Below are 72,089 nucleotides of genomic sequence, written 5' to 3'. Positions count from 1 at the left end.
CTTTGGCCCTATAGTCTTCAAAGGGATGGGAAATATCTGTTCTCAGATTCCACAGAAATTAGGCTAGCAAAGAGATCCACGAAATACAGATGTAACTCTGTGAGATGAATTAACAGAACACTAAGCAGTTTCTCAGAAAGCTTCTTTCCAGATTTCATCTGAGTATATTTCCTTTTTCAACATAGCCCTCTAGGGCATTCCAAATATCACTTAGCCAATTCCACAAGAACTGTATTAGCGAAAGGCTTCTTGAGGGGAAAGCTGTAACTCTGTGAGATGATTTCACAGAACACAAAGAAGTTTCTCAGAAAGCTTCTTTCTCTTTGTTATCGGAGGACATTTCCTTTGGCCCTATAGTCTTCAAAGGGATGGGAAATATCTGTTCTCAGATTCCACAGAAATTAGGCTAGCAAAGAGATCCAAGAAATTCAGATGTAACTCTGTGAGATGAATTAACAGAACACTAAGCAGTTTCTCAGAAAGCTTCTTTCCAGATTTCATCTGAGGATATTTCCTTTTTCACCATTGCCCTCAATGGCCTTCCAAATATCACTTTGCCATTTCCACAAGAACTGTCTTAGCGAAAGGCTTCTTGAGGGGAAAGCTGTAACTCTGTGAGATGATTTCACAGAACACAAAGAAGTTTCTCAGAAAGCTTCTTTCTCTTTGTTATCAGAGGATATTTCCTTTGGCCCTATAGTCTTCAAGGGATCCGAAATATCTGTTCTCAGATTCCACAGAAATAAGGCTAGCAAAGAGATCCACGAAATACAGATGTAACTCTGTGAGATGAATTAAAAGAACACTAAGCAGTTTCTCATAAAGCTTCTTTCCAGATTTCATCTGAGGATATTTCCTTTGTCTCCATAGCCCTCTATGGGCTTCCAAATATCATTTTGCCATTTCCACAAGAACTGTCTTAGCCAAAGGCTTCTTGACGGGAAAGCTGTAACTCTGTGAGATGATTTCATAGAACACAAAGAAGTTTCTCAGAAAGCTTCTTTCTCTTTGTTATCGGAGGATATTTCCTTTGGCCCTATATTCTTCAAAGGGATCCGAAATATCTGTTCTCAGATTCCACAGAAATAAGGCTAGCAAAGAGATCCACGAAATACAGATGAAATTCTGTGAGATGAATTAACAGAACACTAAGCAGTTTCTCAGAAAGCTTGTTTCCAGATTTCATCTGAGGATATTTCCTTTTTCACCATAGTCCTCTATGGCCTTCCAAATATCACTTTGCCAATTCCACAAGAACTGTCTTAGCGTAAGGCTTCTTGAGGGGAAAGCTGTAACTCTGTGAGATGATTTCACAGAACACAAAGAAGTTTCTCAGAAAGCTTCTTTCTCTTTGTTATCGGAGGATAATTCCTTTGGCCCTAGATTCTTCAAAGGGATCCGAAATATCTGTTCTCAGATTCCACAGAAATAAGGCTAGCAAAGAGATCCACGAAATACAGATGTAACTCTGTGAGATGAATTAACAGAACACTAAGCAGTTTCTCAGAAAGCGTCTTTCCAGATTTCATCTGAGGATATTTCCTTTTTCACCATAGCCCTCTATGGCTTTCCAAATATCACTTTGCCAATTACACAAGAACTGTCTTAGCGAAAGGCTTCTTGAGGGGAAAGCCGTAACTCTGTGAGATGATTTCACAGAACACAAAGAAATTTCTCAGAAAGCTTCTTTCTCTTTGTTATCAGAGGATATTTCCTTTGGCCCTATAGTCTTCAAAGGGATCCGAAATATCTGTTCTCAGATTCCACAGAAATAAGGCTAGCAAAGAGATCCACGAAATACAGATGTAACTCTGTGAGTGGAAGTCACATATAACAGAGCAGTTTCTCAGAAAGCTTCTGTCCAGATTTCATCTGAGGATATTTCCTTTTTCACCATAGCCCTCTATGGCGTTCCAAATATCGCTTTGCCAATTCCACAAGAACTGTCTTAGGGAAAGGCTTCTTGAGGGGAACGCTGTAACTCTGTGAGATGATTTAACAGAACACAAAGAAGTTTCTCAGAAAGCTTCTTTCTCTTTGTTATCGGAGGATATTTCCTTTGGCCCTATAGTCTTCAAAGGGATGGGAAATATCTGTTCTCAGATTCCACAGAAATTAGGCTAGCAAAGAGATCCACGAAATACAGATGTAACTCTGTGAGATGAATTAAAAGAACACTAAGCAGTTTCTCAGAAAGCTTCTTTTCAGATTTCATCTGAGTATATTTCCTTTTTCACCATAGCCCTCTAGGGCATTCCAAATATCACTTTGCCAATTCCACAAGAACTGTCTTAGCGAAAGGCTTCTTGAGGGGAAAGCTGTAACTCTGTGAGATGGTTTCACAGAACACGAAGAAGTTTCTCAGAAAGCTTCTTTCTCTTTGTTATCGGAGGACATTTCCTTTGGCCCTATAGTCTTCAAAGGGATGGGAAATATCTGTTCTCAGATTCCACAGAAATTAGGCTAGCAAAGAGATCCAAGAAATACAGATGTAACTCTGTGAGATGAATTAACAGAACACTAAGCAGTTTCTCAGAAAGCTTCTTTCCAGATTTCATCTGAGGATATTTCCTTCTTCACCATTGCCCTCTATGGCCTTCCAAATATCACTTTGCCAATTCCACAAGAACTGTCTTAGCGAAAGGCTTCTTGAGGGGAAAGCTGTAACTCTGTGAGATGATTTCACAGAACACAAAGAAGTTTCTCAGAAAGCTTCTTTCTCTTTGTTATCGGAGGATATTTCCTTTGGCCCTATAGTCTTAAAGGGATCCGAAATATCTGTTCTCAGATTCCACAGAAATAAGGCTAGCAAAGAGATCCACGATATACAGATGTAACTCTGTGAGATGAATTAACAGAACACTAAGCAGTTTCTCAGAAAGCTTCTTTCCAGATTTCATATGAGGATATTTCCTTTGTCTCCATAGCCCTCTATGGGCTTCCAAATATCACTTTGCCATTTCCACAAGAACTGTCTTAGCGCAAGGCTTCTTTAGGGGAAAGCTGTAACTTTGTGAGATGATTTCATAGAACACAAAGAAGTTTCTCAGAAAGCTTTTTTCTCTTTGTTATCGGAGGATATTTCCTTTGGCCCTATAGTCTTCAAAGGGATCCGAAATATCTGTTCTCAGATTCCACAGAAATAAGGCTAGCAAAGAGATCCACGAAATACAGATGTAATTCTGTGAGATGAATTAACGGAACACTAAGCAGTTTCTCAGAAAGCTTCTTTGCAGATTTCATCTGAGGATATTTCCTTTTTCACCATAGCCCTCTAAGGCATTCCAAATATCACTTTGCCAATTCCACAAGAACTGACTTAGCGAAAGGCTTCTTGAGGGGAAAGCTGTAACTCTGTGAGATGATTTCACAGAACACAAAGAATTTTCTCAGAAAGCTTCTTTCTCTTTGTTATCGGAGGATATTTCCTTTGGCCCTATATTCTTCAAAGGGATCCGAAATATCTGTTCTCAGATTCCACAGAAATAAGGCTAGCAAAGAGATCCACGAAATACAGATGTAATTCTGTGAGATGAATTAACAGAACACTAAGCAGTTTCTCAGAAAGCTTCTTTCCATATTTCATCTGAGGATATTTCCTTTTTCACCATAGCCCTCTACGGCCTTCCAAGTATCACTTTGCCAATTCCACAAGAACTGTCTTAGCGAAACGCTGATTGAGGGGAATGCTGTAACTCTGTGAGATGATTTCACAGAACACAAAGAAGTTTCTCAGAAAGCTTCTTTCTCTTTGTTATCGGAGGATATTTCCTTTGGACCCAGAGTCTTCAAAGGGATCCGAAATATCTGTTCTCAGATTGCACAGAAATAAGGCTAGCAAAGAGATCCACGAAATACAGATGTAACTCTGTGAGATGAATTAAAAGAACACTAAGCAGTTTCTCAGAAAGCTTCTTTCCAGATTTCATCTGAGGATATTTCCTTTTTCACCATAGCCCTCTACGGCGTTCCAAATATCACTTTGCCAATTCCACAAGAACTGTCTTAGCGAAAGGCTTCTTGAGGGCAAAGCTGTAACTCTGTGAGATGATTTCACAGAACACAAAGAAGTTTCTCAGAAAGCTTCTTTCTCTTTGTTATCGGAGGATATTTCCTTTGGCCCTATAGTCTTCAAAGGGATGGGAAATATCTGTTCTCAGATTCCACAGAAATTAGGCTAGCAAAGAGATCCACGAAATACAGATGTAACTCTGTGAGATGAATTAACAGAACACTAAGCAGTTTCTCAGAAAGCTTCTGTCCAGATTTCATCTGAGGATATTTCCTTTTTCACCATAGCCCTCTATGGCCTTCCAAATATCACTTTGCCATTTCCACTAGAACTATCTTAGCGAAAGGCTTCTTGAGGGCAAAGCTGTAACTCTGTGAGATGATTTCACAGAACACAAAGAAGTTTCTCAGAAAGCTTCTTTCTCTTTGTTATCGGAGGATATTTCCTTTGGCCCTATAGTCTTCAAAGGGATGGGAAATATCTGTTCTCAGATTCCACAGAAATTAGGCTAGCAAAGAGATCCACGAAATACAGATGTAACTCTGTGAGATGAATTAACAGAACACTAAGCAGTTTCTCAGAAAGCTTCTTTCCAGATTTCATCTGAGTATATTTCCTTTTTCAACATAGCCCTCTAGGGCATTCCAAATATCACTTAGCCAATTCCACAAGAACTGTATTAGCGAAAGGCTTCTTGAGGGGAAAGCTGTAACTCTGTGAGATGATTTCACAGAACACAAAGAAGTTTCTCAGAAAGCTTCTTTCTCTTTGTTATCGGAGGACATTTCCTTTGGCCCTATAGTCTTCAAAGGGATGGGAAATATCTGTTCTCAGATTCCACAGAAATTAGGCTAGCAAAGAGATCCAAGAAATTCAGATGTAACTCTGTGAGATGAATTAACAGAACACTAAGCAGTTTCTCAGAAAGCTTCTTTCCAGATTTCATCTGAGGATATTTCCTTTTTCACCATTGCCCTCAATGGCCTTCCAAATATCACTTTGCCATTTCCACAAGAACTGTCTTAGCGAAAGGCTTCTTGAGGGGAAAGCTGTAACTCTGTGAGATGATTTCACAGAACACAAAGAAGTTTCTCAGAAAGCTTCTTTCTCTTTGTTATCAGAGGATATTTCCTTTGGCCCTATAGTCTTCAAGGGATCCGAAATATCTGTTCTCAGATTCCACAGAAATAAGGCTAGCAAAGAGATCCACGAAATACAGATGTAACTCTGTGAGATGAATTAAAAGAACACTAAGCAGTTTCTCATAAAGCTTCTTTCCAGATTTCATCTGAGGATATTTCCTTTGTCTCCATAGCCCTCTATGGGCTTCCAAATATCATTTTGCCATTTCCACAAGAACTGTCTTAGCCAAAGGCTTCTTGACGGGAAAGCTGTAACTCTGTGAGATGATTTCATAGAACACAAAGGAGTTTCTCAGAAAGCTTCTTTCTCTTTGTTATCGGAGGATATTTCCTTTGGCCCTATATTCTTCAAAGGGATCCGAAATATCTGTTCTCAGATTCCACAGAAATAAGGCTAGCAAAGAGATCCACGAAATACAGATGAAATTCTGTGAGATGAATTAACAGAACACTAAGCAGTTTCTCAGAAAGCTTGTTTCCAGATTTCATCTGAGGATATTTCCTTTTTCACCATAGTCCTCTATGGCCTTCCAAATATCACTTTGCCAATTCCACAAGAACTGTCTTAGCGTAAGGCTTCTTGAGGGGAAAGCTGTAACTCTGTGAGATGATTTCACAGAACACAAAGAAGTTTCTCAGAAAGCTTCTTTCTCTTTGTTATCGGAGGATAATTCCTTTGGCCCTAGATTCTTCAAAGGGATCCGAAATGTCTGTTCTCAGATTCCACAGAAATAAGGCTAGCAAAGAGATCCACGAAATACAGATGTAACTCTGTGAGATGAATTAACAGAACACTAAGCAGTTTCTCAGAAAGCGTCTTTCCAGATTTCATCTGAGGATATTTCCTTTTTCACCATAGCCCTCTATGGCTTTCCAAATATCACTTTGACAATTACACAAGAACTGTCTTAGCGAAAGGCTTCTTGAGGGGAAAGCTGTAACTCTGTGAGATGATTTCACAGAACACAAAGAAATTTCTCAGAAAGCTTCTTTCTCTTTGTTATCAGAGGATATTTCCTTTGGCCCTATAGTCTTCAAAGGGATCCGAAATATCTGTTCTCAGATTCCACAGAAATAAGTCTAGCAAAGAGATCCACGAAATACAGATGTAACTCTGTGAGTGGAAGTCACATATAACAGAGCAGTTTCTCAGAAAGCTTCTGTCCAGATTTCATCTGAGGATATTTCCTTTTTCACCATAGCCCTCTATGGCGTTCCAAATATCACTTTGCCAATTCCACAAGAACTGTCTTAGCGAAAGGCTTCTTGAGGGGAACGCTGTAACTCTGTGAGATGATTTCACAGAACACAAAGAAGTTTCTCAGAAAGCTTCTTTCTCTTTGTTATCGGGGGATATTTCCTTTGGCCCTATAGTCTTTAAAGGGATCCGAAATATCTGTTCTCAGATTCCACAGAAATATGGTTAGCAAAGAGATCCAGGAAATACAAATGAAACTCTCTGAGATGAATTAACAGAACACTAAGCAGTTTCTCAGAAAGCTTCTTTCCAGATTTCATCTGAGGATATTTCCTTTTTCACCATAGCCCTCTATGGCCTTCCAAATATCACTTTGCCAATTCCACAAGAACTGTGTTAGCGAAAGGCTTCTTGAGGGGAAAGTTGTAACTCTGTGAGATGATTTCACAGAACACAAAGAAGTTTCTCAGAAAGCTTCTTTCTCTTTGTTATCGGAGGATATTTCCTTTGGCCCTATATTCTTCAAAGGGATGGGAAATATCTGTTCTCAGATTCCACAGAAATTAGGCTAGCAAAGAGATCCACGAAATACAGATGTAACTCTGTGAGATGAATTAACAGAACACTAAGCAGTTTCTCAGAAAGCTTCTTTCCAGATTTCATCTGAGGATATTTCCTTTTTCACCATAGCCCTCTATGGTCTTCCAAAAATCACTTTTCCAATTCCACAAGAACTGTCTTAGCGAAAGGCTTCTTGAGGGAAAGCTGTAACTCTGTGAGATGATTTCACAGAACACAAAGAATTTTCTCAGAAAGCTTCTTTCTCTTTGTTATCGGAGGATATTTCCTTTGGCCCTATACTCTTCAAAGGTATCCGAAATATCTGTTCTCAGATTCCACAGAAATAAGGCTAGCAAAGAGATCCACGAAATACAGATGTAACTCTGTGAGATGAATTAACAGAACACTAAGCAGTTTCTCAGAAAGCTTCTTTCCAGATTTCATCTGAGGATATTTGCTTTTTCACCATAGCCCTCTATGGCCTTCCAAATATCACTTTGCTATTTCCACAAGAACTGTCTTAGCGCAAGGCTTCTTTAGGGGAAAGCTGTAACTCTGTGACATGATTTCATAGAACACAAAGAAGTTTCTCAGAAAGCTTCTTTCTCTTTGTTATCGGAGGATATTTCCTTTGGCTCTATAGTCTTCAAAGGGATCCGAAATATCTGTTCTCAGATTCCACAGAAATTAGGCTAGCAAAGAGATCCACGAAATACAGATGTAATTCTGTGAGATGAATTAACAGAACACTAAGCAGTTTCTCAGAAAGCTTCTTTTCAGATTTCATCTGAGTATATTTCCTTTTTCACCATAGCCCTCTAGGGCATTCCAAATATCACTTTGCCAATTCCACAAGAACTGTCTTAGCGAAAGGCTTCTTGAGGGGAAAGCTGTAACTCTGTGAGATGGTTTCACAGAACACGAAGAAGTTTCTCAGAAAGCTTCTTTCTCTTTGTTATCGGAGGACATTTCCTTTGGCCCTATAGTCTTCAAAGGGATGGGAAATATCTGTTCTCAGATTCCACAGAAATTAGGCTAGCAAAGAGATCCAAGAAATACAGATGTAACTCTGTGAGATGAATTAACAGAACACTAAGCAGTTTCTCAGAAAGCTTCTTTCCAGATTTCATCTGAGGATATTTCCTTCTTCACCATTGCCCTCTATGGCCTTCCAAATATCACTTTGCCAATTCCACAAGAACTGTCTTAGCGAAAGGCTTCTTGAGGGGAAAGCTGTAACTCTGTGAGATGATTTCACAGAACACAAAGAAGTTTCTCAGAAAGCTTCTTTCTCTTTGTTATCGGAGGATATTTCCTTTGGCCCTATAGTCTTAAAGGGATCCGAAATATCTGTTCTCAGATTCCACAGAAATAAGGCTAGCAAAGAGATCCACGATATACAGATGTAACTCTGTGAGATGAATTAACAGAACACTAAGCAGTTTCTCAGAAAGCTTCTTTCCAGATTTCATATGAGGATATTTCCTTTGTCTCCATAGCCCTCTATGGGCTTCCAAATATCACTTTGCCATTTCCACAAGAACTGTCTTAGCGCAAGGCTTCTTTAGGGGAAAGCTGTAACTTTGTGAGATGATTTCATAGAACACAAAGAAGTTTCTCAGAAAGCTTTTTTCTCTTTGTTATCGGAGGATATTTCCTTTGGCCCTATAGTCTTCAAAGGGATCCGAAATATCTGTTCTCAGATTCCACAGAAATAAGGCTAGCAAAGAGATCCACGAAATACAGATGTAATTCTGTGAGATGAATTAACGGAACACTAAGCAGTTTCTCAGAAAGCTTCTTTGCAGATTTCATCTGAGGATATTTCCTTTTTCACCATAGCCCTCTAAGGCATTCCAAATATCACTTTGCCAATTCCACAAGAACTGACTTAGCGAAAGGCTTCTTGAGGGGAAAGCTGTAACTCTGTGAGATGATTTCACAGAACACAAAGAATTTTCTCAGAAAGCTTCTTTCTCTTTGTTATCGGAGGATATTTCCTTTGGCCCTATATTCTTCAAAGGGATCCGAAATATCTGTTCTCAGATTCCACAGAAATAAGGCTAGCAAAGAGATCCACGAAATACAGATGTAATTCTGTGAGATGAATTAACAGAACACTAAGCGGTTTCTCAGAAAGCTTCTTTCCATATTTCATCTGAGGATATTTCCTTTTTCACCATAGCCCTCTACGGCCTTCCAAGTATCACTTTGCCAATTCCACAAGAACTGTCTTAGCGAAACGCTGATTGAGGGGAATGCTGTAACTCTGTGAGATGATTTCACAGAACACAAAGAAGTTTCTCAGAAAGCTTCTTTCTCTTTGTTATCGGAGGATATTTCCTTTGGACCCAGAGTCTTCAAAGGGATCCGAAATATCTGTTCTCAGATTGCACAGAAATAAGGCTAGCAAAGAGATCCACGAAATACAGATGTAACTCTGTGAGATGAATTAAAAGAACACTAAGCAGTTTCTCAGAAAGCTTCTTTCCAGATTTCATCTGAGGATATTTCCTTTTTCACCATAGCCCTCTACGGCCTTCCAAGTATCACTTTGCCAATTCCACAAGAACTGTCTTAGCGAAACGCTGATTGAGGGGAATGCTGTAACTCTGTGAGATGATTTCACAGAACACAAAGAAGTTTCTCAGAAAGCTTCTTTCTCTTTGTTATCGGAGGATATTTCCTTTGGACCCAGAGTCTTCAAAGGGATCCGAAATATCTGTTCTCAGATTGCACAGAAATAAGGCTAGCAAAGAGATCCACGAAATACAGATGTAACTCTGTGAGATGAATTAAAAGAACACTAAGCAGTTTCTCAGAAAGCTTCTTTCCAGATTTCATCTGAGGATATTTCCTTTTTCACCATAGCCCTCTACGGCGTTCCAAATATCACTTTGCCAATTCCACAAGAACTGTCTTAGCGAAAGGCTTCTTGAGGGCAAAGCTGTAACTCTGTGAGATGATTTCACAGAACACAAAGAAGTTTCTCAGAAAGCTTCTTTCTCTTTGTTATCGGAGGATATTTCCTTTGGCCCTATAGTCTTCAAAGGGATGGGAAATATCTGTTCTCAGATTCCACAGAAATTAGGCTAGCAAAGAGATCCACGAAATACAGATGTAACTCTGTGAGATGAATTAACAGAACACTAAGCAGTTTCTCAGAAAGCTTCTGTCCAGATTTCATCTGAGGATATTTCCTTTTTCACCATAGCCCTCTATGGCTTTCCAAATATCACTTTGACAATTACACAAGAACTGTCTTAGCGAAAGGCTTCTTGAGGGGAAAGCTGTAACTCTGTGAGATGATTTCACAGAACACAAAGAAATTTCTCAGAAAGCTTCTTTCTCTTTGTTATCAGAGGATATTTCCTTTGGCCCTATAGTCTTCAAAGGGATCCGAAATATCTGTTCTCAGATTCCACAGAAATAAGTCTAGCAAAGAGATCCACGAAATACAGATGTAACTCTGTGAGTGGAAGTCACATATAACAGAGCAGTTTCTCAGAAAGCTTCTGTCCAGATTTCATCTGAGGATATTTCCTTTTTCACCATAGCCCTCTATGGCGTTCCAAATATCACTTTGCCAATTCCACAAGAACTGTCTTAGCGAAAGGCTTCTTGAGGGGAACGCTGTAACTCTGTGAGATGATTTCACAGAACACAAAGAAGTTTCTCAGAAAGCTTCTTTCTCTTTGTTATCGGGGGATATTTCCTTTGGCCCTATAGTCTTTAAAGGGATCCGAAATATCTGTTCTCAGATTCCACAGAAATATGGTTAGCAAAGAGATCCAGGAAATACAAATGAAACTCTCTGAGATGAATTAACAGAACACTAAGCAGTTTCTCAGAAAGCTTCTTTCCAGATTTCATCTGAGGATATTTCCTTTTTCACCATAGCCCTCTATGGCCTTCCAAATATCACTTTGCCAATTCCACAAGAACTGTGTTAGCGAAAGGCTTCTTGAGGGGAAAGTTGTAACTCTGTGAGATGATTTCACAGAACACAAAGAAGTTTCTCAGAAAGCTTCTTTCTCTTTGTTATCGGAGGATATTTCCTTTGGCCCTATATTCTTCAAAGGGATGGGAAATATCTGTTCTCAGATTCCACAGAAATTAGGCTAGCAAAGAGATCCACGAAATACAGATGTAACTCTGTGAGATGAATTAACAGACACTAAGCAGTTTCTCAGAAAGCTTCTTTCCAGATTTCATCTGAGGATATTTCCTTTTTCACCATAGCCCTCTATGGTCTTCCAAAAATCACTTTTCCAATTCCACAAGAACTGTCTTAGCGAAAGGCTTCTTGAGGGAAAGCTGTAACTCTGTGAGATGATTTCACAGAACACAAAGAATTTTCTCAGAAAGCTTCTTTCTCTTTGTTATCGGAGGATATTTCCTTTGGCCCTATACACTTCAAAGGTATCCGAAATATCTGTTCTCAGATTCCACAGAAATAAGGCTAGCAAAGAGATCCACGAAATACAGATGTAACTCTGTGAGATGAATTAACAGAACACTAAGCAGTTTCTCAGAAAGCTTCTTTCCAGATTTCATCTGAGGATATTTGCTTTTTCACCATAGCCCTCTATGGCCTTCCAAATATCACTTTGCTATTTCCACAAGAACTGTCTTAGCGCAAGGCTTCTTTAGGGGAAAGCTGTAACTCTGTGACATGATTTCATAGAACACAAAGAAGTTTCTCAGAAAGCTTCTTTCTCTTTGTTATCGGAGGATATTTCCTTTGGCTCTATAGTCTTCAAAGGGATCCGAAATATCTGTTCTCAGATTCCACAGAAATTAGGCTAGCAAAGAGATCCACGAAATACAGATGTAATTCTGTGAGATGAATTAACAGAACACTAAGCAGTTTCTCAGAAGGCTTGTTTCCAGATTTCATCTGAGGATATTTCCTTTTTCACCATAGCCCTCTATGGCCTTCCAAATATCACTTTGCCAATTCCACAAGAACTGTCTTAGCGAAAGGCTTCTTGAGGGGAATGCTGTAACTCTGTGAGATGATTTCACAGAACACAAAGAAGTTTCTCAGAAAGCTTCTTTCTCTTTGTTATCGGAGGATATTTCCTTTGGCCCTATAGTCTTCAAAGGGATCCGAAATATCTGTTCTCAGATTCCACAGAAATAAGGCTAGCAAAGAGATCCACGAAATACAGATGTAACTCTGTTAGATGAATTAACAGAACACTAAGCAGTTTCTCAGAAAGCTTCTTTCCAGATTTCATCTGAGGATATTTGCTTTTTCACCATAGCCCTCTATGGCCTTCCAAATATCACTTTGCCAATTCCACAAGAACTGTCTTAGCGAAAGGCTTCTTGAGGGGAATGCTGTAACTCTGTGAGATGATTTCACAGAACACAAAGAAGTTTCTCAGAAAGCTTCTTTCTCTTTGTTATGGGAGGATATTTCCTTTGGACCTAGAGTCTTCAAAGGGATCCGAAATATCTGTTCTCAGATTCCACAGAAATAAGGCTAGCAAAGAGATCCACGAAATACAGATGTAACTCTGTGAGATGAATTAACAGAACACTAAGCAGTTTCTCAGAAAGCTTCTTTCCAGATTTCATCTGAGGATATTTCCTTTTTCACCATAGCCCTCTATGGCCTTCCAAATATCACTTTGCCATTTCCACAAGAACTGTCTTAGCGTAAGGCTTCTTGAGGGGAAAGCTGTAACTCCGTGAGATGATTTCATAGAACACAAAGAAGTTTCTCAGAAAGCTTCTTTCTCTTTGTTATCGGAGGATGTTTCCTTTGGCCCTATAGTCTTCAAAGGGATCCGAAATATCTGTTCTCAGATTCCACAGAAATAAGGCTAGCAAAGAGATCCACGAAATACAGATGTAATTCTGTGAGATGAATTAACAGAACACTAAGCAGTTTCTCAGAAAGCTTCTTTCCAGATTTCATCTGAGGATATTTCCTTTTTCACCATAGCCCTCTATGGCCTTCCAAATATCACTTTGCCAATTCCACAAAAACTGTCTTAGCGAAAGGCTTCTTGAGGGGAAAGCTGTAACTCTGTGAGATGATTTCACAGAACACAAAGAATTTTCTCAGAAAGCTTCTTTCTCTTTGTTATCGGAGGATATTTCCTTTGGCCGTATAGTCTTCAAAAGGATCCGAAATATCTGTTCTCAGATTCCACAGAATTAAGGCTAGCAAAGAGATCCACGAAATACAGATGTAATTCTGTGAGATGAATTAACAGAACACTAAGCAGTTTCTCAGAAAGCTTCTTTCCAGATTTCATCTGAGGATATTACCTTTTTCACCATAGCCCTCTATGGCCTTCCAAATATCACTTTGCCAATTCCACAAGAACTGTCTTAGCGAAAGGCTTCTTGAGGAGAAAGCTGTAACTCTGTGAGATGATTTCACAGAACACAAAGAAGTTTCTCAGAAAGCTTCTTTCTCTTTGTTATCGGAGGATATTTCCTTTGGCCCTATATTCTTCAAAGAGATGGGAAATATCTGTTCTCAGATTCCACAGAAACTAGGCTAGCAAAGAGATCCACGAAATACACATGTAACTCTGTGAGATGAATTAACAGAACACTAAGCAGTTTCTCAGAAAGCTTCTTTCCAGATTTCATCTGAGGATATTTCCTTTTTCACCATAGCCCTCTATGGGCTTCCAAATATCACTTTTCCAATTCCACAAGAACTGTCTTAGCGAAAGGCTTCTTGAGGGGAAAGCTGTAACTCTGTGAGATGATTTCACAGAACACAAAGAAGTTCCTCAGAAAGTTTCTTTCTCTTTGTTATCGGAGGATATTTCCTTTGGCCCTATAGTCTTCAAAGGGATCCGAAATATCTGTTCTCAGATTCCACAGAAATAAGGCTAGCAAAGAGATCCACGAAATACAGATGTAATTCTGTGAGATGAATTAACAGAACACTAAGCAGTTTCCAAGAAAGCTTCTTTCCAGATTTCATCTGAGGATATTTCCTTTTTCATCATAGCCCTCTATGGCCTTCCAAATATCACTTTGCCAATTCCACAAGAACTGTCTTAGCGAAAGGCTTCTTGAGGGGAAAGCTGTAACTCTGTGAGATGATTTCACAGAACACAAAGAATTTTCTCAGAAAGCTTCTTTCTATTTGTTATCGGAGGTTATTTCCTTTGGCCCTATAGTCTTCAAAGGGATCCGAAATATCTGTTCTCAGATTCCACAGAAATAAGGCTAGCAAAGAGATCCACGAAGTACAGATGTAATTCTGTGAGATGAATTAACAGAACACTAAGCAGTTTCTCAGAAAGCTTCCTTCCAGATTTCATCTGAGGATATTTCCTTTTTCACCATAGCCCTCTATGGCCTTCCAAATATCACTTTGCCAATTCCACAAGAACTGTCTTAGCGAAAGGCTTCTTGAGGGGAAAGCTCTAACTCTGTGAGATGATTTCACAGAACACAAAGAAGTTTCTCAGAAAGCATCTTTCTCTTTGTTATCGGAGGATATTTCCTTTGGCCCTATATTCTTCAAAGGGATGGGAAATATCTGTTCTCAGATTCCACAGAAATTAGGCTAGCAAAGAGATCCACGAAATACAGATGTAACTCTGTGAGATGAATTAACAGAACACTAAGCAGTTTCTCAGAAAGCTTCTTTCCAGATTTCATCTGAGGATATTTCCTTTTTCACCATAGCCCTCTATGGCGTTCCAAATATCACTTTGCCAATTCCACAAGAACTGTCTTAGCGAAAGGCTTCTTGAGGGGAAAGCTGTAACTCTGTGATATGATTTCACAGAACACAAAGAATTTTCTCAGAAAGCTTCTTTCTCTTTGTTATCGGAGGATATTTCCTTTGGCCCTATAGTCTTCAAAGGGATCCGAAATATCTGTTCTCAGATTCCACAGAATTAAGGCTAGCAAAGAGATCCACGAAATACAGATGTAATTCTGTGAGATGAATTAACAGAACACTAAGCAGTTTCTCAGAAAGCTTCTTTCCAGATTTCATCTGAGGATATTTCCTTTTTCACCATAGCCCTCTATGGCCTTCCAAATATCACTTTGCCAATTCCACAAGAACTGTCTTAGCGAAAGGCTTCTTGAGGAGAAAGCTGTAACTCTGTGAGATGATTTCACAGAACACAAAGAAGTTTCTCAGAAAGCTTCTTTCTCTTTGTTATCGGAGGATATTTCCTTTGGCCCTATATTCTTCAAAGGGATGGGAAATATCTGTTCTCAGATTCCACAGAAATTAGACTAGCAAAGAGATCCACGAAATACAGATGTAACTCTGTGAGATGAATTAACAGAACACTAAGCAGTTTCTCAGAAAGCTTCTTTCCAGATTTCATCTGAGGATATTTCCTTTTTCACCATAGCCCTCTATGGGCTTCCAAATATCACTTTTCCAATTCCACAAGAACTGTCTTAGCGAAAGGCTTCTTGAGGGAAAGCTGTAACTCTGTGAGATGATTTCACAGACCACAAAGAAGTTTCTCAGAAAGTTTCTTTCTCTTTGTTATCGGAGGATATTTCCTTTGGCCCTATAGTCTTCAAAGGGATCCGAAATATCTGTTCTCAGATTCCACAGAAATAAGGCTAGCAAAGAGATCCACGAAATACAGATGTAATTCTGTGAGTGGAAGTCCCATATAACAGAGCTGTTCCTCAGAAAGCTTCTTTCCAGATTTCATCTGAGGATATTTCCTTTTTCACCATAGCCCTCTAGGGCGTTCCAAATATTACTTTGCCAATTCGAAAAGAACTGTCTTAGCGAAAGGTTTCTCGAGGACAAAGCTGAAACTCTGTGAGATGATTTCACAGAACACCAAGAAGTTGCTCAGAAAGCTTCTTTCTCTTTGTTATCGGAGGATATTTCCTTTGGCCCTATAGTCTTCAAAGGGATCCGAAATATCTGTTCTCAGATTCCACAGAAATAAGGCTAGCAAAGAGATCCACGAAATACAGATGTAACTCTGTGAGATGAATTAACAGAACACTAAGCAGTTTCTCAGAAAGCTTCTTTCCAGATTTCATCTGAGGATATTTGCTTTTTCACCATAGCCCTCTATGGCCTTCCAAATATCACTTTGCTTTTTCCACAAGAACTGTCTTAGCGCAAGGCTTCTTTAGGGGAAAGGTGTAACTCTGTGATATGATTTCATGGAACACAAAGAAGTTTCTCAGAAAGCTTCTTTCTCTTTGTTATCGGAGGATATTTCCTTTGGCCCTATAGTCTTCAAAGGGATCCGAAATATCTGTTCTCAGATTCCACAGAAATAAGGCTAGCAAAGAGATCCATGAAATACAGATGTAATTCTGTGAGATGAATTAACAGAACACTAAGCAGTTTCTCAGAAGGCTTGTTTCCAGATTTCATCTGTGGATATTTCCTTTTTCACCATAGCCCTCTATGGCATTCCATATATCACTTTGCCAATTCCACAAGAACTGTCTTAGCGAAAGGCTTCTTGAGCGGAAAGCTGTAACGCTGTGAGATGATTTCACAGAACACAAAGAATTTTCTCAGAAAGCTTCTTTCTCTTTGTTATCGGAGGATATTTCCTTTGGCCCTATAGTCTTCAAAGGGATCCGAAATATCTGTTCTCAGATTCCACAGAAATAAGGCTAGCAAAGAGATCCACGAAATACAGATGTAATTCTGTGAGATGAATTAACAGAACACTAAGCAGTTTCTCAGAAAGCTTCTTTCCAGATTTCATCTGAGGATATTTCCTTTTTCACCATAGCCCTCTATGGCCTTCCAAATATCACTTTGCCAATTCCACAAGAACTGTCTTAGCGAAAGGCTTCTTGAGGGGAATGCTGTAACTCTGTGAGATGATTTCACAGAACACAAAGAAGTTTCTCAGAAAGCTTCTTTCTCTTTGTTATCGGAGGATATTTCCTTTGGACCTAGAGTCTTCAAAGGGATCCGAAATATCTGTTCTCAGATTCCACAGAAATAAGGCTAGCAAAGAGATCCACGAAATACAGATGTAACTCTGTGAGATGAATTAACAGAACACTAAGCAGTTTCTCAGAAAGCTTCTTTCCAGATTTCATCTGAGGATATTTCCTTTTTCACCATAGCCCTCTATGGCCTTCCAAATATCACTTTGCCAATTCCACAAGAACTGTCTTAGCGAAAGGCTTCTTGAGGGGAAAGCTGTAACTCTGTGAGATGATTTCATAGAACACAAAGAAGTTTCTCAGAAAGCTTCTTTCTCTTTGTTATCGGAGGATGTTTCCTTTGGCCCTATAGTTTTCAAAGGGATCCGAAATATCTGTTCTCAGATTCCACAGAAATAAGGCTAGCAAAGAGATCCACGAAATACAGATGTAATTCTGTGACATGAATTAACAGAACACTAAGCAGTTTCTCAGAAAGCTTCTTTCCAGATTTCATCTGAGGATATTTCCTTTTTCACCATAGCCCTCTATGGCATTCCAAATATCACTTTGCCAATTCCACAAGAACTGTCTTAGAGAAAGGCTTCTTGAGGGGAAAGCTGTAACTCTGTGAGATGATTTCACAGAACACAAAGAATTTTCTCAGAAAGCTTCTTTCTCTTTGTTATCGGAGGATATTTCCTTTGGCCCTATAGTCTTCAAAGGGATCCGAAATATCTGTTCTCAGATTCCACAGAATTAAGGCTAGCAAAGAGATCCACGAAATACAGATGTAATTCTGTGAGATGAATTAACAGAACACTAAGCAGTTTCTCAGAAAGCTTCTTTCCAGATTTCATCTGAGGATATTTCCTTTTTCACCATAGCCCTCTATGGCGTTCCAAATATCACTTTGCCAATTCCACAAGAACTGGCTTAGCACAAGGCTTCTTGAGGAGAAAGCTGTAACTCTGTGAGATGATTTCACAGAACACAAAGAAGTTTCTCAGAAAGCTCCTTTCTCTTTGTTATCGGAGGATATTTCCTTTCGACCTAGAGTCTTCAAAGGGACCGAAATATCTGTTCTCAGATTCCACAGAAATAAGGCTAGCAAAGAGATCCATGAAATACAGATGTAACTCTGTGAGATGAATTAACAGAACACTAAGCAGTTTCTCAGAAAGCTTCTTTCCAGATTTCATCTGAGGATATTTCCTTTTTCACCATAGCCCTCTATGGCCTTCCAAATATCACTTTGGCATTTCCACAAGAACTGTCTTAGCGTAAGGCTTCTTGAGGGGAAAGCTGTAACTCTGTGAGATGATTTCATAGAACACAAAGAAGTTTCTCAGAAAGCTTCTTTCTGTTTGTTATCGGAGGATATTTCCTTTGGCCCTATAGTCTTCAAAGGGATCCGAAATATCTGTTCTCAGGTTCCACAGAAATAAGGCTAGCAAAGAGATCCACGAAATACAGATGTAATTCTGTGAGATGAATTAACAGAACACTAAGCAGTTTCTCAGAAATCTTGTTTCCAGATTTCCATCTGAGGATATTTCCTTTTTCACCATAGCCCTCTATGGCCTTCCAAATATCACTTTGCCAATTCCACAAGAACTGTCTTAGCGAAAGGCTTCTTGAGGGGAAAGCTGTAACTCTGTGAGATGATTTCACAGAACACAAAGAATTTTCTCAGAAAGCTTCTTTCTATTTGTTATCGGAGGATATTTCCTTTGGCCCTATAGTCTTCAAAGGGATCCGAAATATCTGTTCTCAGATTCCACAGAAATAAGGCTAGCAAAGAGATCCACGAAATACAGATGTAATTCTGTGAGATGAATTAACAGAACACTAAGCAGTTTCTCAGAAAGCTTCCTTCCAGATTTCATCTGAGTATATTTCCTTTTTCACCATAGCCCTCTATGGCCTTCCAAATATCACTTTGCCAATTCCACAAGAACTGTCTTAGCGAAAGGCTTCTTGAGGGGAAAGCTGTAACTCTGTGAGATGATTTCATAGAACACAAAGAAGTTTCTCAGAAAGCTTCTTTCTCTTTGTTATCGGAGGATATTTCCTTTGGCCCTATATTCTTCAAAGGGATGGGAAATATCTGTTCTCAGATTCCACAGAAATTAGGCTAGCAAAGAGATCCACGAAATACAGATGTAACTCTGTGAGATGAAGTAACAGAACACTGAGCAGTTTCTCAGAAAGCTTCTGTCCAGATTTCATCTGAGGATATTTCCTTTTTCACCATAGCCCTCTATGGGCTTCCAAATATCACTTTTCCAATTCCACAAGAACTGTCTTAGCGAAAGGCTTCTTGAGGGGAAAGCTGTAACTCTGTGAGATGATTTCACAGACCACAAAGAAGTTTCTCAGAAAGTTTCTTTCTCTTTGTTATCGGAAGATATTTCCTTTGGCCCTAGAGTCTTCAAAGGGATCCGAAATATCTGTTCTCAGATTCCACAGAAATAAGGCTAGCAAAGAGATCCACGAAATACAGATGTAATTCTGTGAAATGAATTAACAGAACACTAAGCAGTTTCTCAGAAAGCTTCTTTCCAGATTTCATCTGAGGATATTTCCTTTTACACCATAGCCCTCTATGGGCTTCCAAATATCACTTTTCCAATTCCACAAGAACTATCTTAGCGAAAGGCTTCTTGAGGGGAAAGCTGTAACTCTGTGAGATGATTTCACAGACCACAAAGAAGTTTCTCAGAAAGTTTCTTTCTCTTTGTTATCGGAGGATATTAACTTTGGCCCTATAGTCTTCAAAGGGATCCGAAATATCTGTTCTCAGATTCCACAGAAATAAGGCTGGCAAAGAGATCCATGAAATACAGATGTAATTCTGTGATTGGAAGTCCCATATAACAGAGCTGTTTCTCAGAAAGCTTCTTTCCAGATTTCATCTGAGGATATTTCCTTTTTCACCATAGCCCTCTATGGCGTTCCAAATATTACTTTGCCAATTCCACAAGAACTGTCTTAGCGAAAGGCTTCTTGAGGGCAAAGCTGTAACTCTGTGAGATGATTTCACAGAACACAAAGAAGTTTCTCAGAAAGCTTCCTTCTCTTTGTTATCGGAGGATATTTCCTTTGGCCCTATAGTCTTCAAAGGGATCTGAAATATCTGTTCTCAGATTCCACAGAAATTAGGCTAGCAAGGAGATCCACGAAATACAGATGTAACTCTGTGAGATGAATTAACAGAACACTAAGCAGTTTCTCAGAAAGCTTCTTTCCAGATTTCATCTGAGGATACTTCCTTTTTCACCATAGCCCTCTAATGGGCTTCCAAATATCACATTGCCATTTCCACAAGAACTGTCTTAGCGAAAGTCTTCTTGAGGGGAAAGATGTAACTCTGTGAGATGATTTCATATTACACAAAGAAGTTTCTCTGAAAGATTCTTTCTCTTTTTTATCGGAGGACATTTCCTTTGGCCCTATAGTCTTCAAAGGGATCCGAAATATCTGTTCTCAGATTCCACAGAAATAAGGCTAGCAAGGAAATCCACGAAATACAGATGTAATTCTGTGAGATGAATTAACAGAACACTAAGCAGATTCTCAGAAAGCTTGTTTCCAGATTTCCATCTGAGGATATTTCCTTTTTCACCATAGCCCTCTATGGCCTTCCAAATATCACTTTGCCAATTCCACAAGAACTGTCTTAGCGAAAGGCTTCTTGAGGGGAAAGCTGTAACTCTGTGAGATGATTTCACAGAACACAAAGAATTTTCTCAGAAAGCTTCTTTCTATTTGTTATCGGAGGATATTTCCTTTGGCCCTATAGTCTTCAAAGGGATCTGAAATATCTCTTCTCAGATTCCACAGAAATAAGGCTAGCAAAGAGATCCACGAAATACAGATGTAATTCTGTGAGATGAATTAACAGAACACTAAGCAGTTTCTCAGAAAGCTTCTTTCCAGATTTCATCTGAGGATATTTCCTTTTTCACCATAGCCCTCTATGGCCTTCCAAATATCACTTTGCCAATTCCACAAGAACTGTCTTAGCGAAAGGCTTCTGGAGGGGAAAGGTGTAACTCTGTGAGATGATTTCACAGAACACAAAGAAGTTTCTCAGAAAGCTTCTTTCTCTTTGTTATCGGAGGATATTTCCTTTGGCCCTATATTCTTCAAAGGGATGGGCAATATCTGTTCTCAGATTCCACAGAAATTAGGCTAGCAAGGAGATACACGAAATACAGATGTAACTCTGTGAGATGAAGTAACAGAACACTAAGCAGTTTCTCAGAAAGCTTCTGTCCAGATTTCATCTGAGGATATTTCCTTTTTCACCATAGCCCTCTATGGGTTTCCAAATATCACTTTTCCAATTCCACAAGAACTGTCTTAGCGAAAGGCTTCTTGAGGGGAAAGCTGTAACTCTGTGAGATGATTTCACAGAACACAAAGAAGTTTCTCAGAAAATTTCTTTCTCTTTGTTATCGGAGGATATTTCCTTTGGCCCTACACTCTTCAAAGGGATCCGAAATATCTGTTCTCAGATTCCACAGAAATAAGGCTAGCAAAGAGATCCACGAAATACAGATGTAATTCTGTGAAACGAATTAACAGAACACTAAGCAGTTTCTCAGAAAGCTTCTTTCCAGATTTCATCTGAGGATATTTCCTTTTTCACCATAGCCCTCTATGACCTTCCAAATATCACTTTGCCAATTCCAAAAGAACTGTCTTAGCGAAAGGCTTCTTGAGGGGAATGCTGTAACTCTGTGAGATGATTTCACAGAACACAAAGAAGTTTCTCAGAAAGCTTCTTTCTCTTTGTTATCGGAGGATATTTCCTTTGGACCTAGAGTCTTCAAAGGGATCCGAAATATCTGTTCACAGATTCCACAGAAATAAGGCTAGCAAAGAGATCCACGAAATACACATGTAACTCTGTGAGATGAATTAACAGAACACTAAGCAGTTTCTCAGAAGGCTTCTTTCCAGATTTCATCTGAGGATATTTCCTTTTTCACCATAGCCCTCTATGGCCTTCCAAATATCACTTTGCCATTTCCACAAGAACTGTCTTAGCGCAAGGCTTCTTGAGGGGAAAGCTGTAACTCTGTGAGATGATTTCATAGAACACAAAGAAGTTTCTCAGAAAGCTTCTTTCTCTTTCTTATCGGAGGATATTTCCTTTGGCCCTATAGTCTTCAAAGGGATCCGAAATATCTGTTCTCAGATTCCATAGAAATAAGGCTAGCAAAGAGATCCACGAAATACAGATGTAATTCTGTGAGATGAATTAACAGAACACTAAGCAGTTTCTCAGAAAGCTTGTTTCCAGATTTCATCTGAGGATATTTCCTTTTTCACCATAGCCCTCTATGGCCTTCCAAATATCACTTTGCCAATTCCACAAGAACTGTCTTAGCGAAAGGCTTCTTGAGGGGAAAGCTGTAACTTTGTGAGATGATTTCACAGAACACAAAGAATTTTCTCAGAAAGCTTCTTTCTCTTTGTTATCGGAGGATATTTCCTTTGGCCCTATAGTCTTCAAAGGGATCCGAAATATCTGTTCTCAGATTCCACAGAAATAAGGCTAGCAAAGGGATCCACGAAATACAGATGTAATTCTGTGAGATGAATTAACAGAACACTAAGCAGTTTCTCAGAAAGTTTCTTTCCAGATTTCATCTGAGGATATTTCCTTTTTCACCATAGCCCTCTATGGCCTTCCAAATATCACTTTGCCAATTCCACAAGAACTGTCTTAGCGAAAGGCTTCTTGAGGGGAAAGCTGTAACTCTGTGAGATGATTTCACAGAACACAAAGAAGTTTCTCAGAAAGCTTCTTTCTCTTTGTTATCGGAGGATATTTCCTTTGGCCCTATATTCTTCAAAGGGATGGGAAATATCTGTTCTCAGATTCCACAGAAATTCGGCTAGCAAAGAGATCCACGAAATACAGATGTAACTCACTAAGCAGTTTCTCAGAAAGCTTCTTTCCAGATTTCATCTGAGGATATTTCCTTTTACACCATAGCCCTCTATGGGCTTCCAAATATCACTTTTCCAATTCCACAAGAACTATCTTAGCGAAAGGCTTCTTGAGGGGAAAGCTGTAACTCTGTGAGATGATTTCACAGACCACAAAGAAGTTTCTCAGAAAGTTTCTATCTCTTTGTTATCGGAGGATATTAACTTTGGCCCTATACTCTTCAAAGGGATCCGAAATATCTGTTCTCAGATTCCACAGAAATAAGGCTGGCAAAGAGATCCACGAAATACAGATGTAATTCTGTGAGTGGAAGTCCCATATAACGGAGCTGTTTCTCAGAAAGCTTCTTTCCAGATTTCATCTGAGGATATTTCCTTTTTCACCATAGCCCTCTAGGGCGTTCCAAATATTACTTTGCCAATTCCACAAGAACTGTCTTAGCGAAAGGCTTCTTGAGGGCAAAGCTGTAACTCTGTGAGATGATTTCACAGAACACAAAGAAGTTTCTCAGAAAGCTTCCTTCTCTTTGTTATCGGAGGATATTTCCTTTGGTCCTATAGTCTTCAAAGGGATCCGAAATATCTGTTCTCAGATTCCACAGAAATTAGGCTAGCAAAGAGATCCACGAAATACAGATGTAACTCTGTGAGATGAATTAACAGAACACTAAGCAGTTTCTCAGAAAGCTTCTTTCCAGATTTCATCTGAGGATACTTCCTTTTTCACCATAGCCCTCTAATGGGCTTCCAAATATCACTTAGCCATTTCCACAAGAACTGTCTTAGCGAAAGTCTTCTTGAGGGGAAGCTGTAACTCTGTGAGATGATTTCATATTACACAAAGAAGTTTCTCTGAAAGATTCTTTCTCTTTTTTATCGGAGGACATTTCCTTTGGCCCTATAGTCTTCAAAGGGATCCGAAATATCTGTTCTCAGATTCCACAGAAATAAGGCTAGCAAGGAGATCCACGAAATACAGATGTAATTCTGTGAGATGAATTAACAGAACACTAAGCAGTTTCTCAGAAAGCTTCTTTCCAGATTTCATCTGAGGATATTTCCTTTTTCACCATAGCCCTCTAGGGCATTCCAAATATCACTTTCCCAATTCCACAAGAACTGTCTTAGCGAAAGGCTTCTTGAGTGGAAAGCTGTAACTCTGTGAGATGATTTCACAGAACACAAAGAAGTTTCTCAGAAAGCTTCTTTCTCTTTGTTATCGGAGGATATTTCCTTTGGCCCTATAGTCTTCAAAGGGATCCGAAATATCTGTTCTCAGATTCCACAGAAATAAGGCTAGCAAAGAGATCCACGAAACACAGATGTAACTCTGTGAGTGGAAGTCACATATAACAGAGCAGTTTCTCAGAAAGCTTCTTTCCAGATTTCATCTGAGGATATTTCCTTTTTCACCATAGCCCTCTAGGGCGTTCCAAATATCACTTTGCCAATTCCACAAGAACTGTCTTAGCGAAAGGCTTCTTGAGGGGAAAGCTGTAACTCTGTGAGATGATTTCACAGAACACAAAGAATTTTCTCAGAAAGCTTCTTTCTCTTTTTTATCGGAGGATATTTCCTTTGGCCCTATAGTCTTCAAAGGGATCCGAAATATCTGTTCTCAGATTCCACAGAAATAAGGCTAGCAAAGAGATCCACGAAATACAGATATAACTCGGTGAGATGAATTAACAGAACACTAAGCAGTTTCTCAGAAAGCTTGTTTCCAGATTTCATCTGAGGATATTTCCTTTTTCACCATAGCCCTCTAAGGCATTCCAAATATCACTTTGCCAATTCCACAAGAACTGTCTTAGCGAAAGGCTTCTTGAGGGGAAAGCTGTAACTCTGTGAGATGATTTCACAGAACACAAAGAAGTTTCTCAGAAAGTTTCTTTCTCTTTGTTATCGGAGGATATTTCCTTTGGCCCTATAGTCTTCAAAGTTATCCGAAATATCTGTTCTCAGATTCCACAGAAATAAGGCTAGCAAAGAGGTCTACGAAATACAGATGTAATTCTGTCAGATGAATTAACAGAACACTAAGCAGTTTCTCAGAAAGCTTCTTTCCAGATTTCATCTGAGGATATTTCCTTTTTCACCATAGCACTCTATGGCCTTCCAAATATCACTTTGCCAATTCCACAAGAACTGTCTTAGCGAAAGGCTTCCTGAGGGGAAAGCTGTAACTCTGTGAGATGATTTCACAGAACCCAAAGAAGTTTCTCAGAAAGCTTCTTTCTCTTTGTTATCGGAGGATATTTCCTTTGGCCCTGTAGTCTTCAAAGGGATCCGAAATATCTGTTCTCAGATTCCACAGAAATAAAGCTAGCAAAGAGATCCACGAAATACAGATGTAACTCTGTGAGATGAATTAACAGAACACTAAGCAGTCTCTCAGAAAGCTTCTTTCCAGACTTCATCTGAGGATATTTCCTTTTTCATCATAGCCCTCAATGGCATTCCAAATATCACTTTACCAATTCCACAAGAACTGTCTTAGCGAAAGGTTTCTTGAGGGGAAAGCTGTAACTCTGTGAGATGATTTCACAGAACACAAAGAAGTTTCTCAGAAAGCTTCTTTCTCTTTGTTATCGGAGGATATTTCCTTTGGCCCTATAGTGTTCAAAGGGATGGGAAATATCTGTTCTCAGATTCCACAGAAATAAGGCTAGCTAAGAGATCCACGAAATGCAGATGTAACTCTGTGAGATGAATTAACAGAACACTAAGCAGTTTCTCAGAAAGCTTCTTTCCAGATTTCATCTGAGGATATTTCCTTTTTCACTATAGCCCTCTATGGCATTCCAAATATCACTTTGCCAATTCCACAAGAACTGTCTTAGCGAAAGGATTTTTGAGCGGAAAGCTGTAACTCCGTGAGATGATTTCACAGAACACAAAGAAGTTTCTCAGAAAGCTTCTTTCTCTTTGTTATCGGAGGATATTTCTTTGGCCCTTTAGTCTTCAAAGGGATCCGAAATATCTGTTCTCAGATTCCACAGAAATAAGGCTAGCAAAGAGATCCAGGAAACACAGATGTAACTCTGTGAGTGGAAGTCACATATAACAGAGCAGTTTCTCAGAAAGCTTCTTTCCAGATTTCATCTGAGGATATTTCCTTTTTCACCATAGCCCTCTAGGGCGTTCCAAATATCACTTTGCCAATTCCACAAGAACTGTCTTAGCGAAAGGCTTTTTGAGCGGAAAGTTGTAACTCTGTGAGATGATTTCACAGAACACAAAGAAGTTTCTCAGAAAGCTTCCTTCTCTTTGTTATCGGAGGATATTTCCTTTGGCCCTATAGTCTTCAAAGGGATCCGAAATATCTGTTCTCAGATTCCACAGAAATAAGGCTAGCAAAGAGATCCACGAAACACAGATGTAACTCTGTGAGTGGAAGTCACATATAACAGAGCAGTTTCTCAGAAAGCTTCTTTCCAGATTTCATCTTCCTTTTTCACCATAGCCCTCTAGGGCGTTCCAAATATCACTTTGCCAATTCCACAAGAACTGTCTTAGCGAAAGGCTTCTTGAGGGGAAAGCTGTAACTCTGTGAGATGATTTCACAGAACACAAAGAAGTTTCTCAGAAAGCTTCTTTCTCTTTGTTATCGGAGGATATTTCCTTTGGCCCTATAGTCTTCAAAGGGATCCGAAATATCTGTTCTCAGATTCCACAGAAATAAGGCTAGCAAAGAGATCCACGAAATACAGATGTAACTCTGTGAGATGAATTAACAGAACACTAAGCAGTTTCTCAGAAAGCTTCTTTCCAGATTTCATCTGAGGATATTTCCTTTATCACCATAGCCCTCTATGGGCTTCCAAATATCACTTTGCCAATTCCACAAGAACTGTCTTAGCGAAAGGCTTCTTGAGGGGAAAGCTGTAACTCTGTGAGATGATTTCACAGAACACAAAGAAGTTTCTCAGAAAGTTTCTTTCTCTTTGTTATCGGAGGATATTTCCTTGGGCCCTATAGTCTTCAAAGGGATCCGAAATATCTGTTCTCAGATTCCACAGAAATAAGGCTAGCAAAGAGGTCTACGAAATACAGATGTAATTCTGTAAGATGAATTAACAGAACACTAAGCAGTTTCTCAGAAAGGTTCTTTCCAGATTTCATCTGAGGATATTTCCTTTTTCACCATAGCCCTCTATGGCCTTCCAAATATCACTTTGCCAATTCCACAAGAACTGTCTTAGCGAAAGGCTTCTTGAGGGGAAAGCTGTAACTCTGTGAGATGATTTCACAGAACACAAAGAAGTTTCTCAGAAAGCTTCTTTCTCTTTGTTATCGGAGGATATTTCCTTTGGCCCTGTAGTCTTCAAAGGGATCCGAAATATCTGTTCTCAGATTCCACAGAAATAAAGCTAGCAAAGAGATCCACGAAATACAGATGTAACTCTGTGAGATGAATTAACAGAACACTAAGCAGTCTCTCAGAAAGCTTCTTTCCAGACTTCATCTGAGGATATTTCCTTTTTCACCATAGCCCTCTATGGCATTCCAAATATCACTTTACCAATTCCACAAGAACTGTCTTAGCGAAAGGCTTCTTGAGGGGAAAGCTGTAACTCTGTGAGATGATTTCACAGAACACAAAGAAGTTTCTCAGAAAGCTTCTTTCTCTTTGTTATCGGAGGATATTTCCTTTGGCCCTATAGTCTTCAAAGGGATCCGAAATATCTGTTCTCAGATTCCACAGAAATAAGACTAGCAAAGAGATCCACAAAATACAGATGTAACTCTGTGAGATGAATTAACAGAACACTAAGCAGTTTCTAAGAAAACTTCTTTGCGGATTTCATCTGAGGATATTTCCTTTTTCACCATAGCCCTCTATGGCCTTCCAAATATCACTTTGCCAATTCCACAAGAACTGTCTTAGTGAAAGGCTTCTTGAGGGGAAAGCTGTAACTCTGTGATATGATTTCACAGAACACAAAGAAGTTTCTCAGAAAGCTTCTTTCTCTTTGTTATCGGAGGATATTTCCTTTGGCCCTATAGTCTTCAAAGGGATGGGAAATATCTGTTCTCAGATTCCACAGAAATAAGGCCAGCAAAGAGATCCACGAAATACAGATGTAACTCTGTGAGATGAATTAACAGAACACTAAGCAGTTTCTCAGAAAGCTTCTTTCCAGATTTCATCTGAGGATATTTCCTTTTTCACCATAGCCCTCTATGGCATTCCAAATATCACTTTGCCAATTCCACAAGAACTGTCTTAGCGAAAGGCTTCTTGAGGGGAAAGCTGTAACTCTGTGAGATGATTTCACAGAACACAAAGAAGTTTCTCAGAAAGCTTCTTTCTCTTTGTTATCGGAGGATATTTACTTTGGCCCTATAGTCTTCAAAGGGATCCGAAATATCTGTTCTCAGATTCCTCAGAAATTAGGCTAGCAAAGAGATCCACGAAATACAGATGTAACTCTGTTAGTGGAAGTCACATATAACAGAGCAGTTTCTCAGAAAGCTTCTTTCCAGATTTCATCTGAGACTATTTCCTTTTTCACCATAGCCCTCTATGGCGTTCCAAATATCACTTTACCAATTCCACAAGAACTGTCTTAGCGAAAGGCTTCTTGAGGGGAAAGCTGTAACTCTGTGAGATGATTTCACAGAACACAAAGAAGTTTCTCAGAAAGCTTCTTTCTCTTTGTTATCGGAGGATATTTCCTTTGGCCCTATAGTCTTCAAAGGGATCCTAAATATCTGTTCTCCGATTCCAGAGAAATTAGGCTAGCAAAGAGGTCCAGGAAATACAGATGTAACTCTGTGAGATGACTTAACAGAACACTAAGCAGTTTCTCAGAAAGCTTCTTTCCAGATTTCATCTGAGGATATTTCCTTTTTCACCATAGCCCTCTATGGCCTTCCAAATATCACTTTGCCATTTCCACAACAACTGTCTTAGCGAAAGGCTTCTTCAGGGGAAAGCTGTAACTCTGTGAGATGATTTCACAGAACACAAAGAAGTTTCTCAGAAAGCTTCTTTCTATTTGTTATCGGAGGATATTTCCTTTGGCCCTATAGTCTTCAAAGAGATCCGAAATATCTGTTCTCAGATTCCACAGAAATAAGGCTAGCAAGGAGATCCACGAAATACAGATGTAACTCTGTGAGATGAATTAACAGAACACTAAGCAGTTTCTCAGAAAGCTTCTTTCCAGATTTCATCTGAGGATATTTCCTTTTTCACCATAGCCCTCTATGGCATTCCAAATATCACTTTGCAATTCCACAAGAACTGTCTTAGCGAAAGGCTTTTTGAGCGGAAAGCTGTAACTCTGTGAGATGATTTCACAGAGCACAAAGAAGTTTCTCAGAAAGCTTCTTTCTCTTTGTTATCGGAGGATATTTCCTTTGGCCCTATAGTCTTCAAAGGGATCCGAAATATCTGTTCTCAGATTCCACAGAAATAAGGCTAGCAAGGAGATCCACGAAATACAGATGTAACTCTGTGAGTGGAAGTCACATATAACAGAGCAGTTTCTCAGAAAGCTTCTTTCCAGATTTCATCTGAGGATATTTCCTTTTTCACCATAGCCCTCTAGGGCGTTCCAAATATCACTTTGCCAATTCCACAAGAACTGTCTTAGCGAAAGGCTTCTTGAGGGGAAAGCTGTAACTCTGTGAGATGATTTCACAGAACACAAAGAAGTTTCTCAGAAAGCTTCTTTCTCTTTGTTATCGGAGGATATTTCCTTTGGCCCTATAATCTTCAAAGGGATCCGAAATATCTGTTCTCAGATTCCACAGAAATAAGGCTAGCAAAGAGATCCACGAAATACAGATGTAACTCTGTGAGATGAATTAACAGAACACTAAGCAGTTTCTCAGAAAGCTTCTTTCCATATTTCATCTGAGGATATTTCCTTTTTCACCATAGCCCTCTATGGGCTTCCAAATATCACTTTGCCAATTCCACAAGAACTGTCTTAGCGAAAGGCTTCTTGAGGGGAAAGCTGTAAGTCTGTGAGATGATTTCACAGAACACAAAGAAATTTCTCAGAAAGTTTCTTTCTCTTTGTTATCGGAGGATATTTCCTTTGGCCCTATAGTCTTCAAAGGGAACCGAAATATCTGTTCTCAGATTCCACAGAAATAAGGCTAGCAAAGAGGTCTACGAAATACAGATGTAATTCTGTCAGATGAATTAACAGAACACTAAGCAGTTTCTCAGAAAGCTTCTTTCCAGATTTCATCTGAGGATATTTCCTTTTTCACCATAGCCCACTATGACCTTCCAAATATCACTTTGCCAATTCCACAAGAACTGTCTTAGCGAAAGGCTTCTTGAGGGGAAAGCTGTAACTCTGTGAGATGATTTCACAGAACACAAAGAAGTTTCTCAGAAAGCTTCTTTCTCTTTGTTATCGGAGGATATTTCCTTTGGCCCTATAGTCTTCAAAGGGATCCGAAATATCTGTTCTCAGATTCCACAGAAATAAGACTAGCAAAGAGATCCACGAAATACAGATGTAACTCTGTGAGATGAATTAACAGAACACTAAGCAGTTTCTCAGAAAACTTCTTTGCGGATTTCATCTGAGGATATTTCCTTTTTCACTTAGCCCTCTATGGCATTCCAAATATCACTTTGCCAATTCCACAAGAACTGTCTTAGTGAAAGGCTTCTTGAGGGGAAAGCTGTAACTCTGTGAGATGATTTCACAGAACACAAAGAAGTTTCTCAGAAAGCTTCTTTCTCTTTGTTATCGGAGGATATTTCCTTTGGCCCTATAGTCTTCAAAGGGATGGGAAATATCTGTTCTCAGATTCCACAGAAATAAGGCCAGCAAAGAGATCCACGAAATACAGATGTAACTCTGTGAGATGAATTAACAGAACACTAAGCAGTTTCTCAGAAAGCTTCTTTCCAGATTTCATCTGAGGATATTTCCTTTTTCACCATAGCCCTCTATGGCATTCCAAATATCACTTTGCCAATTCCACAAGAACTGTCTTAGCGAAAGGCTTCTTGAGGGGAAAGCTGTAACTCTGTGAGATGATTTCACAGAACACAAAGAAGTTTCTCAGAAAGCTTCTTTCTCTTTGTTATCGGAGGATATTTACTTTGGCCCTATAGTCTTCAAAGGGATCCGAAATATCTGTTCTCAGATTCCTCAGAAATTAGGCTAGCAAAGAGATCCACGAAATACAGATGTAACTCTGTTAGTGGAAGTCACATATAACAGAGCAGTTTCTCAGAAAGCTTCTTTCCAGATTTCACCTGAGACTATTTCCTTTTTCACCTTAGCCCTCTATGGCCTTCCAAATATCACTTTGCCATTTCCACAACAACTGTCTTAGCGAAAGGCTTCTTGAGGGGAAAGCTGTAACTCTGTGAGATGATTTCACAGAACAAAAAGAAGTTTCTCAGAAAGCTTCTTTCTATTTGTTATCGGAGGATATTTCCTTTGGCCCTATAGTCTTCAAAGAGATCCGAAATATCTGTTCTCAGATTCCACAGAAATAAGGCTAGCAAGGAGATCCACGAAATACAGATGTAACTCTGTGAGATGAATTAACAGAACACTAAGCAGTTTCTCAGAAAGCTTCTTTCCAGATTTCATCTGAGGATATTTCCTTTTTCACCATAGCCCTCTATGGCATTCCAAATATCACTTTGCAATTCCACAAGAACTGTCTTAGCGAAAGGCTTTTTGAGCGGAAAGCTGTAACTCTGTGAGATGATTTCACAGAGCACAAAGAAGTTTCTCAGAAAGCTTCTTTCTCTTTGTTATCGGAGGATATTTCCTTTGGCCCTATAGTCTTCAAAGGGATCCGAAATATCTGTTCTCAGATTCCACAGAAATAAGGCTAGCAAGGAGATCCACGAAATACAGATGTAACTCTGTGAGTGGAAGTCACATATAACAGAGCAGTTTCTCAGAAAGCTTCTTTCCAGATTTCATCTGAGGATATTTCCTTTTTCACCATAGCCCTCTAGGGCGTTCCAAATATCACTTTGCCAATTCCACAAGAACTGTCTTAGCGAAAGGCTTCTTGAGGGGAAAGCTGTAACTCTGTGAGATGACTTCACAGAACACAAAGAAGTTTCTCAGAAAGCTTCTTTCTCTTTGTTATCGGAGGATATTTCCTTTGGCCCTATAATCTTCAAAGGGATCCGAAATATCTGTTCTCAGATTCCACAGAAATAAGGCTAGCAAAGAGATCCACGAAATACAGATGTAACTCTGTGAGATGAATTAACAGAACACTAAGCAGTTTCTCAGAAAGCTTCTTTCCATATTTCATCTGAGGATATTTCCTTTTTCACCATAGCCCTCTATGGGCTTCCAAATATCACTTTGCCAATTCCACAAGAACTGTCGTAGCGAAAGGCTTCTTGAGGGGAAAGCTGTAAGTCTGTGAGATGATTTCACAGAACACAAAGAAGTTTCTCAGAAAGTTTCTTTCTCTTTGTTATCGGAGGATATTTCCTTTGGCCCTATAGTCTTCAAAGGGAACCGAAATATCTGTTCTCAGATTCCACAGAAATAAGGCTAGCAAAGAGGTCTACGAAATACAGATGTAATTCTGTCAGATGAATTAACAGAACACTAAGCAGTTTCTCAGAAAGCTTCTTTCCAGATTTCATCTGAGGATATTTCCTTTTTCACCATAGCCCACTATGACCTTCCAAATATCACTTTGCCAATTCCAAAAGAACTGTCTTAGCGAAAGGCTTCTTGAGGGGAAAGCTGTAACTCTGTGAGATGATTTCACAGAACACAAAGAAGTTTCTCAGAAAGCTTCTTTCTCTTTGTTATCGGAGGATATTTCCTTTGGCCCTATAGTCTTCAAGGGGATCCGAAATATCTGTTCTCAGATTCCACAGAAATAAGACTAGCAAAGAGATCCACGAAATACAGATGTAACTCTTTGAGATGAATTAACAGAACACTAAGCAGTTTCTCAGAAAACTTCTTTGCGGATTTCATCTGAGGATATTTCCTTTTTCACTTAGCCCTCTATGGCATTCCAAATATCACTTTGCCAATTCCACAAGAACTGTCTTAGTGAAAGGCTTCTTGAGGGGAAAGCTGTAACTCTGTGAGATGATTTCACAGAACACAAAGAAGTTTCTCAGAAAGCTTCTTTCTCTTTGTTATCGGAGGATATTTCCTTTGGCCCTATAGTCTTCAAAGGGATGGGAAATATCTGTTCTCAGATTCCACAGAAATAAGGCCAGCAAAGAGATCCACGAAATACAGATGTAACTCTGTGAGATGAATTAACAGAACACTAAGCAGTTTCTCAGAAAGCTTCTTTCCAGATTTCATCTGAGGATATTTCCTTTTTCACCATAGCCCTCTATGGCATTCCAAATATCACTTTGCCAATTCCACAAGAACTGTCTTAGCGAAAGGCTTCTTGAGGGGAAAGCTGTAACTCTGTGAGATGATTTCACAGAACACAAAGAAGTTTCTCAGAAAGCTTCTTTCTCTTTGTTATCGGAGGATATTTACTTTGGCCCTATAGTCTTCAAAGGGATCCGAAATATCTGTTCTCAGATTCCTCAGAAATTAGGCTAGCAAAGACATCCACGAAATACAGATGTAACTCTGTTAGTGGAAGTCACATATAACAGAGCAGTTTCTCAGAAAGCTTCTTTCCAGATTTCACCTGAGACTATTTCCTTTTTCACCATAGCCCTCTATGGCGTTCCAAATATCACTTTGCCAATTCCACAAGAACTGTCTTAGCGAAAGGCTTCTTGAGGGGAAAGCTGTAACTCTGTGAGATGATTTCACAGAACACAAAGAAGTTTCTCAGAAAGCTTCTTTCTCTTTGTTATCGGAGGATATTTCCTTTGGCCCTATAGTCTTCAAAGGGATCCTAAATATCTGTTCTCCGATTCCAGAGAAATTAGGCTAGCAAAGAGGTCCAGGAAACACAGATGTAACTCTGTGAGATGACTTAACAGAACACTAAGCAGTTTCTCAGAAAGCTTCTTTCCAGATTTCATCTGAGGATATCTCCTTTTTCACCATAGCCCTCTATGGCCTTCCAAATATCACTTTGCCATTTCCACAAGAACTGTCTTAGCGAAAGGCTTCTTGAGGGGAAAGCTGTAACTCTGTGAGATGATTTCACAGAACACAAAGAAGTTTCTCAGAGAGCTTCTTTCTATTTGTTATCGGAGGATATTTCCTTTGGCCCTATAGTCTTCAAAGAGATCCGAAATATCTGTTCTCAGATTCCACAGAAATAAGGCTAGCAAGGAGATCCACGAAATACAGATGTAACTCTGTGAGATGAATTAACAGAACACTAAGCAGTTTCTCAGAAAGCTTCTTTCCAGATTTCATCTGAGATTATTTCCTTTTTCACCATAGCCCTCTATGGCATTCCAAATATCACTTTGCAATTCCACAAGAACTGTCTTAGCGACAGGCTTTTCGAGCGGAAAGCTGTAACTCTGTGAGATGATTTCACAGAGCACAAAGAAGTATCTCAGAAAGCTTCTTTCTCTTTGTTATCGGAGGATATTTCCTTTGGCCCTGTAGTCTTCAAAGGGATCCGAAATATCTGTTCTCAGATTCCACAGAAATAAAGCTAGCAAAGAGATCCACGAAATACAGATGTAACTCTGTGAGATGAATTAACAGAACACTAAGCAGTCTCTCAGAAAGCTTCTTTCCAGACTTCATCTGAGGATATTTCCTTTTTCACCATAGCCCTCTATGGCATTCCAAATATCACTTTACCAATTCCACAAGAACTGTCTTAGCGAAAGGCTTCTTGAGGGGAAAGCTGTAACTCTGTGAGATGATTTCACAGAACACAAAGAAGTTTCTCAGAAAGCTTCTTTCTCTTTGTTATCGGAGGATATTTCCTTTGGCCCTATAGTCTTCAAAGGGATCCGAAATATCTGTTCTCAGATTCCATAGAAATAAGACTAGCAAAGAGATCCACGAAATACAGATGTAAATCTGTGAGATGAATTAACAGAACACTAAGCAGTTTCTCAGAAAACTTCTTTGCAGATTTCATCTGAGGATATTTCCTTTTTCACTTAGCCCTCTATGGCATTCCAAATATCACTTTGCCAATTCCACAAGAACTGTCTTAGTGAAAGGCTTCTTGAGGGGAAAGCTGTAACTCTGTGAGATGATTTCACAGAACACAAAGAAGTTTCTCAGAAAGCTTCTTTCTCTTTGTTATCGGAGGATATTTCCTTTGGCCCTATAGTCTTCAAAGGGATGGGAAATATCTGTTCTCAGATTCCACAGAAATAAGGCCAGCAAAGAGATCCACGAAATACAGATGTAACTCTGTGAGATGAATTAACAGAACACTAAGCAGTTTCTCAGAAAGCTTCTTTCCAGATTTCATCTGAGGATATTTCCTTTTTCACCATAGCCCTCTATGGCATTCCAAATATCACTTTGCCAATTCCACAAGAACTGTCTTAGCGAAAGGCTTCTTGAGGGGAAAGCTGTAACTCTGTGAGATGATTTCACAGAACACAAAGAAGTTTCTCAGAAAGCTTCTTTCTCTTTGTTATCGGAGGATATTTACTTTGGCCCTATAGTCTTCAAAGGGATCCGAAATATCTGTTCTCAGATTCCTCAGAAATTAGGCTAGCAAAGAGATCCACGAAATACAGATGTAACTCTGTTAGTGGAAGTCACATATAACAGAGCAGTTTCTCAGAAAGCTTCTTTCCAGATTTCACCTGAGACTATTTCCTTTTTCACCATAGCTCTCTATGGCCTTCCAAATATCACTTTGCCATTTCCACAACAACTGTCTTAGCGAAAGGCTTCTTGAGGGGAAAGCTGTAACTCTGTGAGATGATTTCACAGAACAAAAAGAAGTTTCTCAGAAAGCTTCTTTCTATTTGTTATCGGAGAATATTTCCTTTGGCCCTATAGTCTTCAAAGAGATCCGAAATATCTGTTCTCAGATTCCACAGAAATAAGGCTAGCAAGGAGATCCACGAAATACAGATGTAACTCTGTGAGATGAATTAACAGAACACTAAGCAGTTTCTCAGAAAGCTTCTTTCCAGATTTCATCTGAGGATATTTCCTTTTTCACCATAGCCCTCTATGGCATTCCAAATATCACTTTGCAATTCCACAAGAACTGTCTTAGCGAAAGGCTTTTTGAGCGGAAAGCTGTAACTCTGTGAGATGATTTCACAGAGCACAAAGAAGTTTCTCAGAAAGCTTCTTTCTCTTTGTTATCGGAGGATATTTCCTTTGGCCCTATAGTCTTCAAAGGGATCCGAAATATCTGTTCTCAGATTCCACAGAAATAAGGCTAGCAAGGAGATCCACGAAATACAGATGTAACTCTGTGAGTGGAAGTCACATATAACAGAGCAGTTTCTCAGAAAGCTTCTTTCCAGATTTCATCTGAGGATATTTCCTTTTTCACCATAGCCCTCTAGGGCGTTCCAAATATCACTTTGCCAATTCCACAAGAACTGTCTTAGCGAAAGGCTTCTTGAAGGGAAAGCTGTAACTCTGTGAGATGATTTCACAGAACACAAAGAAGTTTCTCAGAAAGCTTCTTTCTCTTTGTTATCGGAGGATATTTCCTTTGGCCCTATAATCTTCAAAGGGATCCGAAATATCTGTTCTCAGATTCCACAGAAATAAGGCTAGCAAAGAGATCCACGAAATACAGATGTAACTCTGTGAGATGAATTAACAGAACACTAAGCAGTTTCTCAGAAAGCTTCTTTCCATATTTCATCTGAGGATATTTCCTTTTTCACCATAGCCCTCTATGGGCTTCCAAATATCACTTTGCCAATTCCACAAGAACTGTCTTAGCGAAAGGCTTCTTGAGGGGAAAGCTGTAAGTCTGTGAGATGATTTCACAGAACACAAAGAAGTTTCTCAGAAAGTTTCTTTCTCTTTGTTATCGGAGGATATTTCCTTTGGCCCTATAGTCTTCAAAGGGAACCGAAATATCTGTTCTCAGATTCCACAGAAATAAGGCTAGCAAAGAGGTCTACGAAATACAGATGTAATTCTGTCAGATGAATTAACAGAACACTAAGCAGTTTCTCAGAAAGCTTCTTTCCAGATTTCATCTGAGGATATTTCCTTTTTCACCATAGCCCACTATGACCTTCCAAATATCACTTTACCAATTCCACAATAACTGTCTTAGCGAAAGGCTTCTTGAGGGGAAAGCTGTAACTCTGTGAGATGATTTCACAGAACACAAAGAAGTTTCTCAGAAAGCTTCTTTCTCTTTGTTATCGGAGGATATTTCCTTTGGCCCTATAGTCTTCAAAGGGATCCGAAATATCTGTTCTCAGATTCCACAGAAATAAGACTAGCAAAGAGATCCACGAAATACAGATGTAACTCTGTGAGATGAATTAACAGAACACTAAGCAGTTTCTCAGAAAACTTCTTTGCGGATTTCATCTGAGGATATTTCCTTTTTCACTTAGCCCTCTATGGCATTCCAAATATCACTTTGCCAATTCCACAAGAACTGTCTTAGTGAAAGGCTTCTTGAGGGGAAAGCTGTAACTCTGTGAGATGATTTCACAGAACACAAAGAAGTTTCTCAGAAAGCTTCTTTCTCTTTGTTATCGGAGGATATTTCCTTTGGCCCTATAGTCTTCAAAGGGATGGGAAATATCTGTTCTCAGATTCCACAGAAATAAGGCCAGCAAAGAGATACACGAAATACAGATGTAACTCTGTGAGATGAATTAACAGAACACTAAGCAGTTTCTCAGAAAGCTTCTTTCCAGATTTCATCTGAGGATATTTCCTTTTTCACCATAGACCTCTATGGCATTCCAAATATCACTTTGCCAATTCCACAAGAACTGTCTTAGCGAAAGGCTTCTTGAGGGGAAAGCTGTAACTCTGTGAGATGATTTCACAGAACACAAAGAAGTTTCTCAGAAAGCTTCTTTCTCTTTGTTATCGGAGGATATTTACTTTGGCCCTATAGTCTTCAAAGGGATCCGAAATATCTGTTCTCAGATTCCTCAGAAATTAGGCTAGCAAAGAGATCCAGGAAACACAGATGTAACTCTGTGAGTGGAAGTCACATATAACAGAGCAGTTTCTCAGAAAGCTTCTTTCCAGATTTCATCTGAGGATATTTCCTTTTTCACCATAGCCCTCTAGGGCGTTCCAAATATCACTTTGCCAATTCCACAAGAACTGTCTTAGCGAAAGGCTTTTTGAGCGGAAAGTTGTAACTCTGTGAGATGATTTCACAGAACACAAAGAAGTTTCTCAGAAAGCTTCCTTCTCTTTGTTATCGGAGGATATTTCCTTTGGCCCTATAGTCTTCAAAGGGATCCGAAATATCTGTTCTCAGATTCCACAGAAATAAGGCTAGCAAAGAGATCCACGAAACACAGATGTAACTCTGTGAGTGGAAGTCACATATAACAGAGCAGTTTCTCAGAAAGCTTCTTTCCAGATTTCATCTTCCTTTTTCACCATAGCCCTCTAGGGCGTTCCAAATATCACTTTGCCAATTCCACAAGAACTGTCTTAGCGAAAGGCTTCTTGAGGGGAAAGCTGTAACTCTGTGAGATGATTTCACAGAACACAAAGAAGTTTCTCAGAAAGCTTCTTTCTCTTTGTTATCGGAGGATATTTCCTTTGGCCCTATAGTCTTCAAAGGGATCCGAAATATCTGTTCTCAGATTCCACAGAAATAAGGCTAGCAAAGAGATCCACGAAATACAGATGTAACTCTGTGAGATGAATTAACAGAACACTAAGCAGTTTCTCAGAAAGCTTCTTTCCAGATTTCATCTGAGGATATTTCCTTTATCACCATAGCCCTCTATGGGCTTCCAAATATCACTTTGCCAATTCCACAAGAACTGTCTTAGCGAAAGGCTTCTTGAGGGGAAAGCTGTAACTCTGTGAGATGATTTCACAGAACACAAAGAAGTTTCTCAGAAAGTTTCTTTCTCTTTGTTATCGGAGGATATTTCCTTGGGCCCTATAGTCTTCAAAGGGATCCGAAATATCTGTTCTCAGATTCCACAGAAATAAGGCTAGCAAAGAGGTCTACGAAATACAGATGTAATTCTGTAAGATGAATTAACAGAACACTAAGCAGTTTCTCAGAAAGGTTCTTTCCAGATTTCATCTGAGGATATTTCCTTTTTCACCATAGCCCTCTATGGCCTTCCAAATATCACTTTGCCAATTCCACAAGAACTGTCTTAGCGAAAGGCTTCTTGAGGGGAAAGCTGTAACTCTGTGAGATGATTTCACAGAACACAAAGAAGTTTCTCAGAAAGCTTCTTTCTCTTTGTTATCGGAGGATATTTCCTTTGGCCCTGTAGTCTTCAAAGGGATCCGAAATATCTGTTCTCAGATTCCACAGAAATAAAGCTAGCAAAGAGATCCACGAAATACAGATGTAACTCTGTGAGATGAATTAACAGAACACTAAGCAGTCTCTCAGAAAGCTTCTTTCCAGACTTCATCTGAGGATATTTCCTTTTTCACCATAGCCCTCTATGGCATTCCAAATATCACTTTACCAATTCCACAAGAACTGTCTTAGCGAAAGGCTTCTTGAGGGGAAAGCTGTAACTCTGTGAGATGATTTCACAGAACACAAAGAAGTTTCTCAGAAAGCTTCTTTCTCTTTGTTATCGGAGGATATTTCCTTTGGCCCTATAGTCTTCAAAGGGATCCGAAATATCTGTTCTCAGATTCCACAGAAATAAGACTAGCAAAGAGATCCACAAAATACAGATGTAACTCTGTGAGATGAATTAACAGAACACTAAGCAGTTTCTCAGAAAACTTCTTTGCGGATTTCATCTGAGGATATTTCCTTTTTCACCATAGCCCTCTATGGCCTTCCAAATATCACTTTGCCAATTCCACAAGAACTGTCTTAGTGAAAGGCTTCTTGAGGGGAAAGCTGTAACTCTGTGATATGATTTCACAGAACACAAAGAAGTTTCTCAGAAAGCTTCTTTCTCTTTGTTATCGGAGGATATTTCCTTTGGCCCTATAGTCTTCAAAGGGATGGGAAATATCTGTTCTCAGATTCCACAGAAATAAGGCCAGCAAAGAGATCCACGAAATACAGATGTAACTCTGTGAGATGAATTAACAGAACACTAAGCAGTTTCTCAGAAAGCTTCTTTCCAGATTTCATCTGAGGATATTTCCTTTTTCACCATAGCCCTCTATGGCATTCCAAATATCACTTTGCCAATTCCACAAGAACTGTCTTAGCGAAAGGCTTCTTGAGGGGAAAGCTGTAACTCTGTGAGATGATTTCACAGAACACAAAGAAGTTTCTCAGAAAGCTTCTTTCTCTTTGTTATCGGAGGATATTTACTTTGGCCCTATAGTCTTCAAAGGGATCCGAAATATCTGTTCTCAGATTCCTCAGAAATTAGGCTAGCAAAGAGATCCACGAAATACAGATGTAACTCTGTTAGTGGAAGTCACATATAACAGAGCAGTTTCTCAGAAAGCTTCTTTCCAGATTTCATCTGAGACTATTTCCTTTTTCACCATAGCCCTCTATGGCGTTCCAAATATCACTTTACCAATTCCACAAGAACTGTCTTAGCGAAAGGCTTCTTGAGGGGAAAGCTGTAACTCTGTGAGATGATTTCACAGAACACAAAGAAGTTTCTCAGAAAGCTTCTTTCTCTTTGTTATCGGAGGATATTTCCTTTGGCCCTATAGTCTTCAAAGGGATCCTAAATATCTGTTCTCCGATTCCAGAGAAATTAGGCTAGCAAAGAGGTCCAGGAAATACAGATGTAACTCTGTGAGATGACTTAACAGAACACTAAGCAGTTTCTCAGAAAGCTTCTTTCCAGATTTCATCTGAGGATATTTCCTTTTTCACCATAGCCCTCTATGGCCTTCCAAATATCACTTTGCCATTTCCACAACAACTGTCTTAGCGAAAGGCTTCTTCAGGGGAAAGCTGTAACTCTGTGAGATGATTTCACAGAACACAAAGAAGTTTCTCAGAAAGCTTCTTTCTATTTGTTATCGGAGGATATTTCCTTTGGCCCTATAGTCTTCAAAGAGATCCGAAATATCTGTTCTCAGATTCCACAGAAATAAGGCTAGCAAGGAGATCCACGAAATACAGATGTAACTCTGTGAGATGAATTAACAGAACACTAAGCAGTTTCTCAGAAAGCTTCTTTCCAGATTTCATCTGAGGATATTTCCTTTTTCACCATAGCCCTCTATGGCATTCCAAATATCACTTTGCAATTCCACAAGAACTGTCTTAGCGAAAGGCTTTTTGAGCGGAAAGCTGTAACTCTGTGAGATGATTTCACAGAGCACAAAGAAGTTTCTCAGAAAGCTTCTTTCTCTTTGTTATCGGAGGATATTTCCTTTGGCCCTATAGTCTTCAAAGGGATCCGAAATATCTGTTCTCAGATTCCACAGAAATAAGGCTAGCAAGGAGATCCACGAAATACAGATGTAACTCTGTGAGTGGAAGTCACATATAACAGAGCAGTTTCTCAGAAAGCTTCTTTCCAGATTTCATCTGAGGATATTTCCTTTTTCACCATAGCCCTCTAGGGCGTTCCAAATATCACTTTGCCAATTCCACAAGAACTGTCTTAGCGAAAGGCTTCTTGAGGGGAAAGCTGTAACTCTGTGAGATGATTTCACAGAACACAAAGAAGTTTCTCAGAAAGCTTCTTTCTCTTTGTTATCGGAGGATATTTCCTTTGGCCCTATAATCTTCAAAGGGATCCGAAATATCTGTTCTCAGATTCCACAGAAATAAGGCTAGCAAAGAGATCCACGAAATACAGATGTAACTCTGTGAGATGAATTAACAGAACACTAAGCAGTTTCTCAGAAAGCTTCTTTCCATATTTCATCTGAGGATATTTCCTTTTTCACCATAGCCCTCTATGGGCTTCCAAATATCACTTTGCCAATTCCACAAGAACTGTCTTAGCGAAAGGCTTCTTGAGGGGAAAGCTGTAAGTCTGTGAGATGATTTCACAGAACACAAAGAAATTTCTCAGAAAGTTTCTTTCTCTTTGTTATCGGAGGATATTTCCTTTGGCCCTATAGTCTTCAAAGGGAACCGAAATATCTGTTCTCAGATTCCACAGAAATAAGGCTAGCAAAGAGGTCTACGAAATACAGATGTAATTCTGTCAGATGAATTAACAGAACACTAAGCAGTTTCTCAGAAAGCTTCTTTCCAGATTTCATCTGAGGATATTTCCTTTTTCACCATAGCCCACTATGACCTTCCAAATATCACTTTGCCAATTCCACAAGAACTGTCTTAGCGAAAGGCTTCTTGAGGGGAAAGCTGTAACTCTGTGAGATGATTTCACAGAACACAAAGAAGTTTCTCAGAAAGCTTCTTTCTCTTTGTTATCGGAGGATATTTCCTTTGGCCCTATAGTCTTCAAAGGGATCCGAAATATCTGTTCTCAGATTCCACAGAAATAAGACTAGCAAAGAGATCCACGAAATACAGATGTAACTCTGTGAGATGAATTAACAGAACACTAAGCAGTTTCTCAGAAAACTTCTTTGCGGATTTCATCTGAGGATATTTCCTTTTTCACTTAGCCCTCTATGGCATTCCAAATATCACTTTGCCAATTCCACAAGAACTGTCTTAGTGAAAGGCTTCTTGAGGGGAAAGCTGTAACTCTGTGAGATGATTTCACAGAACACAAAGAAGTTTCTCAGAAAGCTTCTTTCTCTTTGTTATCGGAGGATATTTCCTTTGGCCCTATAGTCTTCAAAGGGATGGGAAATATCTGTTCTCAGATTCCACAGAAATAAGGCCAGCAAAGAGATCCACGAAATACAGATGTAACTCTGTGAGATGAATTAACAGAACACTAAGCAGTTTCTCAGAAAGCTTCTTTCCAGATTTCATCTGAGGATATTTCCTTTTTCACCATAGTCCTCTATGGCATTCCAAATATCACTTTGCCAATTCCACAAGAACTGTCTTAGCGAAAGGCTTCTTGAGGGGAAAGCTGTAACTCTGTGAGATGATTTCACAGAACACAAAGAAGTTTCTCAGAAAGCTTCTTTCTCTTTGTTATCGGAGGATATTTACTTTGGCCCTATAGTCTTCAAAGGGATCCGAAATATCTGTTCTCAGATTCCTCAGAAATTAGGCTAGCAAAGAGATCCACGAAATACAGATGTAACTCTGTTAGTGGAAGTCACATATAACAGAGCAGTTTCTCAGAAAGCTTCTTTCCAGATTTCACCTGAGACTATTTCCTTTTTCACCTTAGCCCTCTATGGCCTTCCAAATATCACTTTGCCATTTCCACAACAACTGTCTTAGCGAAAGGCTTCTTGAGGGGAAAGCTGTAACTCTGTGAGATGATTTCACAGAACAAAAAGAAGTTTCTCAGAAAGCTTCTTTCTATTTGTTATCGGAGGATATTTCCTTTGGCCCTATAGTCTTCAAAGAGATCCGAAATATCTGTTCTCAGATTCCACAGAAATAAGGCTAGCAAGGAGATCCACGAAATACAGATGTAACTCTGTGAGATGAATTAACAGAACACTAAGCAGTTTCTCAGAAAGCTTCTTTCCAGATTTCATCTGAGGATATTTCCTTTTTCACCATAGCCCTCTATGGCATTCCAAATATCACTTTGCAATTCCACAAGAACTGTCTTAGCGAAAGGCTTTTTGAGCGGAAAGCTGTAACTCTGTGAGATGATTTCACAGAGCACAAAGAAGTTTCTCAGAAAGCTTCTTTCTCTTTGTTATCGGAGGATATTTCCTTTGGCCCTATAGTCTTCAAAGGGATCCGAAATATCTGTTCTCAGATTCCACAGAAATAAGGCTAGCAAGGAGATCCACGAAATACAGATGTAACTCTGTGAGTGGAAGTCACATATAACAGAGCAGTTTCTCAGAAAGCTTCTTTCCAGATTTCATCTGAGGATATTTCCTTTTTCACCATAGCCCTCTAGGGCGTTCCAAATATCACTTTGCCAATTCCACAAGAACTGTCTTAGCGAAAGGCTTCTTGAGGGGAAAGCTGTAACTCTGTGAGATGACTTCACAGAACACAAAGAAGTTTCTCAGAAAGCTTCTTTCTCTTTGTTATCGGAGGATATTTCCTTTGGCCCTATAATCTTCAAAGGGATCCGAAATATCTGTTCTCAGATTCCACAGAAATAAGGCTAGCAAAGAGATCCACGAAATACAGATGTAACTCTGTGAGATGAATTAACAGAACACTAAGCAGTTTCTCAGAAAGCTTCTTTCCATATTTCATCTGAGGATATTTCCTTTTTCACCATAGCCCTCTATGGGCTTCCAAATATCACTTTGCCAATTCCACAAGAACTGTCGTAGCGAAAGGCTTCTTGAGGGGAAAGCTGTAAGTCTGTGAGATGATTTCACAGAACACAAAGAAGTTTCTCAGAAAGTTTCTTTCTCTTTGTTATCGGAGGATATTTCCTTTGGCCCTATAGTCTTCAAAGGGAACCGAAATATCTGTTCTCAGATTCCACAGAAATAAGGCTAGCAAAGAGGTCTACGAAATACAGATGTAATTCTGTCAGATGAATTAACAGAACACTAAGCAGTTTCTCAGAAAGCTTCTTTCCAGATTTCATCTGAGGATATTTCCTTTTTCACCATAGCCCACTATGACCTTCCAAATATCACTTTGCCAATTCCAAAAGAACTGTCTTAGCGAAAGGCTTCTTGAGGGGAAAGCTGTAACTCTGTGAGATGATTTCACAGAACACAAAGAAGTTTCTCAGAAAGCTTCTTTCTCTTTGTTATCGGAGGATATTTCCTTTGGCCCTATAGTCTTCAAGGGGATCCGAAATATCTGTTCTCAGATTCCACAGAAATAAGACTAGCAAAGAGATCCACGAAATACAGATGTAACTCTTTGAGATGAATTAACAGAACACTAAGCAGTTTCTCAGAAAACTTCTTTGCGGATTTCATCTGAGGATATTTCCTTTTTCACTTAGCCCTCTATGGCATTCCAAATATCACTTTGCCAATTCCACAAGAACTGTCTTAGTGAAAGGCTTCTTGAGGGGAAAGCTGTAACTCTGTGAGATGATTTCACAGAACACAAAGAAGTTTCTCAGAAAGCTTCTTTCTCTTTGTTATCGGAGGATATTTCCTTTGGCCCTATAGTCTTCAAAGGGATGGGAAATATCTGTTCTCAGATTCCACAGAAATAAGGCCAGCAAAGAGATCCACGAAATACAGATGTAACTCTGTGAGATGAATTAACAGAACACTAAGCAGTTTCTCAGAAAGCTTCTTTCCAGATTTCATCTGAGGATATTTCCTTTTTCACCATAGCCCTCTATGGCATTCCAAATATCACTTTGCCAATTCCACAAGAACTGTCTTAGCGAAAGGCTTCTTGAGGGGAAAGCTGTAACTCTGTGAGATGATTTCACAGAACACAAAGAAGTTTCTCAGAAAGCTTCTTTCTCTTTGTTATCGGAGGATATTTACTTTGGCCCTATAGTCTTCAAAGGGATCCGAAATATCTGTTCTCAGATTCCTCAGAAATTAGGCTAGCAAAGACATCCACGAAATACAGATGTAACTCTGTTAGTGGAAGTCACATATAACAGAGCAGTTTCTCAGAAAGCTTCTTTCCAGATTTCACCTGAGACTATTTCCTTTTTCACCATAGCCCTCTATGGCGTTCCAAATATCACTTTGCCAATTCCACAAGAACTGTCTTAGCGAAAGGCTTCTTGAGGGGAAAGCTGTAACTCTGTGAGATGATTTCACAGAACACAAAGAAGTTTCTCAGAAAGCTTCTTTCTCTTTGTTATCGGAGGATATTTCCTTTGGCCCTATAGTCTTCAAAGGGATCCTAAATATCTGTTCTCCGATTCCAGAGAAATTAGGCTAGCAAAGAGGTCCAGGAAACACAGATGTAACTCTGTGAGATGACTTAACAGAACACTAAGCAGTTTCTCAGAAAGCTTCTTTCCAGATTTCATCTGAGGATATCTCCTTTTTCACCATAGCCCTCTATGGCCTTCCAAATATCACTTTGCCATTTCCACAAGAACTGTCTTAGCGAAAGGCTTCTTGAGGGGAAAGCTGTAACTCTGTGAGATGATTTCACAGAACACAAAGAAGTTTCTCAGAGAGCTTCTTTCTATTTGTTATCGGAGGATATTTCCTTTGGCCCTATAGTCTTCAAAGAGATCCGAAATATCTGTTCTCAGATTCCACAGAAATAAGGCTAGCAAGGAGATCCACGAAATACAGATGTAACTCTGTGAGATGAATTAACAGAACACTAAGCAGTTTCTCAGAAAGCTTCTTTCCAGATTTCATCTGAGATTATTTCCTTTTTCACCATAGCCCTCTATGGCATTCCAAATATCACTTTGCAATTCCACAAGAACTGTCTTAGCGACAGGCTTTTCGAGCGGAAAGCTGTAACTCTGTGAGATGATTTCACAGAGCACAAAGAAGTATCTCAGAAAGCTTCTTTCTCTTTGTTATCGGAGGATATTTCCTTTGGCCCTGTAGTCTTCAAAGGGATCCGAAATATCTGTTCTCAGATTCCACAGAAATAAAGCTAGCAAAGAGATCCACGAAATACAGATGTAACTCTGTGAGATGAATTAACAGAACACTAAGCAGTCTCTCAGAAAGCTTCTTTCCAGACTTCATCTGAGGATATTTCCTTTTTCACCATAGCCCTCTATGGCATTCCAAATATCACTTTACCAATTCCACAAGAACTGTCTTAGCGAAAGGCTTCTTGAGGGGAAAGCTGTAACTCTGTGAGATGATTTCACAGAACACAAAGAAGTTTCTCAGAAAGCTTCTTTCTCTTTGTTATCGGAGGATATTTCCTTTGGCCCTATAGTCTTCAAAGGGATCCGAAATATCTGTTCTCAGATTCCATAGAAATAAGACTAGCAAAGAGATCCACGAAATACAGATGTAAATCTGTGAGATGAATTAACAGAACACTAAGCAGTTTCTCAGAAAACTTCTTTGCAGATTTCATCTGAGGATATTTCCTTTTTCACTTAGCCCTCTATGGCATTCCAAATATCACTTTGCCAATTCCACAAGAACTGTCTTAGTGAAAGGCTTCTTGAGGGGAAAGCTGTAACTCTGTGAGATGATTTCACAGAACACAAAGAAGTTTCTCAGAAAGCTTCTTTCTCTTTGTTATCGGAGGATATTTCCTTTGGCCCTATAGTCTTCAAAGGGATGGGAAATATCTGTTCTCAGATTCCACAGAAATAAGGCCAGCAAAGAGATCCACGAAATACAGATGTAACTCTGTGAGATGAATTAACAGAACACTAAGCAGTTTCTCAGAAAGCTTCTTTCCAGATTTCATCTGAGGATATTTCCTTTTTCACCATAGCCCTCTATGGCATTCCAAATATCACTTTGCCAATTCCACAAGAACTGTCTTAGCGAAAGGCTTCTTGAGGGGAAAGCTGTAACTCTGTGAGATGATTTCACAGAACACAAAGAAGTTTCTCAGAAAGCTTCTTTCTCTTTGTTATCGGAGGATATTTACTTTGGCCCTATAGTCTTCAAAGGGATCCGAAATATCTGTTCTCAGATTCCTCAGAAATTAGGCTAGCAAAGAGATCCACGAAATACAGATGTAACTCTGTTAGTGGAAGTCACATATAACAGAGCAGTTTCTCAGAAAGCTTCTTTCCAGATTTCACCTGAGACTATTTCCTTTTTCACCATAGCTCTCTATGGCCTTCCAAATATCACTTTGCCATTTCCACAACAACTGTCTTAGCGAAAGGCTTCTTGAGGGGAAAGCTGTAACTCTGTGAGATGATTTCACAGAACAAAAAGAAGTTTCTCAGAAAGCTTCTTTCTATTTGTTATCGGAGAATATTTCCTTTGGCCCTATAGTCTTCAAAGAGATCCGAAATATCTGTTCTCAGATTCCACAGAAATAAGGCTAGCAAGGAGATCCACGAAATACAGATGTAACTCTGTGAGATGAATTAACAGAACACTAAGCAGTTTCTCAGAAAGCTTCTTTCCAGATTTCATCTGAGGATATTTCCTTTTTCACCATAGCCCTCTATGGCATTCCAAATATCACTTTGCAATTCCACAAGAACTGTCTTAGCGAAAGGCTTTTTGAGCGGAAAGCTGTAACTCTGTGAGATGATTTCACAGAGCACAAAGAAGTTTCTCAGAAAGCTTCTTTCTCTTTGTTATCGGAGGATATTTCCTTTGGCCCTATAGTCTTCAAAGGGATCCGAAATATCTGTTCTCAGATTCCACAGAAATAAGGCTAGCAAGGAGATCCACGAAATACAGATGTAACTCTGTGAGTGGAAGTCACATATAACAGAGCAGTTTCTCAGAAAGCTTCTTTCCAGATTTCATCTGAGGATATTTCCTTTTTCACCATAGCCCTCTAGGGCGTTCCAAATATCACTTTGCCAATTCCACAAGAACTGTCTTAGCGAAAGGCTTCTTGAAGGGAAAGCTGTAACTCTGTGAGATGATTTCACAGAACACAAAGAAGTTTCTCAGAAAGCTTCTTTCTCTTTGTTATCGGAGGATATTTCCTTTGGCCCTATAATCTTCAAAGGGATCCGAAATATCTGTTCTCAGATTCCACAGAAATAAGGCTAGCAAAGAGATCCACGAAATACAGATGTAACTCTGTGAGATGAATTAACAGAACACTAAGCAGTTTCTCAGAAAGCTTCTTTCCATATTTCATCTGAGGATATTTCCTTTTTCACCATAGCCCTCTATGGCCTTCCAAATATCACTTTGCCAATTCCACAAGAACTGTCTTAGCGAAAGGCTTCTTGAGGGGAAAGCTGTAAGTCTGTGAGATGATTTCACAGAACACAAAGAAGTTTCTCAGAAAGTTTCTTTCTCTTTGTTATCGGAGGATATTTCCTTTGGCCCTATAGTCTTCAAAGGGAACCGAAATATCTGTTCTCAGATTCCACAGAAATAAGGCTAGCAAAGAGGTCTACGAAATACAGATGTAATTCTGTCAGATGAATTAACAGAACACTAAGCAGTTTCTCAGAAAGCTTCTTTCCAGATTTCATCTGAGGATATTTCCTTTTTCACCATAGCCCACTATGACCTTCCAAATATCACTTTACCAATTCCACAATAACTGTCTTAGCGAAAGGCTTCTTGAGGGGAAAGCTGTAACTCTGTGAGATGATTTCACAGAACACAAAGAAGTTTCTCAGAAAGCTTCTTTCTCTTTGTTATCGGAGGATATTTCCTTTGGCCCTATAGTCTTCAAAGGGATCCGAAATATCTGTTCTCAGATTCCACAGAAATAAGACTAGCAAAGAGATCCACGAAATACAGATGTAACTCTGTGAGATGAATTAACAGAACACTAAGCAGTTTCTCAGAAAACTTCTTTGCGGATTTCATCTGAGGATATTTCCTTTTTCACTTAGCCCTCTATGGCATTCCAAATATCACTTTGCCAATTCCACAAGAACTGTCTTAGTGAAAGGCTTCTTGAGGGGAAAGCTGTAACTCTGTGAGATGATTTCACAGAACACAAAGAAGTTTCTCAGAAAGCTTCTTTCTCTTTGTTATCGGAGGATATTTCCTTTGGCCCTATAGTCTTCAAAGGGATGGGAAATATCTGTTCTCAGATTCCACAGAAATAAGGCCAGCAAAGAGATACACGAAATACAGATGTAACTCTGTGAGATGAATTAACAGAACACTAAGCAGTTTCTCAGAAAGCTTCTTTCCAGATTTCATCTGAGGATATTTCCTTTTTCACCATAGACCTCTATGGCATTCCAAATATCACTTTGCCAATTCCACAAGAACTGTCTTAGCGAAAGGCTTCTTGAGGGGAAAGCTGTAACTCTGTGAGATGATTTCACAGAACACAAAGAAGTTTCTCAGAAAGCTTCTTTCTCTTTGTTATCGGAGGATATTTACTTTGGCCCTATAGTCTTCAAAGGGATCCGAAATATCTGTTCTCAGATTCCTCAGAAATTAGGCTAGCAAAGACATCCACGAAATACAGATGTAACTCTGTTAGTGGAAGTCACATATAACAGAGCAGTTTCTCAGAAAGCTTCTTTCCAGATTTCACCTGAGACTATTTCCTTTTTCACCATAGCCCTCTTTGGCGTTCCAAATATCACTTTGCCAATTCCACAAGAACTGTCTTAGCGAAAGGCTTCTTGAGGGGAAAGCTGTAACTCTGTGAGATGATTTCACAGAACACAAAGAAGTTTCTCAGAAAGCTTCTTTCTCTTTGTTATCGGAGGATATTTCCTTTGGCCCTATAGTCTTCAAAGGGATCCTAAATATCTGTTCTCCGATTCCAGAGAAATTAGGCTAGCAAAGAGGTCCAGGAAACACAGATGTAACTCTGTGAGATGACTTAACAGAACACTAAGCAGTTTCTCAGAAAGCTTCTTTCCAGATTTCATCTGAGGATATCTCCTTTTTCACCATAGCCCTCTATGGCCTTCCAAATATCACTTTGCCATTTCCACAAGAACTGTCTTAGCGAAAGGCTTCTTGAGGGGAAAGCTGTAACTCTGTGAGATGATTTCACAGAACACAAAGAAGTTTCTCAGAAAGCTTCTTTCTATTTGTTATCGGAGGATATTTCCTTTGGCCCTATAGTCTTCAAAGAGATCCGAAATATCTGTTCTCAGATTCCACAGAAATAAGGCTAGCAAGGAGATCCACGAAATACAGATGTAACTCTGTGAGATGAATTAACAGAACACTAAGCAGTTTCTCAGAAAGCTTCTTTCCAGATTTCATCTGAGATTATTTCCTTTTTCACCATAGCCCTCTATGGCATTCCAAATATCACTTTGCAATTCCACAAGAACTGTCTTAGCGACAGGCTTTTCGAGCGGAAAGCTGTAACTCTGTGAGATGATTTCACAGAGCACAAAGAAGTATCTCAGAAAGCTTCTTTCTCTTTGTTATCGGAGGATATTTCCTTTGGCCCTGTAGTCTTCAAAGGGATCCGAAATATCTGTTCTCAGATTCCACAGAAATAAAGCTAGCAAAGAGATCCACGAAATACAGATGTAACTCTGTGAGATGAATTAACAGAACACTAAGCAGTCTCTCAGAAAGCTTCTTTCCAGACTTCATCTGAGGATATTTCCTTTTTCACCATAGCCCTCTATGGCATTCCAAATATCACTTTACCAATTCCACAAGAACTGTCTTAGCGAAAGGCTTCTTGAGGGGAAAGCTGTAACTCTGTGAGATGATTTCACAGAACACAAAGAAGTTTCTCAGAAAGCTTCTTTCTCTTTGTTATCGGAGGATATTTCCTTTGGCCCTATAGTCTTCAAAGGGATCCGAAATATCTGTTCTCAGATTCCATAGAAATAAGACTAGCAAAGAGATCCACGAAATACAGATGTAACTCTGTGAGATGAATTAACAGAACACTAAGCAGTTTCTCAGAAAACTTCTTTGCAGATTTCATCTGAGGATATTTCCTTTTTCACTTAGCCCTCTATGGCATTCCAAATATCACTTTGCCAATTCCACAAGAACTGTCTTAGTGAAAGGCTTCTTGAGGGGAAAGCTGTAACTCTGTGAGATGATTTCACAGAACACAAAGAAGTTTCTCAGAAAGCTTCTTTCTCTTTGTTATCGGAGGATATTTCCTTTGGCCCTATAGTCTTCAAAGGGATCCGAAATATCTGTTCTCAGATTCCACAGAAATAAGGCTAGCAAAGAGATCCACGAAACACAGATGTAACTCTGTGAGTGGAAGTCACATATAACAGAGCAGTTTCTCAGAAAGCTTCTTTCCAGATTTCATCTGAGGATATTTCCTTTTTCACCATAGCCCTCTAGGGCGTTCCAAATATCACTTTGCCAATTCCACAAGAACTGTCTTAGCGAAAGGCTTCTTGAGGGGATAGCTGTAACTCTGTGAGATGATTTCACAGAACACAAAGAATTTTCTCAGAAAGCTTCTTTCTCTTTGTTATCGGAGGATATTTCCTTTGGCCCTATAGTCTTCAAAGGGATCCGAAATATCTGTTCTCAGATTCCACAGAAATAAGGCTAGCAAAGAGATCCACGAAATACAGATGTAACTCTGTGAGATGAATTAACAGAACACTAAGCAGTTTCTCAGAAAGCTTGTTTCCAGATTTCATCTGAGGATATTTCCTTTTTCACCATAGCCCTCTATGGCCTTCCAAGTATCACTTTACCAATTCCACAAGAACTGTCTTAGCGAAAGGCTTCTTGAGGGGAAAGCTGTAACTTTGTGAGATGATTTCACAGAACACAAAGAATTTTCTCAGAAAGCTTCTTTCTCTTTGTTATCGGAGGATATTTCCTTTGGCCCTATAGTCTTCAAAGGGATCCGAAATATCTGTTCTCAGATTCCACAGAAATAAGGCTAGCAAAGGGATCCACGAAATACAGATGTAATTCTGTGAGATGAATTAACAGAACACTAAGCCGTTTCTCAGAAAGCTTCTTTCCAGATTTCATCTGAGGATATTTCCTTTTTCACCATAGCCCTCTATGGGCTTCCAAATATCACTTTGCCAATTCCACAAGAACTGTCTTAGCGAAAGGCTTCTTGAGGGGAAAGGTGTAACTCTGTGAGATGATTTCACAGAACACAAAGAAGTTTCTCAGAAAGCTTCTTTCTCTTTGTTATCGGAGGATATTTCCTTTGGCCCTATATTCTTCAAAGGGATGGGAAATATCTGTTCTCAGATTCCACAGAAATTAGGCGAGCAAAGAGATCCACGAAATACAGATGTAACTCACTAAGCAGTTTCTCAGACAGCTTCTTTCCAGATTTCATCTGAGGATATTTCCTTTTTCACCATAGCCCTCTCTGGGCTTCCAAATATCACTTTTCCAATTCCACAAGAACTGTCTTAGCGAAAGGCTTCTTGAGGGAAAAGCTGTAACTCTGTGAGATGATTTCACAGACCACGAAGAAGTTTCTCAGAAAGTTTCTTTCTATTTGTTATCGGAGGATATTAACTTTGGCCCTATAGTCTTCAAAGGGATCCGAAATATCTGTTCTCAGATTCCACAGAAATAAGGCTGGCAAAGAGATCCACGAAATACAGATGTAATTCTGTTAGTGGAAGTCCGATATAACGGAGCTGTTTCTTAGAAAGCTTCTTTCCAGATTTCATCTGAGGATATTTCCTTTTTCACCATAGCCCTCTAGGGCATTCCAAATATCACTTTGCCATTTCCACAAGAACTGTCTTAGCGCAAGGCTTCTTGAGGGGAAAGCTGTAACTCTGTGACATGATTTCACAGAACACAAAGAAGTTTCTCAGAAAGCTTCTTTCTCTTTGTTATCGGAGGATATTTCCTTTGGCCCTATAGTCTTCAAAGAGATCCGAAATATCTGTTCTCAGATTCCACAGAAATAAGGCTAGCAAAGAGATCCACGAAATACAGATGTAATTCTGTGAGATGAATTAACAGAACACTAAGCAGTTTCTCAGAAAGCTTGTTTCCAGATTTCATCTGAGGATATTTCCTTTTTCACCATAGCCCTCTATGGCCTTCCAAATATCACTTTGCCAATTCCACAAGAACTGTCTTAGCGAAAGGCTTCTTGAGGGGAAAGCTGTAACTTTGTGAGATGATTTCACAGAACACAAAGAATTTTCTCAGAAAGCTTCTTTCTCTTTGTTATCGGAGGATATTTCCTTTGGCCCTATAGTCTTCAAAGGGATCCGAAATATCTGTTCTCAGATTCCACAGAAATAAGGCTAGCAAAGGGATCCACGAAATACAGATGTAATTCTGTGAGATGAATTAACAGAACACTAAGCCGTTTCTCAGAAAGCTTCTTTCCAGATTTCATCTGAGGATATTTCCTTTTTCACCATAGCCCTCTATGGCCTTCCAAATATCACTTTGCAAATTCCACAAGAACTGTCTTAGCGAAAGGCTTCTTGAGGGGAAAGGTGTAACTCTGTGAGATGATTTCACAGAACACAAAGAAGTTTCTCAGAAAGCTTCTTTCTCTTTGTTATCGGAGGATATTTCCTTTGGCCCTATATTCTTCAAAGGGATGGGAAATATCTGTTCTCAGATTCCACAGAAATTAGGCGAGCAAAGAGATCCACGAAATACAGATGTAACTCACTAAGCAGTTTCTCAGACAGCTTCTTTCCAGATTTCATCTGAGGATATTTCCTTTTTCACCATAGCCCTCTATGGGCTTCCAAATATCACTTTTCCAATTCCACAAGAACTGTCTTAGCGAAAGGCTTCTTGAGGGAAAAGCTGTAACTCTGTGAGATGATTTCACAGACCACAAAGAAGTTTCTCAGAAAGTTTCTTTCTATTTGTTATCGGAGGATATTAACTTTGGCCCTATAGTCTTCAAAGGGATCCGAAATATCTGTTCTCAGATTCCACAGAAATAAGGCTGGCAAAGAGATCCACGAAATACAGATGTAATTCTGTTAGTGGAAGTCCGATATAACGGAGCTGTTTCTCAGAAAGCTTCTTTCCAGATTTCATCTGAGGATATTTCCTTTTTCACCATAGCCCTCTATGGCATTCCAAATATCACTTTACCAATTCCACAAGAACTGTCTTAGCGAAAGGCTTCTTGAGGGGAAAGCTGTAACTCTGTGAGATGATTTCACAGAACACAAAGAAGTTTCTCAGAAAGCTTCTTTCTCTTTGTTATCGGAGGATATTTCCTTTGGCCCTATATTCTTCAAAGGGATGGGAAATATCTGTTCTCAGATTCATAGAAATTAGGCGAGCAAAGAGATCCACGAAATACAGATGTAACTCACTAAGCAGTTTCTCAGACAGCTTCTTTCCAGATTTCATCTGAGGATATTTCCTTTTTCACCATAGCCCTCTATGGGCTTCCAAATATCACTTTTCCAATTCCACAAGAACTGTCTTAGCGAAAGGCTTCTTGAGGGAAAAGCTGTAACTCTGTGAGATGATTTCACAGACCACAAAGAAGTTTCTCAGAAAGTTTCTATCTATTTGTTATCGGAGGATATTAACTTTGGCCCTATAGTCTTCAAAGGGATCCGAAATATCTGTTCTCAGATTCCACAGAAATAAGGCTGGCAAAGAGATCCACGAAATACAGATGTAATTCTGTTAGTGGAAGTCCGATATAACGGAGCTGTTTCTCAGAAAGCTTCTTTCCAGATTTCATCTGAGGATATTTCCTTTTTCACCATAGCCCTCTATGGCCTTCCAAATATCACATTGCCAATTCCACAAGAACTGTCTTAGCGAAAGGCTTCTTGAGGGGAAAGCTGTAACTCTGTGAGAGGATTTCAAAGAACACAAAGAAGTTTCTCAGAAAGCTTCTTTCTCTTTGTTATCGGAGGATATTTCCTTTGGCCCTATAGTCTTCAATGGGATCCGAAATATCTGTTCTCAGATTCCACACAAATAAGGCTAGCAAAGAGATCCACGAAATACAGATGTAACTCTGTGAGTGGAAGTCACATATCACAGAGCAGTTTCTCAGAAAGCTTCTTTCCAGACTTCATCTGAGGATATTTCCTTTATCATCATAGACCTCTATGGCGTTCCAAATATCACTTTGCGAATTCCACAAGAACTGTCTTAGCGAAAGGCTTCTTGAGGGGAAAGCTGTAACTCTGTGAGATGATTTCACAGAACACAAAGAAGTTTCTCAGAAGGCTTCTTTCTCTTTGTTATCGGAGGATATTTCCTTTGGCCCTATAGTCTTCAAAGGGATCCGAAATATCTGTTCTCAGATTCCACAGATATAAGGCTAGCAAAGAGATCCACGAAATACAGATGTAACTCGGTGAGTGGAAGTCACATATAACAGAGCAGTTTCTCAGAAAGCTTCTTTCCAGATTTCATCTTACGATATTTCCATTTTCACCGTAGCCCTCTATGGCGTTCCAAATATCACTTTGCCAATTCCACAAGAACTGTCTTAGCGAAAGGCTTCTTGAGGGGAAAGCTGTAACTCTGTGAGATGATTTCACAGAACAAAAAGAAGTTTCTCAGAAAGCTTCTTTCTCTTTGTTAACGGAGGATATTTCCTTTAGCCCTATAGTCTTCAAAGGGATCCGAAATATCTGTTCTCAGATTCCACAGAAATAAGGCTAGCAAAGAGATCCACGAAATACAGATGTAACTCTGTGAGATGAATTAACAGAACACAGAGCAGTTTCTCAGAAAGCTTCTTTCCACATTTCATCTGAGGATATTTCCTTTTTCACCATAGCCCTCTAGGGCGTTCCAAATATCACTTTGCCAATTCCACAAGAACTGTCTTAGCGAAAGGCTTCTTGAGGGGAAAGCTGTAACTCTGTGAGATGATTTCACAGAACACAAAGAAGTTTCTCAGAAAGCTTCTTTCTCTTTGTTATCGGAGGACATTTCCTTTGGCCCTATAGTCTTCAAAGGGATCCGAAATATCTGTTCTCAGATTCCACAGAAATAAGGCTAACAAGGAGATCCACGAAATACAGATATAATTCTGTGAGATGAATTAACAGAACACTAAGCAGTTTCTCAGAAAGCTTCTTTCCAGATTTCATCTGAGGATATTTCCTTTTTCACCATAGCCCTCTAGGGCATTCCAAATATCACTTTCCCAATTCCACAAGAACTGTCTTAGCGAAAGGCTTCTTGAGTGGAAAGCTGTAACTCTGTGAGATGATTTCACAGAACACAAAGAAGTTTCTCAGAAAGCTTCTTTCTCTTTGTTATCGGAGGATATTTCCTTTGGCCCTATAGTCTTCAAAGGGATCCGAAATATCTGTTCTCAGATTCCACAGAAATAAGGCTAGCAAAGAGATCCACGAAATACAGATGTAACTCTGTGAGTGGAAGTCACATATAACAGAGCAGTTTCTCAGAAAGCTTCTTTCCAGATTTCATCTGAGGATATTTCCTTTTTCACCATAGCCCTCTAGGGCGTTCCAAATATCACTTTACCAATTCCACAAGAACTGTCTTAGCGAAAGGCTTCTTGAGGGGAAAGCTGTAACTCTGTGACATGATTTCACAGAACACAAAGAAGTTTCTCAGAAAGCTTCTTTCTCTTTGTTATCGGAGGATATTTCATTGGCCCTATAGTCTTCAAAGGGATCCGAAATATCTGTTCTCAGATTCCACAGAAATAAGGCTAGCAAAGAGATCCACGAAATACAGATGTAACTCTGTGAGATGAATTAACAGAACACTAAGCAGTTTCTCAGAAAGCTTCTTTCCAGACTTCATCTGAGGATATTTCCTTTTTCACCATAGCCCTCTATGGCATTCCAAATATCACTTTACCAATTCCACAAGAACTGTCTTAGCGAAAGGCTTCTTGAGGGGAAAGCTGTAACTCTGTGACATGATTTCACAGAACACAAAGAAGTTTCTCAGAAAGCTTCTTTCTCTTTGTTATCGGAGGATATTTCATTGGCCCTATAGTCTTCAAAGGGATCCGAAATATCTGTTCTCAGATTCCACAGAAATAAGGCTAGCAAAGAGATCCACGAAATACAGATGTAATTCTGTGAAATGAATTAACAGAACACTAAGCAGTTTCTCAGAAAGATTCTTTCCAGATTTCATCTGAGGATATTTCCTTTTTCACCATAGCCCTCTATGTCCTTCCAAATATCACTTTGCCAATTCCACAAGAACTGTCTTAGCGAAAGGCTTCTTGAGGGGAATGCTGTAACTCTGTGAGATGATTTCACAGAACAGAAAGAAGTTTCTCAGAAAGCTTCTTTCTCTTTGTTATCGGAGGATATTTCCTTTGGACCTAGAGTCTTCAAAGGGATCCGAAATATCTATTCTCAGATTCCACAGAAATAAGGCTAGCAAAGAGATCCACGAAATACAGATGTAACTCTGTGAGATGAATTAACAGAACACTAAGCAGTTTCTCAGAAAGCTTCTTTCCAGATTTCATCTGAGGATATTTCCTTTTTCACAATAGCCCTCTATGGCCTTCCAAATTTCACTTTGCCATTTCCACAAGAACTGTCTTAGCGCAAGGCTTCCTGAGGGGAAAGCTGTAACTCTGTGACATGATTTCATAGTACACAAAGAAGTTTCTCAGAAAGCTTCTTTCTCTTTGTTATCGGAGGATATTTCCTTTGGCCCTATAGTCTTCAAAGGGATCCGAAATATCTGTTCTCAGATTCCACAGAAATAAGGCTAGCAAAGAGATCCACGAAATACAGATGTAATTCTGTGAGATGAATTAACAGAACACTAAGCAGTTTCTCAGAAAGCTTGTTTCCAGATTTCATCTGAGGATATTTCCTTTTTCACCATAGCCCTCTATGGCCTTCCAAATATCACTTTGCCCATTCCACAAGAACTGTCTTAGCGAAAGGCTTCTTGAGGGGAAAGCTGTAACTTTGTGAGATGATTTCACAGAACACAAAGAATTTTCTCAGAAAGCTTCTTTCTCTTTGTTATCGGAGGATATTTCCTTTGGCCCTATAGTCTTCAAAGGGATCCGAAATATCTGTTCTCAGATTCCACAGAAATAAGGCTAGCAAAGGGATCCACGAAATACAGATGTAATTCTGTGAGATGAATTAACAGAACACTAAGCCGTTTCTCAGAAAGCTTCTTTCCAGATTTCATCTGAGGATATTTCCTTTTTCACCATAGCCCTCTATGGCCTTCCAAATATCACTTTGCCAATTCCACAGGAACTGTCTTAGCGAAAGGCTTCTTGAGGGGAAAGGTGTAACTCTGTGAGATGATTTCACAGAACACAAAGAAGTTTCTCAGAAAGCTTCTTTCTCTTTGTTATCGGAGGATATTTCCTTTGGCCTATATTCTTCAAAGGGATGGGAAATATCTGTTCTCAGATTCCACAGAAATTAGGCGAACAAAGAGATCCACGAAATACAGATGTAACTCACTAAGCAGTTTCTCAGACAGCTTCTTTCCAGATTTCATCTGAGGATATTTCCTTTTTCACCATAGCCCTCTATGGGCTTCCAAATATCACTTTTCCAATTCCACAAGAACTGTCTTAGCGAAAGGCTTCTTGAGGGAAAAGCTGTAACTCTGTGAGATGATTTCACAGACCACAAAGAAGTTTCTCAGAAAGTTTCTTTCTATTTGTTATCGGAGGATATTAACTTTGGCCCTATAGTCTTCAAAGGGATCCGAAATATCTGTTCTCAGATTCCACAGAAATAAGGCTGGCAAAGAGATCCATGAAATACAGATGTAATTCTGTTAGTGGAAGTCCGATATAACGGAGCTGTTTCTCAGAAAGCTTCTTTCCAGATTTCATCTGAGGATATTTCCTTTTTCACCATAGCCCTCTGTGGCGTTCCAAATATCACTTTGCCATTTCCACAAGAACTGTCTTAGCGCAAGGCTTCTTGAGGGGAAAGCTGTAACTCTGTGACATGATTTCATAGAACACAAAGAAGTTTCTCAGAAAGCTTCTTTCTCTTTGTTATCGGAGGATATTTCCTTTGGCCTTATAGTCTTCAAAGGGATCCGAAATATCTGTTCTCAGATTCCACAGAAATAAGGCTAGCAAAGTGATCCACGAAATACAGATGTAATTCTGTGAGATGAATTAACAGAACACTAAGCAGTTTCTCAGAAAGCTTGTTTCCAGATTTCATCTGAGGATATTTCCTTTTTCACCATAGCCCTCTATGGCCTTCCAAATATCACTTTGCCAATTCCACTAGAACTGTCTTAGCGAAAGGCTTCTTGAGGGGAAAGGTGTAACTCTGTGAGATGATTTCACAGAACACAAAGAAGTTTCTCAGAAAGCTTCTTTCTCTTTGTTATCGGAGGATATTTCCTTTGGCCCTATATTCTTCAAAGGGATGGGAAATATCTGTTCTCAGATTCCACAGAAATTAGGCGAGCAAAGAGATCCACGAAATACAGATGTAACTCACTAAGCAGTTTCTCAGACAGCTTCTTTCCAGATTTCATCTGAGGATATTTCCTTTTTCACCATAGCCCTCTATGGGCTTCCAAATATCACTTTTCCAATTCCACAAGAACTGTCTTAGCGAAAGGCTTCTTGAGGGGAAAGCTGTAACTCTGTGAGATGATTTCACAGACCACAAAGAAGTTTCTCAGAAAGTTTCTTTCTATTTGTTATCGGAGGATATTAACTTTGGCCCTATAGTCTTCAAAGGGATCCGAAATATCTGTTCTCAGATTCCACAGAAATAAGCCTGGCAAAGAGATCCACGAAATACAGATGTAATTCTGTTAGTGGAAGTCCGATATAACGGAGCTGTTTCTCAGAAAGCTTCTTTCCAGATTTCATCTGAGGATATTTCCTTTTTCACCATAGCCCTCTATGGCGTTCCAAATATTACTTTTCCAATTCCACAAGAACTGTCTTAGCGAAAGGCTTCTTGAGGGCAAAGCTGTAACTCTGTGAGATGATTTCACAGAACACAAAGAAGTTTCTCAGAAAGCTTCCTTCTATTTGTTATCGGAGGATATTTCCTTTGGCCCTATAGTCTTCAAAGGGATACGAAATATCTGTTCTCAGATTCCACAGAAATTAGGCTAGCAAAGAGATCCACGAAATACAGATGTAACTCTGTGAGATGAATTAACAGAACACTAAGCAGTTTCTCAGAAAGTTTCTTTCCAGATTTCATCTGAGGATATTTCCTTTTTCACCATAGCCCTCTGATGGGCTTCCAAATATCACTTTGCCATTTCCACAAGAACTGTCTTAGCGAAAGTCTTCTTGAGGGGAGAGCTGTAACTCTGTGAGATGATTTCATATTACACAAAGAAGTTTCTCAGAAAGATTATTTCTCTTTTTTATCGGAGGACATTTCCTTTGGCCCTATAGTCTTCAAAGGGATCCGAAATATCTGTTCTCAGATTCCACAGAAATAAGGCGAACAAGGAGATCCACGAAATACAGATGTAATTCTGTGAGATGAATTAACAGAACACTAAGCAGTTTCTCAGAAAGCTTCTTTCCAGATTTCATCTGAGGATATTTCCTTTTTCACCATAGCCCTCCTGGGCATTCCAAATATCACTTTCCCAATTCCACAAGAACTGTCTTAGCGAAAGGCTTCTTGAGTGGAAAGCTGTAACTCTGTGAGATGATTTCACAGAACACAAAGAAGTTTCTCAGAAAGCTTCTTTCTCTTTGTTATCGGAGGATATTTCCTTTGGCCCTATAGTCTTCAAAGGGATCCGAAATATCTGTTCTCAGATTCCACAGAAATAAGGCTAGCAAAGAGATCCACGAAACACAGATGTAACTCTGTGAGTGGAAGTCACATATAACAGAGCAGTTTCTCAGAAAGCTTCTTTCCAGATTTCATCTGAGGATATTTCCTTTTTCACCATAGCCCTCAAGGGCGTTCCAAATATCACTTTGCCAATTCCACAAGAACTGTCTTAGCGAAAGGCTTCTTGAGGGGAAAGCTGTAACTCTGTGAGATGATTTCACAGAACACAAAGAATTTTCTCAGAAAGCTTCTTTCTCTTTGTTATCGGAGGATATTTCCTTTGGCCCTATAGTCTTCAAAGGGATCCGAAATATCTGTTCTCAGATTCCACAGAAATAAGGCTAGCAAAGAGATCCACGAAATACAGATGTAACTCTGTGAGATGAATTAACAGAACACTAAGCAGTTTCTCAGAAAGCTTCTTTCCAGATTTCATCTGAGGATATTTCCTTTTTCACCATAGCCCTCTATGGCCTTCCAAATATCACTTTGCCAATTCCAAAAGAACTGTCTTAGCGAAAGGCTTCTTGAGGGGAAAGCTGTAACTTTGTGAGATGATTTCACAGAACACAAAGAATTTTCTCAGAAAGCTTCTTTCTCTTTGTTATCGGAGGATATTTCCTTTGGCCCTATAGTCTTCAAAGGGATCCGAAATATCTGTTCTCAGATTCCACAGAAATAAGGCTAGCAAAGGGATCCACGAAATACAGATGTAATTCTGTGAGATGAATTAACAGAACACTAAGCCGTTTCTCAGAAAGCTTCTTTCCAGATTTCATCTGAGGATATTTCCTTTTTCACCATAGCCCTCTATGGGCTTCCAAATATCACTTTGCCAATTCCACAAGAACTGTCATAGCGAAAGGCTTCTTGAGGGGAAAGGTGTAACTCTGTGAGATGATTTCACAGAACACAAAGAAGTTTCTCAGAAAGCTTCTTTCTCTTTGTTATCGGAGGATATTTCCTTTGGCCCTATATTCTTCAAAGGGATGGGAAATATCTCTTCTCAGATTCCACAGAAATTAGGCGAGCAAAGAGATCCACGAAATACAGATGTAACTCACTAAGCAGTTTCTCAGACAGCTTCTTTCCAGATTTCATCTGAGGATATTTCCTTTTTCACCATAGCCCTCTATGGGCTTCCAAATATCACTTTTCCAATTCCACAAGAACTGTCTTAGCGAAAGGCTTCTTGAGGGAAAAGCTGTAACTCTGTGAGATGATTTCACAGACCACAAAGAAGTTTCTCAGAAAGTTTCTTTCTATTTGTTATCGGAGGATATTAACTTTGGCCCTATAGTCTTCAAAGGGATCCGAAATATCTGTTCTCAGATTCCACAGAAATAAGGCTGGCAAAGAGATCCACGAAATACAGATGTAATTCTGTTAGTGGAAGTCCGATATAACGGAGCTGTTTCTCAGAAAGCTTCTTTCCAGATTTCATCTGAGGATATTTCCTTTTTCACCATAGCCCTCTAGGGCATTCCAAATATCACTTTGCCATTTCCACAAGAACTGTCTTAGCGCAAGGCTTCTTGAGGGGAAAGCTGTAACTCTGTGACATGATTTCATAGAACACAAAGAAGTTTCTCAGAAAGCTTCTTTCTCTTTGTTATCGGAGGATATTTCCTTTGACCCTGTAGTCTTCAAAGGGATCCGAAATATCTGTTCTCAGATTCCACAGAAATAAGGCTAGCAAAGAGATGCACGAAATACAGATGTAATTCTGTGAGATGAATTAACAGAACACTAAGCAGTTTCTCAGAAAGCTTGTTTCCAGATTTCATCTGAGGATACTTCCTTTTTCACCATAGCCCTCTATGGCCTTCCAAATATCACTTTGCCAATTCCACAAGAACTGTCTTAGCGAAAGGCTTCTTGAGGGGAAAGCTGTAACTTTGTGAGATGATTTCACAGAACACAAAGAATTTTCTCAGAAAGCTTCTTTCTCTTTGTTATCGGAGGATATTTCCTTTGGCCCTATAGTCTTCAAAGGGATCCGAAATATCTGTTCTCAGATTCCACAGAAATAAGGCTAGCAAAGGGATCCACGAAATACAGATGTAATTCTGTGAGATGAATTAACAGAACACTAAGCCGTTTCTCAGAAAGCTTCTTTCCAGATTTCATCTGAGGATATTTCCTTTTTCACCATAGCCCTCTATGGCATTCCAAATATCACTTTGCCAATTCCACAAGAACTGTCTTAGCGAAAGGCTTCTTGAGGGGAAAGGTGTAACTCTGTGAGATGATTTCACAGAACACAAAGAAGTTTCTCAGAAAGCTTCTTTCTCTTTGTTATCGGAGGATATTTCCTTTGGCCCTATATTCTTCAAAGGGATGGGAAATATCTGTTCTCAGATTCCACAGAAATTAGGCGAGCAAAGAGATCCACGAAATACAGATGTAACTCACTAAGCAGTTTCTCAGACAGCTTCTTTCCAGATTTCATCTGAGGATATTTCCTTTTTCACCATAGCCCTCTATGGGCTTCCAAATATCACTTTTCCAATTCCACAAGAACTGTCTTAGCGAAAGGCTTCTTGAGGGGAAAGCTGTAACTCTGTGAGATGATTTCACAGACCACAAAGAAGTTTCTCAGAAAGTTTCTTTCTATTTGTTATCGGAGGATATTAACTTTGGCCCTATAGTCTTCAAAGGGATCCGAAATATCTGTTCTCAGATTCCACAGAAATAAGGCCGGCAAAGAGATCCACGAAATACAGATGTAATTCTGTTAGTGGAAGTCCGATATAACGGAGCTGTTTCTCAGAAAGCTTCTTTCCAGATTTCATCTGAGGATATTTCCTTTTTCACCATAGCCCTCTAGGGCGTTCCAAATATCACTTTGCCAATTCCACAAGAACTGTCTTAGCGAAAGGCTTCTTGAGGGGAAAGCTGTAACTCTGTGAGATGATTTCACAGAACACAAAGAATTTTCTCAGAAAGCTTCTTTCTCTTTGTTATCGGAGGATATTTCCTTTGGCCCTATAGTCTTCAAAGGGATCCGAAATATCTGTTCTCAGATTCCACAGAAATAAGGCTAGCAAAGAGATCCACGAAATACAGATGTAACTCTGTGAGATGAATTAACAGAACACTAAGCAGTTTCTTAGAAAGCTTCTTTCCAGATTTCATCTGAGGATATTTCCTTTTTCACCATAGCCCTCTAGGGCCTTCCAAATATCACTTTGCCAATTCCACAAGAACTGTCTTAGCGAAAGGCTTCTTGAAGGGAAAGCTGTAACTCTGTGAGATGATTTCACAGAACACAAAGAAGTTTCTCAGAAAGCTTCTTTCTCTTTGTTATCGGAGGATATTTCCTTTGGCCATGTATTCTTCAAAGGGATCCGAAATATCTGTTCTCAGATTCCACAGAAATAAAGCTAGCAAAGAGATCCACGAAATACAGATGTAACTCTGTGAGATGAATTAACAGAACACTAAGCAGTCTCTCAGAAAGCTTCTTTCCAGACTTCATCTGAGGATATTTCCTTTTTCACCATAGCCCTCTATGGCATTCCAAATATCACTTTACCAATTCCACAAGAACTGTCTTAGCGAAAGGCTTCTTGAGGGGAAAGCTGTAACTCTGTGAGATGATTTCACAGAACACAAAGAAGTTTCTCAGAAAGCTTCTTTCTCTTTGTTATCGGAGGATATTTCATTGGCCCTATAGTCTTCAAAGGTATCCGAAATATCTGTTCTCAGATTCCAGAGAAATAAGACTAGCAAAGAGATCCACGAAATACAGATGTAACTCTGTGAGATGAATTAACAGAACACTAAGCAGTTTCTCAGAAAGCTTGTTTCCAGATTTCATCTGAGGATATTTCCTTTTTCACCGTAGCCCTCTATGGCGTTCCAAATATCACTTTGCCAATTCCACAAGAACTGTCTTAGTGAAAGGCTTCTTGAGGGGAAAGCTGTAACTCTGTGAGATGATTTCACAGAACACAAAGAAGTTTCTCAGAAAGCTTCTTTCTCTTTGTTATCGGAGGATGTTTCCTTTGGCCCTATAGTCTTCAAAGGGATGGGAAATATCTGTTCTCAGATTCCACAGAAATAAGGCTAGCAAAGAGATCCACGAAATGCAGATGTAACTCTGTGAGATGAATTAACAGAACAGTAAGCAGTTTCTCAGAAAGCTTCTTTCCAGATTTCATCTGAGGATATTTCCTTTTTCACCATAGCCCTCTATGGCATTCCAAATATCACTTTGCCAATTCCACAAGAACTGTCTTAGCGAAAGGCTTTTTGAGCGGAAAGCTGTAACTCTGTGAGATGATTTCACAGAACACAAAGAAGTTTCTCAGAACGCTTCTTTCTCTTTGTTATCGGAGGATATTTCCTTTGGCCCTATAGTCTTCAAAGGGATCCGAAATATCTGTTCTCAGATTCCACAGAAATAAGGCTAGCAAAGAGATCCACGAAACACAGATGTAACTCTTTGAGTGGAAGTCACATATAACAGAGCAGTTTCTCAGAAAGCTTCTTTCCAGATTTCATCTGAGGATATTTCCTTTTTCACCATAGCCCTCTAGGGCGTTCCAAATATCACTTTGCCAATTCCACAAGAACTGTCTTAGTGAAAGGCTTCTTGAGGGGAAAGCTGTAACTCTGTGAGATGATTTCTCAGAACACAAAGAAGTTTCTCAGAGAGCTTCTTTCTCTTTGTTATCGGAGGATATTTCCTTTGGCCCTATATTCTTCAAAGGGATGGGAAATATCTGTTCTCAGATTCCACAGAAATTAGGCTAGCAAAGAGATCCACGAAATACAGATGTAACTCTGTGAGATGAATTAACAGAACACTAAGCAGTTTCTCAGAAAGCTTCTTTCCAGATTTCATCTGAGGATATTTCCTTTCTCACCACAGCCCTCTATGGGCTTCCAAATATCACTTTTCCAATTCCACAAGAATTGTCTTAGCGAAAGGCTTCTTGAGGGGAAAGCTGTAACTCTGTGGGATGATTTCACAGACCACAAAGAAGTTTCTCAGAAAGTTTCTTTCTCTTTGTTATCGGAGGATATTTCCTTTGGCCGTATAGTCTTCAAAGGGATCCGAAATATCTGTTCTCAGATTCCACAGAAATAAGGCTAGCAAAGAGATCCACGAAATACAGATGTAATTCTGTGAGATGAATTAACAGAACACTAAGCAGTCTCTCAGAAAGCTTCTTTCCAGACTTCATCTGAGGATATTTCCTTTTTCACCATAGCCCTCTATGGCCTTCCAAATATCACTTTACCAATTCCACAAGAACTCTCTTAGCGAAAGGCTTCTTGAGGGGAAAGCTGTAACTCTGTGAGATGATTTCACAGAACACAAAGAAGTTTCTCAGAAAGCTTCTTTCTCTTTGTTATCGGAGGATATTTCCTTTGGCCCTATAGTCTTCAAAGGGATCCGAAATATCTGTTCTCAGATTCCACAGAAATAAGACTAGCAAAGAGATCTACGAAATACAGATGTAACTCTGAGATGAATTAACAGAACACTAAGCAGTTTCTCAGAAAGCTTGTTTCCAGATTTCATCTGAGGATATTTCCTTTTTCACCATAGCCCTCTATAGCGTTCCAAATATCACTTTGCCAATTCCACAAGAACTGTCTTAGTGAAAGGCTTCTTCAGGGGAAAGCTGTAACTCTGTGAGATGATTTCACAGAACACAAAGAAGTTTCTCAGAAAGCTTCTTTCTCTTTGTTATCGGAGGATATTTCCTTTGGCCCTATAGTCTTCAAAGGGATCCGAAATATCTGTTCTCAGATTCCACAGAAATAAGGCTAGCAAAGAGATCCACGAAATGCAGATGTAATTCTGTGAGATGAATTAACAGAACACTAAGCAGTTTCTCAGAAAGCTTCTTTCCAGATTTCATCTGAGGATATTTCCTTTTTCACCATAGCCCTCTAGGGCATTCCAAATATCACTTTCCCAATTCCACAACAACTGTCTTAGCGAAAGGCTTCTTGAGTGGAAAGCTGTAACTCTGTGAGATGATTTCACAGAACACAAAGAAGTTTCTCAGAAAGCTTCTTTCTCTTTGTTATCGGAGGATATTTCCTTTGGCCCTATAGTCTTCAAAGGGATCCGAAATATCTGTTCTCAGATTCCACAGAAATAAGGCTAGCAAAGAGATCCACGAAACACAGATGTAACTCTGTGAGTGGAAGTCACATATAACAGAGCAGTTTCTCAGAAAGTTTCTTTCCAGATTTCATCTGAGGATATTTCCTTTTTCACCATAGCCCTCTAGGGCGTTCCAAATATCACTTTGCCAATTCCACAAGAACTGTCTTAGCGAAAGGCTTCTTGAGGGGAAAGCTGTAACTCTGTGAGATGATTTCACAGAACACAAAGAATTTTCTCAGAAAGCTTCTTTCTCTTTGTTATCGGAGGATATTTCCTTTGGCCCTACAGTCTTCAAAGGTATCCGAAATATCTGTTCTCAGATTCCACAGAAATAAGGCTAGCAAAGAGATCCACGAAATACAGATGTAACTCTGTGAGATGAATTAACAGAACACTAAGCAGTTTCTCAGAAAGCTTGTTTCCAGATTTCATCTGAGGATACTTCCTTTTTCACCATAGCCCTCTATGGGCTTCCAAATATCACTTTGCCAATTCCACAAGAACTGTCTTTGAGAAAGGCTTCTTGAGGGGAAAGCTGTAACTCTGTGAGATGATTTCACAGAACACAAAGAAGTTTCTCAGAAAGTTTCTTTCTCTTTGTTATCGGAGGATATTTCCTTTGGCCCTATAATCTTCAAAGGGATCCGAAATATCTGTTCTCAGATTCCACAGAAATAAGGCTAGCAAAGAGGTCTACGAAATACAGATGTAATTCTGTCAGATGAATTAACAGAACACTAAGCAGTTTCTCAGAAAGCTTCTTTCCAGATTTCATCTGAGGATATTTCCTTTTTCACCATAGCCCTCTATGGCATTCCAAATATCACTTTGCCAATTCCACAAGAACTGTCTTAGCGAAAGGCTTTTTGAGCGGAAAGCTGTAACTCTGTGAGATGATTTCACAGAACACAAAGAAGTTTCTCAGAAAGCTTCTTTCTCTTTGTTATCGGAGGATATTTCCTTTGGCCCTATAGTCTTCAAAGGGATCCGAAATATCTGTTCTCAGATTCCACAGAAATAAGGCTAGCAAAGAGATCCACGAAACACAGATGTAACTCTGTGAGTGGAAGTCACATATAACAGAGCAGTTTCTCAGAAAGCTTCTTTCCAGATTTCATCTGAGGATATTTCCTTTTTCACCATAGCCCTCTATGGGCTTCCAAATATCACTTTGCCAATTCCACAAGAACTGTCTTAGCGAAAGGCTTCTTGAGGGGAAAGCTGTAACTCTGTGAGATGATTTCACAGACCACAAAGAAGTTTCTCAGAAAGTTTCTTTCTCTTTGTTATCGGAGGATATTTCCTTTGGCCCTATAGTCTTCAAAGGGATCCGAAATATCTGTTCTCAGGTTCCACAGAAATAAGGCTAGCAAAGAGATCCACGAAATACAGATGTAATTCTGTGAGATGAATTAACAGAACACAAAGCAGTTTCTCAGAAAGCTTCTTTCCAGATTTCATCTGAGGATATTTCCTTTTTCACCATAGCCCTCTATGGCCTTCCAAATATCACTTTGCCAATTCCACAAGAACTGTCTTAGCGAAAGACTTCTTGAGGGGAATGCTGTAACTCTGTGAGATGATTTCACAGAACACAAAGAAGTTTCTCAGAAAGCCTCTTTCTCTTTGTTATCGGAGGATATTTCCTTTGCACCTAGAGTCTTCAAAGGGATCCGAAATATCTGTTCTCAGATTCCACAGAAATAAGGCTAGCAAAGAGATCCACGAAATACAGATGTAACTGTGTGAGATGAATTAACAGAACACAAAGCAGTTTCTCAGAAAGCTTCTTTCCAGATTTCATCTGAGGATATTTCCTTTTTCACCATAGCCCTCTATGGCATTCCAAATATCACTTTGCCAATTCCACAAGAACTGTCTTAGTGAAAGGCTTCTTCAGGGGAAAGCTGTAACTCTGTGAGATGATTTCACAGAACACAAAGAAGTTTCTCAGAAAGCTTCTTTCTCTTTGTTATCGGAGGATATTTCCTTTGGCCCTATAGTCTTCAAAGGGATGGGAAATATCTGTTCTCAGATTCCACAGAAATAAGGCTAGCAAAGAGATCCACGAAATGCAGATGTAATTCTGTGAGATGAATTAACAGAACACTAAGCAGTTTCTCAGAAAGCTTCTTTCCAGATTTCATCTGAGGATATTTCCTTTTTCACCATAGCCCTCTAGGGCATTCCAAATATCACTTTCCCAATTCCACAACAACTGTCTTAGCGAAAGGCTTCTTGAGTGGAAAGCTGTAACTCTGTGAGATGATTTCACAGAACACAAAGAAGTTTCTCAGAAAGCTTCTTTCTCTTTGTTATCGGAGGATATTTCCTTTGGCCCTATAGTCTTCAAAGGGATCCGAAATATCTGTTCTCAGATTCCACAGAAATAAGGCTAGCAAAGAGATCCACGAAACACAGATGTAACTCTGTGAGTGGAAGTCACATATAACAGAGCAGTTTCTCAGAAAGTTTCTTTCCAGATTTCATCTGAGGATATTTCCTTTTTCACCATAGCCCTCTAGGGCGTTCCAAATATCACTTTGCCAATTCCACAAGAACTGTCTTAGCGAAAGGCTTCTTGAGGGGAAAGCTGTAACTCTGTGAGATGATTTCACAGAACACAAAGAATTTTCTCAGAAAGCTTCTTTCTCTTTGTTATCGGAGGATATTTCCTTTGGCCCTACAGTCTTCAAAGGGATCCGAAATATCTGTTCTCAGATTCCACAGAAATAAGGCTAGCAAAGAGATCCACGAAATACAGATGTAACTCTGTGAGATGAATTAACAGAACACTAAGCAGTTTCTCAGAAAGCTTGTTTCCAGATTTCATCTGAGGATACTTCCTTTTTCACCATAGCCCTCTATGGGCTTCCAAATATCACTTTGCCAATTCCACAAGAACTGTCTTAGAGAAAGGCTTCTTGAGGGGAAAGCTGTAACTCTGTGAGATGATTTCACAGAACACAAAGAAGTTTCTCAGAAAGTTTCTTTCTCTTTGTTATCGGAGGATATTTCCTTTGGCCCTATAGTCTTCAAAGGAATCCGAAATATCTGTTCTCAGATTCCACAGAAATAAGGCTAGCAAAGAGGTCTACGAAATACAGATGTAATTCTGTCAGATGAATTAACAGAACACTAAGCAGTTTCTCAGAAAGCTTCTTTCCAGATTTCATCTGAGGATATTTCCTTTTTCACCATAGCCCTCTATGGCATTCCAAATATCACTTTGCCAATTCCACAAGAACTGTCTTAGCGAAAGGCTTTTTGAGCGGAAAGCTGTAACTCTGTGAGATGATTTCACAGAACACAAAGAAGTTTCTCAGAAAGCTTCTTTCTCTTTGTTATCGGAGGATATTTCCTTTGGCCCTATAGTCTTCAAAGGGATCCGAAATATCTGTTCTCAGATTCCACAGAAATAAGGCTAGCAAAGAGATCCACGAAACACAGATGTAACTCTGTGAGTGGAAGTCACATATAACAGAGCAGTTTCTCAGAAAGCTTCTTTCCAGATTTCATCTGAGGATATTTCCTTTTTCACCATAGCCTTCTATGGGCTTCCAAATATCACTTTTCCAATTCCACAAGAACTGTCTTAGCGAAAGGCTTCTTGAGGGGAAAGCTGTAACTCTGTGAGATGATTTCACAGACCACAAAGAAGTTTCTCAGAAAGTTTCTTTCTCTTTGTTATCGGAGGATATTTCCTTTGGCCCTATAATCTTCAAAGGGATCAGAAATATCTGTTCTCAGGTTCCACAGAAATAAGGCTAGCAAAGAGATCCACGAAATACAGATGTAATTCTGTGAGATGAATTAACAGAACACAAAGCAGTTTCTCAGAAAGCTTCTTTCCAGATTTCATCTGAGGATATTTCCTTTTTCACCATAGCCCTCTATGGCCTTCCAAATATCACTTTGCCAATTCCACAAGAACTGTCTTAGCGAAAGACTTCTTGAGGGGAATGCTGTAACTCTGTGAGATGATTTCACAGAACACAAAGAAGTTTCTCAGAAAGCCTCTTTCTCTTTGTTATCGGAGGATATTTCCTTTGTACCTAGAGTCTTCAAAGGGATCCGAAATATCTGTTCTCAGATTCCACAGAAATAAGGCTAGCAAAGAGATCCACGAAATACAGATGTAACTGTGTGAGATGAATTAACAGAACACAAAGCAGTTTCTCAGAAAGCTTCTTTCCAGATTTCATCTGAGGATATTTCCTTTTTCACCATAGCCCTCTATGGCATTCCAAATATCACTTTGCCAATTCCACAAGAACTGTCTTAGTGAAAGGCTTCTTCAGGGGAAAGCTGTAACTCTGTGAGATGATTTCACAGAACACAAAGAAGTTTCTCAGAAAGCTTCTTTCTCTTTGTTATCGGAGGATATTTCCTTTGGCCCTATAGTCTTCAAAGGGATGGGAAATATCTGTTCTCAGATTCCACAGAAATAAGGCTAGCAAAGAGATCCACGAAATGCAGATGTAATTCTGTGAGATGAATTAACAGAACACTAAGCAGTTTCTCAGAAAGCTTCTTTCCAGATTTCATCTGAGGATATTTCCTTTTTCACCATAGCCCTCTAGGGCATTCCAAATATCACTTTCCCAATTCCACAACAACTGTCTTAGCGAAAGGCTTCTTGAGTGGAAAGCTGTAACTCTGTGAGATGATTTCACAGAACACAAAGAAGTTTCTCAGAAAGCTTCTTTCTCTTTGTTATCGGAGGATATTTCCTTTGGCCCTATAGTCTTCAAAGGGATCCGAAATATGTGTTCTCAGATTCCACAGAAATAAGGCTAGCAAAGAGATCCACGAAACACAGATGTAACTCTGTGAGTGGAAGTCACATATAACAGAGCAGTTTCTCAGAAAGTTTCTTTCCAGATTTCATCTGAGGATATTTCCTTTTTCACCATAGCCCTCTAGGGCGTTCCAAATATCACTTTGCCAATTCCACAAGAACTGTCTTAGCGAAAGGCTTCTTGAGGGGAAAGCTGTAACTCTGTGAG

The sequence above is a fragment of the Macaca mulatta genome, chromosome 13 (assembly GCF_049350105.2).
Source record: "Macaca mulatta isolate MMU2019108-1 chromosome 13, T2T-MMU8v2.0, whole genome shotgun sequence".
In the NCBI taxonomy this organism is placed as follows: domain Eukaryota; kingdom Metazoa; phylum Chordata; class Mammalia; order Primates; family Cercopithecidae; genus Macaca; species Macaca mulatta.
Note: the sequence above shows the minus strand (reverse complement) of the source record.